Source organism: Heloderma suspectum, chromosome 5, assembly GCF_057233095.1.
Source record: "Heloderma suspectum isolate Gila_16-S chromosome 5, 16-S_ref, whole genome shotgun sequence".
NCBI lineage: Eukaryota > Metazoa > Chordata > Lepidosauria > Squamata > Helodermatidae > Heloderma > Heloderma suspectum.
In genome coordinates, this window is record NC_139462.1 from 84,079,773 (window position 1) to 84,151,861 (window position 72,089).

Below are 72,089 nucleotides of genomic sequence, written 5' to 3' on the forward strand. Positions count from 1 at the left end.
ATCAGAATTTTGTTTTTGCTTCCAGAAATGAGCACATACCCTATTTGAAGTCCTGAATGTGATCGCAAGCATGTGTCTGCTGAAAATATTCACAAATAGTCGGACATGTGCTGGCGTTCGATTTGCACAACTTTCCCAGTTCGCTTTTGTGAAAATTTCCTAATTTGCTCAAATTCTCTCCTACAGACTGAAAGGCCTGCTTTAGTCTATGGAGAAAAGTTGTGGACATTTCACATTCAATCACCGCTCAATTTGCGTAATTTTCCCATTCACACAAAGCGAGCAGCGATTGCAAATGCGCACAGGAATCGGGCAAAAGACGAGTGGCAAGACAGTGTTCAAAAATCGTAGTAATCTCAAACACTGCTCATTCACCCATCCCTAGTCCTCCTAGTCTAACACTCTAACCAGTATACTATGCTGGTTATATTATAGCTGTAACCCAATGTAGGATTAAGGATTTCCAATACCTTATATTTCAAAATGAAACTGACAGTAAAAAGAATCATACATTATTAACAACAAACTTACATTAGGAAGAGGTCCTTTCCCCATTATTTGAGTATTGTTCATAGTTGTGTAATGGTATAGTTCACTGGTCTATGTGAACAGTACTCCATAAGGTCCCTTTTTCCTCTTGAAAAACAGCTTTCCTTGAGCAGTTTTTCTTAGTAATAGCTCTAACTGTGGGTCTAGGTTAGTCTAGATTTAGAAGATAATTCATCTTTACTTTCATACAAAGAGAACTTATTTTGTGACAAGGAATATGCAGCACAGGCATTGCTAATGACAGGCCTAGGAGAATATGATAATCAGCTTTTTGGTACATTATGAAGACTTATACAGTCAGTCTGTGGTTTTTCCCCCCGCAAAGAATATGTAAAATATTCTTTAAATATTTTTCCCACTGCTCCTGAAAATAAATGACTCTGCCACAATTTGCAACAGTGCCATCCATACTTAAATGAGAGGTATTGAACTGCCTGACTTGCTGGCATAATTTACAAGAAGTTAAGCCTCAGTGCATAAAATATTCCATATTTGTCCTCAGTTTCAGGCAGAATGAGACAATTTGCACTGTGGTATGTTCTTCCGCAACTGATATACATTTTATACTGTGTTGAAGCAGGTAACCTACCATGATTTATTATAGATCTTTACAAAGACTTACTTTCAGTTTAATTTGGTGAAACTGTTTCATTTTGCCCACAAGGATTTATCTGTGTATATTTAACACAATGCATACCTGACCAAGTTTGTTTCTAAAGCCTAATTACATGTGAAGGAAGCTTGACTTCACTATTACGTTTTTAAATTTAACTGTAGTGAACTATAACTGAAAATGATATTGTAGACTGTTAGTCATGATCTAGCAAAATAAGCAGGTAATCTCTATCATTGTTATTATAACCTCTTTTACTACATGCATTTCAAACATGATTAAGAAATGAATGACGATCCCATTACATTTATTTAATAGGACATTTTCTATATGAAATGAGATGTGTAGGGTTTTTTTAAAAGGACATAAAGCTACGTTCTTTACCAACAATACGGCCTACAAGTTACTTGAGATGGAAAGATTAAAAGACTGTGACAGTCCAGCACAATATTAGAACAGGCAATTTAAAGCCATGTTAAATAAAACTTTATATGCTGCATTTATAATATTGAATTTAAGCTGCAATTTGCTTCTCTGTTTTTAGAAGAATGGTCCAAAAAGCAGTGTGAATATGCCCAATCATATTTTTAGGCAGTATCCATGACATTGGTTTACTCATGTACATGACACTGCAATTTACATTTTTATGCAACTACCTTGTGTGGATATTGTCAATGTCATGGGATTAAAATTACTTGAGTAAAAAGTTAAAGGGTGGAGGGAGAGTATGTCATGACTGAAGTATTCTGGGTAATTTCAATTGATAGATATAGTTTGTCATATGTGAGTCTTTGGAGTATCAAAGCTGAAACAGAAATACAAGGTCCTTTAGCTTCTGACAAGATACAGGAAAGGGAATTAGCAGGATCAAAGAAGGGTGTAGAAGCTATACCCTATTTAGGGAAAATGAGGGTCAGGAAACACCACCTGTTTTATCACAGTGGCTTGCAGAAAACACAACCAGATCCAAGATCAGAAGTCTCAGCGTTGCAACCAAGTTGATAATCAAAGGAAGCCAATAGCAGGAATTTGGAGAAAGAAATAGCATAAAAATAGACATAGCATAGGTTTGTCTACCAAAACTTTATGTAAACAAGACATAGGGCAGTATCTGTGTCATTCTGCTAGCTCAAATAACATTGCACTAGTGTGAAGGAGGTTCTGAACTATGCACAAGAGGAGAATCCAACTAAAGTTACATTTGCACAAGCAGGGTTGTGCAAGTGTTTGTGCAACCAGTTGTGCATTACATTTGCATAACTGCTGTGCAACCAGTTGCACATCATACTTGTGCAACACACAGCCATTTGCACAACAGAAAGATTCAGCAGATCTCCACTAGTGCTGTTTCGGTTTGCAGAATGACACCATTGGATATTGTCCATAGTTTTTGATTCACAGTGCCAGTGCCTTGATCTGAACTGGCATTTGGAGGTAGGTATGGCTGCCTATACCCTGTTTAAAAAAAAAATAAAATTAAACCCTCAGGCGATCCAATCACGCCATCTCATCCAACTGAATCTTCAGCCTGAGAACAATTTGGCCCCTATAACAAAGGGTCAAACTACATATTACATTAAATGCATAGTGTCCAGCTTGGTACATATATTTGTTTGTTTGATTGATTGTTTAATTAAGTACAGGGGATCCTGGGCTGCATGTGGAGAGGGGAGGTTTAATCCCTCACTGCTCTCCACCTCCAAAAATTCCCCAATCACCAAATAGCGATATTAAAAAAGTCCCCATTGGTGCCATGTTGTTTAATTATGTTGTTAAGTCAGAAATCTTCTATGAGATTGCTGGCCTCAATTCTTGTGAGAAGTGAATTTATCTGTCTGTCTCCAGCCCTGTTCGGGCATTCACCTGAATGTGTGAGAGACTGAAGGGGGTATAGAGTTGGGGCAGTGCACATTGGCCCTGCTCCCTATGTCTTTGGGCACACTGGCCACATCCCCTTCAGTTCAGACCTTGCTGCGTTGAATCAGCAAGGTCTGAAAGGGAGTACTACTTGCGTTCACTTGGATGCAACTAGAATTCTCGGCTCAATAAGGAAACCTGATACGACCTTATGCATTCAGGTGAATGCCTGAAGAGGGCTCCTATCTCTCTCTCTCTCTCTCTCTCTCTTTCTCTAAGTCCTGAAAGCTAAAGGGAATCAGTGTCACTGTTGCTGAAGCACTTTTCCTGAGAAACTGAAATCTGATAGCAACTATCATATGTTTATATGATAACTAATTTTTAATTATTCCGTTTCCCTCCTTTGTCTGAAAATATGGAGAGTGAGGTAGGAAGAAAGAGAGTTCTGAACTCAACCTCAAGTAACTTGGAGTGCTTTCCATAGATCCACATTTTATGCCAGGAGTTATTAAATGAAATAACTAATACAGAATGTACTCTTATATTTTCTAATTTGACTCTAATTTTTAGATTGGATGAGTATAACATCCCATAACTTATAACCACAAAATTATAGTCAAACTAGGCATCACAACAAACAAACAAACCACTAATAAACTTAGGGCCATCCTATGGCCGCTAGACAGCAGCTAGACAGCCATAGGATTTTTTGGTTTTCGGGAACCAACCTTGAAGCCAGCGCCCCGAGGTCAGTTCCCAGAAAACCACCTCCTTGCCCCCTCCCCCTCTGCCTCGTAGGCAGCGTGGTTCGTCCCAGGCTCCATGCACAGAAGAGCAGCATGGAATTGGGGGAAAGGGGGCATTCCTAGGGGTGGGGATGGTGGATGCACCAGTACAACACTTCCTATGCACCATCTGGCTTCCCTTCCTACTCCAAGTCACTCTGGCTAGACAGCCGAAATTGGCCGTCTAGCCAGAAATGTAGGGCGGCTGACTATGCACCTGCATTGGATAGTCAGTTGCCTCCGAGTTCAGAGGCGGCTGACTATCCCCATAGGATTGCACCTTCTGGTTCAGTATATAATAAACAAAGAAGCTTCTGCACAGTAAGACCATGGGTTTGTATTATTGCTGTGCCTCAAAATTTCCAAGTGTGATACAAGGCCCAGTCCTGTGGAGTTGCTAAATCACACTTATTTTGGTTATTATAGAGTAGATATAATAGTAGATATGTTCTACTTCCTTATGTCCCTTGCAGTAATTGTTGTTTTACTGTATAGGTAGTGTAGATAGAGTTACCAGAAACAAATATTTTATTATGTGGATCCAAAATCAAACAGTTTACTCTGAAGAGTCTATTTTTTCTAAATATTTTATAGTAAAGATGTTCCTTCCGAATTATTATTCTTTGAACGTATTGAGGAGAAGGGAAAAAGGAAATCAGCTCAAGGCCTTATCTTCATTCAATTTTCTTAAAAATCTCTTGGAATTATATCGTAGCAGATTCAAACTGATAAGTAAACCTTTGCATCTCTATAGTTTTTGGAGTATGTTCCCTGATAGATTTTGGATCCACTCAGTAGTGATGGCAAAATGTTAACATGGGGTAAAAATAATAGAATTATGTTACATTATATCAGTAGCTACATGGTAATTTATCAGAATCAGCAATTACCTGAGCTACCAACCCCTTGTTCCATTTCTGAGCATTTCTCAACTAAGTTCTACCAAGTTTAATACTATCAAACTGGGTTTAAAGAAACCGACATGCTTGAATTTCAACAGGTCATCATGCCTAGGTCAGGCCTAGGCCTACTTCTGAGATAGGCTGCAGCTGATGTCCAGCGTGGGTGGGCAAGAATTAGAAGGAAATCACAGATGGGATGGCGGTCAGCCACCAGATTAGGCAGACAGGAGGAAAGGACTAGAGGGAAATGCAGACTCAGAGCCAGGCCGAAGGCTGTGCTCTGAAACAGTAATAGAAGGTTGGAGGGGCCAGACGCTGATGCAGTCGCAAATGCAGGTAGGGGTCATGATCCAAGGCACCACTCAGGAAAAGGAAGAATGAGAGCAGGCAGAATCCTCATACTCATATCAAGACAAGTTCTCAAACAGATGAACTGGGTTGGCTGCAATGGCCTGATGTATCCTGATTGGTTTGGAGAGTCAGCTGACAGTATTAAGCTGCCAGAGGGGAAATAATGGAAACTGGCTGCCGGTGTTTAAGACACCTCCCCCCACCCCAGCACCTTACATCAGCTACAACACAGCACCCTGGAGTTGCCCCAACACCTGGGCAACTTTTCCAACCAATGGGCCTATGGCTCCTCAGGATTAGCTTGACATCTCTGTTCATAGTTCCCTTTACCACTTTGAAGTAAGGAGAACTTATACCACTGGCTACCCAAATTGGCAATCCATTCAAGCTGACTGCTACCATTACACGTTTAGAATCCAGTAACGTACAATGAGGCCTAATTTCAGGGTTTGGGTGTTTCAGGCCCTCTTTAACCTTCAAGGACATTGACACATTCCTTCTGAATCTTTGCATCAGTATTTTCCATTGTTTTTCCCCACAAGTCAAACATAGATTCCTGATATGTATGATAGCAAGTCTAGCTTGGTTACCAACCTCTCCCTGAAACCCAATAATTGCAGTTTTGGTGATGCAAAAGATCTGATGGCTTTTATTACCAGTCTCCTATTTAAAAACCAAATGCTATTCCTAACAAGCTATCATTTGTAGCAGATAATATGCAAATGCCATATCCATTCCCCCTTTGCTAATAAATGTATTAACTTTGCTATGGGCCCTATAAAATCGAGCTGGGTTAATTGTAACCTTTTCAAAGTTACAATTCTAAAAATTCTCCTTTCTAACATTCTAACAATTCTAAACATATCAATAAGACATCTGCAGGCACTCTCTTTATAATCTCAAAATGTGTGACAGTGCACAGCATTAATTACATGCCTGACATATGTGATAAGTAATTTTCACCTAAATGCACAATTAAGTTTGAAAGTAGTCCAAACGAGGATTTCTTTCTGCTGGCAAAGGTTACCAGTATTCCCAAAGTATATTCCTTACCCAGACCCACTGCAGAATTTCATTATGAGACCTCCAAGAACAGATCTGTAATGGAAGAGAAATCTTATGTGTGTCCATAAATCCAGATTACAAAGCTGTTGGTAAAGGCCTGAAAATAAAATAAGGGAGCAATCCTGTGGAATAGATCCCCAGAGGACAGGGCACTCCGATGTCAGAGTGCTCTGAGTATCCAGTGCCCTGCCAGCAAGACCCTGGCGGGGTGGGAGGAACAGCTGAAGGTTTTTAAACTTTTCCATGCTCTGAAAATCCTTTTTGTGTTAGATGGCCATCTGAGCCCATCAAACTCAATCATCTTGCCAGGGGTGGGGCTAGGGGCGGTGGCTGAGAGGCCTTTGGAAACAGCAGATCCATGGGCTCTCCCGTTCCCTCCCACCGGCATGCCCCTTTCCCTCTCTCTTCTTCTTCCCGAGGTCAGAGCCCTGACCATGGTAGAGTATGCTGCTCCAGAGCTTCCAAGACAGCTAGGAGGGCCGGGGGGGGGGGGATCCTCCCTCAGATGTCTCCCTCCAAGGCTGGAGCTCTGACCTTGGGAAGAGGAAGAGGAGGGAAAGGGGCATGCTGGTGGGAAGGTATTTGTTCCCAGGTGGTCTTGGCCCTAGTCTAACGCTCTAACCAATGTACTATACTGCATATATTATAGCTGTAATCCATTGTAGGATTTGCTCCGTCTGCGGCCTCAGAGGGGAGAATCCTCAGCATCCGATGGTCCCTCAGATGCTGTCTAGGGGCCATATAGGATTGCTCTCTAAAAACATTATAACAAAGGGATAAATTATTTTTGTTTGGATCCAAAGGTGCTCTTCACTTGAATAACCAGAAGGAAATTCTGTTCATGTGAGGGGTGTGTGTGTACTGATTTGCCCTTCCTGCTTAAGCCAGTATACCGTGCTGTATTTCCCACTGTTCTGGAGAGTCCCTCAGACCTAAGGAACAGCTTCTCAGGGAGTGCCAGAGGCTGCAGCAGAAAGGCCCTGTTCCACAAGCGAAACTTTGCTCACACAGTACCTAAAGCACAACCCATTTTATTGCTGCTAGGTCATTTAGTAATAATTTAAATTTAACCCCGATAGTCTTTTTCCTTGCTCAGACGTACATGAAAAGTGAGAAAATATGGAATAAATAGATGTTTAAAAGTTGCCTCACACCAAGTTATTGTGATATTAAACCTTAAAAGAGATTTATTTTGTTCTATCTATACTTGGAGGAGGCAGTATCACAGCTCGCTCTCGCTCTCATTCATTGTGTGTGTGTGTGTGTGTGCATCTGCCATATCTGAAGCCCTTGTAATCTTCAACTTCTATCATTTGTTTTCTTGTCTAATCCCGCTATAGGCCATTCTCTTTTGCCCATGAGACTTCCTGTACAAAAAGGCAAATGTGTTGTAATATTTTCTAACCCTTGTGAGAATGTGTTTACTATAAACATTCCCTTTTCTTGACTTGTCTTCACCTTTTCTTCACCTCTTGGATTGTGGCAGAATAAATCTTAAATGAATCTAACTTTTGCCCTTCTAGCCTCATAGTTGCTGGTCTGTGAGCAAGAACAACAAAACTTGGCACTAAATTTAGAGTTGTCTGGACCTGTGTATCTGTCTTTAAAAACAAAACCATTGGGAAGAGAAGCCTTGAATGAAGTGCTGCAAACTGGGCAGGGGTGGGGGAGCAGGGGACAGAGAGAAATAACAGCATTCCATTAGGAGACTGTTTTTGTTTTTCCTTCTGGTCTCTAAGTTCCCTTTTCCTCTTATTTTTCTTCATTATTTTCTTGTTTGCCTTTTTTCTTTTGTTGCACACCAGAAGACTATGCTTTTGATACTAGATGACATTCCCTCAAAGCAGAAAGTGTGGCAAACTGTAGCAAAACCACATATAATTATGATGGGTTGCGCTACATATTCAAAATGTTGTTGTTGTTGTTGTTGTTGTTAATTACGTTTCTATACTGCCCCATAGCCGAAGCTCTCTGGGTGGTTTACAGAAATTAAAACATTAAATACAGTATAAAAAGTTTAAATGTTCTCTTTCACATAGAACATTCCTCCTCTCTTTTTAGCCTATACACTCGTAAGGCCTTACCTCACACAGAATCACTATAGTTAATAAAATATTCTAACATGTAAACTTGGGTAGGTGGGACGGATTGCTTATATTCTTATGGTACAAGATGCTAGATGCAAGGTCTTCACTGAAACCACCAGCAGTGTCTATTAGCATTAGCAATCCATGGGCCTTACCATCCTGGATAGCAGGTATCCTAATGAGACATCCTACCCTTGCAAGTATCTTGCCATCTCTCACCTCCTAAGAAAACTGCCCTTCAGAATATCTTTCCTTCCATCAGAGGAAAGCTTTGTGAGACTTCATGTGTTTCATTCCTTTCTCCTGTACTGCTGGAAACCATCACATTGCCGATGATGGATAGAAGCCCCTTCTTTTAGTACTGTCAGCTGCATGCCTCATTCTTAATTAGGTCTAGACAGTGCCAGTGCCAAGGGTAGACACAGTCAGGCACCTGCCAAGGGCCCTCACCCCGAATTATAGTAATCATGTCTGCATTTTAATGTCCTTATTTAAATTAGCATATGCAATTTTTAAGCTAATCTTTTCCTTTCTTTTTTGTGTTGTGTTTCCTCCTCATTGGCAATGAATATGTGGCCATCCTCTTGGGTTTGCTCAGTTCCCATCGAACTCTCTATTCAATCTTGCAGCAACTTGAGCCAAAAATGAACTCATTAGTCCACAGTGTATGTGGTCAAGCCATTAACCCAGCTGTACCTTAGCCAGTAGATAGAGACAAGTGTGCTAGGTCATTTGCCACCCAGAATAGCTCTACCAGACAACAACTGGAAGAAGCAGTGGCTATTTAATCTTATTTATTTAATCAATTTATTAGCCACCTTTCGAAACCATAGTCTTCTCAAGGCGGCTTACAGCACAGACATAAAGTGGGAAAGAAAGATTTAATCACCATCATTGCACAATCCCTTAAAATTATGTATGAATGCTGCAATCAGTGTCCATGTACAGAAAAAAGAGGCTAAATTCATTAAATAAATGATTGCTGCAATCAGCATGCATGTACAGAAAGTGAGGCTAAATTCATTAAATAAATTATTCTTTGTGAACTTGTTGACCTTTTTTTAGGTATACGCCAACTTCACAGACATTTGCACATGAAGATCCTCAGTGAAGTATGAAGCAGCAAGGAATAATTCTGTGTAGGTAGCACACCCTCAATGCAGTGCAGGTGCTATGAAAAGACAGCTTACATTTTCCTCGAGTCTCAATGCCTTAAATGTTATGGTACAATGAGCCAGTTAGCTAGCTCTTTGCCCTTGTAGATTGCATTTAAACTGGCTGCACTGACAACCTTCCACAGGCATCCCTGTTAAAATTGATGCTGCCAAGTAAACAGCTGTTTGGGTAGTTTTTAATGGAGATTTCACCCAGTTACTAAAAAGATACTGTCTGGAGCCTGTGGAAAGCCGTTCTGGTGCTTGAATCTGAACTTAGCTAATCTGTTTCAAAGAGCATAAGGGGAAGGCACACACACACAAAAAACAACTTTCAGATCAGCTCTTTAGAGAAGCAACATCTTCTCATTCAGTCCATGGGCATGTTCAAACTAAAGCAGAACTTTATTCTGCAGTGACTAACTGCATTATTCTACCATGTATGGGCACCAGGATTTGAACCCACCACCAACTCAAATCAAAGTGAATTTCTCAATCATTTAAATTCTGCTAGTAAAATAAATATACTGATGTAGAAAAAGTTAACAGTTAATTTAATTTATTACATTTCTATACCCCCCAATACTCAAAGTTCTCTGGGCCATTTACAAAGATTAAGACCCTAAAAATACATAATATAAAACCAACATACAAAAATACAGTGATTTTAAAACAATCAACAGCAAATCCCAGGACACTTTAAAAAACCTTATTATATGCTGTCAAATGCCTGGGTGTACAGGAAAATCTTAAGCTGTGCTGAAAACATGAAAAAGTTGGTGCCAGGTGGGCCTCACTGGGAAGAACATTCCATAATTGTGAAACATTCCACCACCAAGAAGGCTTCCAAGAAGAGGGCCTTTTCTGCTGTGGCACCTTGGCTATGGAAGGAGCTCCCTAAAGAGGTTTGCCTGGTGCCTACATTGTACTCCTTTCAGTGCCAGGTGAAGACCTATTTATTTTCCCATGCATTTTTCCACCTAGTCTTTTAACTCTGTTGTTTTAAATCTCTGCATTGCTGCTACGTTTTATTTTGGTTGTACTTTTATATTGTAGTTTTAAGCTTTCATATTTTATATTGTTTTATGCTGTACTTTATGGTTTCAATTTTTGTGAACCGCCCAGAGAGCTTCAGTTATTGGGAGGTATAAAAAATACATGCATGCATGCATACAGACATACATTGTTGCATCCCTCGGAAGAGGCACTTGGAGGAGGAACTCCGATGATGAATGTAGTATACTCATAGGTTCATACTGGGGGAAGCACTCCATCATGTATTGTAGTCCTGAGCCATATAATGCTTTATGGGTCAAAACCAGCACCTTGAATTGGACTTGGAAATATACAGGCAGCCAGTGCAGGCAGGCCAGAATTTGTGTTATATGTTCAGACCTTCTGGTCCCAGTTATCAATCTGGCTGCTGCATTTGCACAAGCTGCAGCTTCTGAGCTGTCTTCAAAGGCAGCCCCATGTAGAGTGCATTGCAGTAATCTAACTTGAAGGTTACCAGAGCATGAACTACCAAAGCTAGGTTATCCCTGTCCACATTGGGGAGTAGCTGGGCCACCAACTGAATTTGGTAGAAGGCACTCTGTGTCAATGAGGCCACCTGAGCTTCAAATGACAACGATGACTCCAGGAGAACCCCCAAGCTATGAACCTGCTCTTTCAGGGGGAGTGCAACCCCATCCAGAACAGGTGAACATCCTCAATCCAATCAGAAGAACTACCCACTAACAGCAACTGAGCATCTCTGTCTTGTCTAGATTGAGCTTCAGTTTATTATCCCTCATCCAGTCAATATACATTTGTTTTGTATCTTGTTTCATGGCAGCTGTAAAAAACAGCACAATTCTCTGGCTGGATCTACACATAGCAGTTGTACTGTTATCATACTGTTATCATAACTATTGGAACACATGACACCAATGGGCACCAATAGTTATGATAACGGTATGATAACAGTATAACTGCTATGTGTAGATTCAGCCTCTTGTCATTCAAAAGCAATTATTTTTTAAATATTTTTTTGGTTTTTCAAATTTAACAATACATTAAATAACCAAATAATGTGAGATATCAATAAGAACATCCATACATCTTTATCTTGATCATTTCTTATCTATCATCTATCTATCTATCTATCTATCTATCTATCTTTCTTTCTATCTATTTTCTATACCACCCAATAGCCAAAGCTCTCTGGGCAGTTCACAAAAATTAAAACCAAGGAGAACACAATAAAACAATATAAAATATATAAAATATTAAAACTACAGTATAACAATACAACCAGACTAAAACCATAATAAAACCTAGCAGCAGTGCAGTAATTTAAAATACAGATTCAAAACAGTAAAGCTAAAAGTCTAGAGAACTAAAATGCTAAAATGCCTGAGAAAATAAAAAAGTCTTCACCTGGCGCCAGAAAGAATACAATGTAGGTGCCAGGCAAACCTCACTAAGGAGTTCATTCCACAGCCAGGGTGCCACAGCAGAAAAAGCCTTCCTCCTAGTAGCCACCCGCCTCACTTCCTTTGGCAGGGGCTGACGGAGAAGGGCCGCTGAGGATGATCTTAAGATCTGGGCAGACACGTATGGGAGGAGGCGATCCTTCAGGTAACCTGGCCCCAAGCCGTTAAGGGCTTTGAATATTAATACCAGCTTGGTATTTGAATTGGGCCCAGAAATGGACTTGCGGCCAGTACAGCTGGAAAAGTACTGACTTAATATGAGCTCGTTGGCCAGTCCCTGTTAACAGTCTTGCTGCCCTATTTTGGACCAGCTGAAGTTTCTGGACCATTTTCAAAGGCAGCCCCACGTATAACGCATTGCAGTAATCCAGACAAGAAGTTATCAGAGCATAGATAACTGTAGCTAGGCTATCTCTGTCCAGATAAGGGCATAGTTGATATACCAGCCTAAGCTGATAAAAAGTGCTGCGTGCCACTGAGTTCACCTGTGCCTCAAGTGACAGTTCTGGATCCAAGAGCGCCCCCAAACTACAAACGTGATCCTTTAGGGGGAGTGCAGCCCCCTCCAGAACAGGTTGAATATCATCTAACCGGGCAGATGAACCACCCACTAATAGGGATGTACGAAAGTGACTTACCTGTTCGCGGATTATGTTTATGGGGGGGAGGCGTTCTGTCCCTTCCCCCCGGAATCCTTGATGGGGGGGAGGCGCTCCGTTCCTCCCCCCGGAATCCGCGGAGCAGCCGGCCAGGCCCAGCCAGGCTAGAGCTGTCTGCAGCCGGATTTCCAGCCGCGGAGGGCTCTGGGTAAAAAAAAAAAAAAAAACCGCGTACGCAAATGGCGGCGGCTTCGGCCAACCGCCATTTGCGTTCCTTCTTTTTGGCCATCTTAATCTACGTAAATATTTATGTAGACTATGACGGCGAAAATAAAGGGGAACGCAGATAGCGTAGCGGGTGCTATTTGCATCCCTTTTTGATTCACTGTTTTAGCCTACGTAAATCTTGACGTAGGCTAAAACGGCGAATTAAAAGGGGATGCAAAAAGCGCCTGCTACGCAATTTGCGTTCCCCTTTATTTTTGCCATCATAGTCTACGTAAATATTTACGTAGACTAAGATGGCCAAAAAGAAGGAACGCAAATGGCGGTGGCCGTAGCCGCTGCCATTTGCGTACGTGGGTTGTTGTTTTTTTAAAAACCCACCCAGCCATGATAGTCTACGTAAAGATTTACGTAGCCTATCACGTCTTTTTTTTTTTTTTACCAAGACGGCGGTGGCGGCAGCCAGTCGGAAGACCAGCCGCTGCAGCCGCCGCTGCCCAGAAGATCCACCCCAGGTAAGTTTCATCCTAGGGGGGATCCGCGGGGGGGCGGGGGGCAGGCTGTTCCGCCACAGATTTCGGGGGGGTGAATGCACTGGCATTCGGCCTCACTGAGATCCGTGGCGGAATTCTCTGCCATCCCTACCCACTAACAGTACCTCTGTCTTGTCTGGATTGAGTTTCAGTTTATTGGCCCTCATCCAGTCCATTACCGTGCCCAGGAACTGATTCAGAACAGCCACTGCCTCACCTGTGTTTGATGAAAAAGGGAGGTAGAGCAGGGTATCATCTGCATATTGATGGCATCTCAGCCCACACCTCCAGATAATCTCCCCCAGCAGTTTCATGTAGATGTTAAACAGCATAGGGGATAAAATAGAGCCCTGTGGAACCCCATGGCATAATTGCCATGGCACAGAGTAATAATCCCCCAGCACCACCTTCTGGAGTCGGCCATCCAAGTAGGGGCAGAACCACTGCAGTCCAGTGCCTCCAACTCCCAACCCAGACAACCTATCCAGAAGAATACCATGGTCGATGGTATCGAAAGCTGCTGAGAGGTCCAGGAGAATCAACAGGGTTGCACTCCCCCTCTCCTTCTCCCGGAAGAGGTCATCCCACAGGGCGACCAAGGCAGTTTCCGTTCCAAAACCAGGCTTGAAGCCCGATTGAAATGGATCTAGATAATCCATTTCATTCTAGAGTGTCTGGAGCTGCCCTACAACCACCCGCTCAAGCACCTTGCCCAAGAAGGGGATGTTGGTCACTGGCCTATAATTGTTAACATCCTCCGGGTCCAGGTTAGCCTTTTCAGGAGTGGTCTTTTTACTGCCTCTTTTAAAGCAGCCGGCACCACTCCCTCTCTCAAGGAGGAATTTACAACCTCCTGGACCCAGCCGGACATCCCCTCCTTGTTTGATTTAATAAGCCATGAAAGGCAAGGGTCAAGCACACAAGTGGTCGATCGGACTTGGCCAAGCACCTTGTCTGCATCTTCATTGATCATTGTTACATACAGTTGTGTTACTTGTCTGTTAATCCTCTGTTAACCCAATAAATATTTCCATAAACGTCCATGTCACTGTAGTGGTTGATTTACCTCTTTGTGCTGTATCATGAAGTTTATAAAATCCCACCAAGTTGTGTTGAAGTTAGCCCCTTCTTGCACTTTTCTGTATGCCCTTTGTATGTTGGTTAACTTTTCCATTAAAGCTATAGACCATAATCTGAGTCTCCATTGTTGAGTGCTTTTCCAGTTCTTTGCTATTTCCATCCTTGCTGCTACCCAACAGAATATCAGAAGAGCCCTTTTTTGTAATTATTTGTTTTCATTGTCATATAATGAGAATAAACCCATGGAGCGATATGAATCACTTAATCTGTGATTCTGATGTAATTTTAGGACACACCAAAGGCTACAGAGCTACTCCTTAATCACCAAACATGTCTGCTCATAAACACTAATCTTTTCCCTCTTCCAACCTAGCTAGAGAAGATTGGATTATTTTCAAGATACATTTTGAATTTAAAAGGTAAGTTTTTTTTAAAGGACCATTAATTAAAAAGTGTTGCTGAAGGAGCTGCGGGAAGGCCATTACATGACATCAAAGATTGTAGATCAGGAGGAAACTGGGGAGACCCAACTGAGTGTCACATGAATTCTTGAAAAACCAGAAGATGGAGCTCAGTCTAGTAATGTGGTAGCACTTACTATCCCAGTCCCAGGTAACTGGGGACACTGGGAAATTGAGTGAGTAACTGTGTGTTCTCGACAGGATTGGTGATGAAGGGCAAAGCATGGCCTACAGCAGGGGTAAGCAACACACAGCCCAGGAGCCGCACGCTGCCCCGGAGCTGTGAGTGCGGTCCCTGCCATCCCTGTTGCTGCACCCGCACTGCTGAAATTTGGCAGTACAGCAACAAACCCCCTGCCCCACCCCCAACCACTACAGTGACTCAAAAGTGCCAAATTTAGCTTGTCTTGTAGAAAAGCCCTGTGTCTTGTAGAAAAGCCCTGTGCAGATGTCCTTTCCATGTATATCTCTGTGGTCAGGATCACACGTGATGGCTCTTGCCCTGCGTAACATTCATGCCTTGGAGGTGAGATCTGCACAGGGTCCCGCACACAGACACACCAAGGTGCATAAGCTTTGGACTGAATCCCGCGGTGTCATTCTGCTGATGGAACTGCTTCTGTCACTGGAATCAGGTAGGGGTGATTCTCTCTTCCCCCATAGCCCCCACATGCCCTAAGAATCTACTCTAGAGGCCTGGGTCACCCTGAAGAGCAGATTTTCGGGCAGGGTTGCAGGGAGGAGAAGAGAGGGACAAAGTCCCCTTGTGCCAGCACAGGAGTGTTGAACCCCAGGCCTGTAGGCCAGGACTACCTAGGGTCCCAGTCCGGCCCTCCAGATTCCCCAGTTGCCCATGCCCCCTTCCCTTGGCTCCAATCCTTTTCCCCTGACTACCAGTCGTTTGGTGGTTTCCCAGGTTTTTGCACCATCTTCCCTTTCTGTAAGAGCTTTAAGCTAAAATATGCTGATATTTTGGGTCTACCCCTTTTGCCATCAGCCTTGCCCACCACTGGAATGTGGCCCCCAAGAGCTTCTTCAAAACTGAATTTGGCCTCCAGAGGTTCAACACCCCTGCGCTAATATAACATTGGATTTAACCCTCCATTTGCATGTTTCGTACGCTTGAAAAGCAGCATGGATTGCACACTGAGCGCCTTGTGTTAGATGGCATGTACGCGAGTAGGTCCCTGTGCAGTTGTCACCACCAACATGTGTAGATTGGGCAAGGCAAGGGGTAGGGCCAGTAGCCACCACCATTTGTGAATATAACTGTACGACTATCTGCACAGGGCTACAAAGAAGGCAAAGAGGAAAAAAACCACCTCAAAGATTGGGGCAAGTGAAAAGTTTGGTTTTGGGAAAGATTAGAAGTTTGGTTTAGAAACCAATTAGAATTGGCCAAAGCGCCCCCCCCCCCCCGCCACTCAATTTACTTCATGTCTGCCTGGCTTTTATGGTGAAATTACTGATTAATCCCAGTGGTTTGACTGTTTCATTTATTCCCAGAGAAAAGGTGTTGCTGCATTGACATTCTGTATTGGTCTCAGTAACTTTTCTTCCCCCTTTACCATATTTCTTACCCAGAATGTATGGGGAATACAGCAAAACATTAGCATTGTTAAGAGGTTTTCAGTGCTTTGTATCTGATGTTCTCTGAGCACCTCAGGCAGAAGCAGCAGCCCTTTACTTCACTGCCATTCCATTCTTACTGCTATTTTATGAATTCAAGCCACCTGACGTGGAACTGTATACATTGAGCAGTGTAGGGGTTCTTTTACAACTAACAAGCTAGGTGGCCAAAGCAAATCTGACTCTAGTTTAACATTCATTCTTGGTCTGGGAATTTGATCTGAATTTACTGGCTTTTAAATGTATTAAGTACCACTCTCTCTGGCTTCTGTATTATGAGACAGAATGAAACAATGGCACTGACCAGTTGCCCTTCATAATTTAGAATACATTAACAACGTTCCCATGATACTCTTCACTTCTTCAGCCTATATTAAGATGTAATTCCTACTGCAGTTCTATCCCTTCGCATTGGCCTGTAGTGGATTTTTGAAATTAAAACATTGTGTTGCAAAACTAATTTTCTCTCCAGGGCAATATGCATTATTATAGACCTAATCCAATCTTCAAGCAGAATACTTTCTCCATTTATGATTGGTGCAATAAAGGTCTGTGGAGACTCTTTTCCTTGAGTTCTCTCATCAGCTGATTTCCCCCCGATTCATCTAAGTAATAATTACACTGATTAGAATAATTCCATTGGTTTTATTTTTAATGAAAGTGATGTGTAGAATGAAATGACATTTTACACCTTTATGAACATCTACAATTATGCTGTTCTTGTAGAGACTCCTCACATTCACAGACACTGACTATAACCCAATTCCCTCTGACTATAAACCAAATCCTTCCAATCCATGAGAACTTATACCATTGATATCACACCCTGGGGATTTTAGTCCCTTTGTGAGAAGAATATCAGACTGCTATCATTTTGTTATCTCCACTTGTTCTCCCTGCATTGGATTAAGACTTGAACATACTTAGAGTAGACCCACTGAAATAAATGGGACTAAAGTTATGAATCCTTAGAGATGGGATTAGTGTTGAACATGTGTGGTTTGCAACTTGGCACAGACAGTTTCTTCTATATATTAATTTATCATCTCCTTGCCTATATATCAACTGACATTGATTCTTTCTTCTCCTGCTATTACTGCATAGAGAAATGTTACTACAAACCAGGTGGAACACAGATATAGTTGCAGAGATCTTTGTGGTTGTGGAAGAAAAAAACCTTACCGTATTTTTGAGAGGGATTTGGAAAACACAGCTTTGTACTTCATATTTTGGTGTCCTAGCAGTTCATATTTTCTGAAGACATCTTGGGCACTGTATATCTGAAAAAGGGTCCCAGTTGCTCTTGAGAAGGAGAAATGTCCTGTCCTGTGCAGGTGAAACAGCTCAACAGTTCTATTTTGAGCTTTGTTTTGAATCTGTTATCGTCACGTTATTAAGCAGTTCATCATACCAATAAATTTCACTGGTCCAATTGTAACAGTAGCTGAAAGAACATAATTACATTTACATATGAATAGTGGGGTTTTTTTTTAAAGTCTGGCTTATTTTTAATACTAGATCAGAAGTACTGCATTTTATCCTCAAAAGAACCCAGCATGGGATTCTTGCTAAAAAAAAAAAAATTCTTTTAATGGCATTAATTAAAGAAATGGGAAGTACTTATACATAAAAGCAAGGCGCAGTATGAAAGTGAATTCTTCTTGACTTTTGCTGATGTGGGAGTTTCGGGATCAACATCTAGGTGTTCAGCTTGTTGCCATATATTATTTCTATTATTTAGAGCAAATTGGGTCCTTTTTTCTACTAGTAATTAACTCATTTATGAGTTACTAATTATTATCATTCTGCTCTCTTTTCTATGTCTGTATGGCAGGTTGTATAAATTGATTAATGCTGGCTGTTAAAAAGAGCATCTTCTTAATTCGCATTCATTGATTGATATCTCTGAAGGTTAGGGGCATGTTTCCCTGGGAAGTCAGCCTGCCACAGGCTACATTGAAAAGACTGGGGGCACTGTGCTAGAATATTATTAATAATATATTACATAACTGATACTTAATCTAAACAAGATGGAGGTACTGTTAGTAGGTTGTTCACTTGCCTAGCTGAGTAGCATTCAACCTGTTTTAGAGGAGGCTGCACCCCCCCTGAAGAATCAAGTTTGTAGCTTTGGGGTGCTCTTAGATCCATCATTGTCACTAGGGGCACAGGTGTCCTAGCTGGCTTGGAGTGCCTTTTATCACCTTAGGCTGATATATCAGCAATGACCCTACCTGCACAAAGATAGCCTTTCAATGGTTATTCACTTATATAACTTCCCATCTGGATCATTGCAATGTGTTATACATGGGCCTGCTTTTAAAAGCGGTCAAGAAATTTCATTTAGTCCAAAATAGGGCAACTAGATTAGTAAATGGGACTGGCTGGTGTGATCATATTATGTCAATATTTTGCCATCTGCACTGGCTGCCAGTCCATTTCAGGCCCAATTCAAAGTGCTGGTGTCTCCTCCCGTATCTACCTATCCAGACCCTAAAGATACTATTGGAGATCCTCCAAGTACTCCCACCTCTCTTGTAGCAACATGAGTTGCTACAAGAGAGAGGGCCTTTTCAGTAGTGGCACCCATCTGTGGATTCCCCTTTCAGAGATCCTCACCTGGCACCTCATATACGGCTTTTTCAGCACTAGGTGAAGACCTTTTTCTTCCCTCAGGGATTTTAAGAACTATTTGTAGTGCTGTTAGATCTTAGCACTCCTTTATTTTCCTGCTGGTTTTACTTTGATTTTATCTGCTGTAGTGGTTCTGTTCTTTGTTGCTGCTTTTATCCTGGTTTTATTATGTGCTGTTTTATTCATTGTTTGCATTTTATGTTTTTAATGTATTGTTCACTGCCCTGAGAACTTGGGTTTTAGGGCAGTTACATACACACATTATTGTGCTTTTCATTTCAGTGGGCTTGCATGGAAGAACATCCTGGTGGTGGACTGTGCCCTAGATAATTCAAGGTGTCAAATGCTGATATCAAGTGCAACTTTGTTTCATAAAATAAATGTTATGTTTCACATAAAACTGCTTAGTAAATGGAAAAAAATTGAAAGTATGTTGAAACTGTTTTAATTTTATACAAAAAACAAAGATAGCCATGTCAGCCATAAGAAAAAAAAAAAACCCAAATCCTTATTAGGATTTGCTGATTTGCTAATAATGCTGTTACTAGACCAACTCTTGAGTTGATCTGATAAAGTTATTAACCTATATAAATTTTGAATGTTTTAATTTTGAAATTCTTTTCATTGTGAATATGTGCAGTATGAACAAATAAAATAGAATATGTCCAACATGAGAACTGCTATGAGAAAACATGGGCACTGTTTGTGCTTGCATTTTTGTTATTATAGTATGATGACACGTTCTCTTCTGCATATTTATTCTTTTTTGGTACTTTATTTCAGAGTAAGAATACTAATATATCCCAAAAATCACATAAATCAGATTTATTTCTTCTTGGGAATGTTGCTTTGCACCATTCTAACAACATATTTACATTGAAACCATATCATAAGTATTCTTTTATGGGAATGCTTTCTTGAGTGAATGTACACCATGTTAGAGAAAGACATGGCAATGGTGTATTGCAGCTATTCCTTTCTATTAAAGCTCACATATTTTTCAGTGTTGTGCTGAAAATTTCTCCCACATCTTTTTCGACCATCCCCATTCAATTTGATAGAAGAGAAATTGCTTTCGAAAAGAAATTCAATGGTGAAGAAATTTCTGAGAAATTCTCATGGGTTGGGTTTGGGTTTCTTGGGGTTACCTTCCTTAGGAGGTGGCCAAGGAGTGAGCACAAATGTCCTGCTTTACATTGTACAATCATCTCTCTGACAGCCTGTAGCCTCCTCAGCTTCCTGCACCTCAATTAAAGCCCAGGAAGTTTAAGGCACCATGAGGTAATTCCTCCCACAGGACATTTTCAGATCAGGAGGACATGCAGGCGATTAGGTAAGCTCAAAAACACCACAAAAATAAATGATAAAATATCCTGAATGAGGTAGAACAATGGAAGCCTCTTTCATGGGGGGACAAACTTTCAGGAAATTGGAGGACAGACTTTGGCAGAGCACTAACTCCACCCTCCACCAGCACTGCGGTAGATGCAAACTGGGGGCCAGCCTGCCAAGACAGTTGATGCTGTTGCAGCACAAAAACCTAACCCCTGACTAAAAAAGAAAGAAGCTGTGCCACAAGCCGTGCCAATGGGGAGCCCTACCTGAGAGAAACTGTTGAGAATTTCTCCTCCCCCTGGAGAAATCCGGTGAAATTGTCTCCCAAATTTCCGTGCCCGCAAGTAAGGTGGAGAATTTCAGGAGGCCATTTGCACGCAGCGCCAATATTTTTAGAAAGCACAACACTGCTCATGAGCTGAAATATATATAAGAAGTCTTTTATGTCAAACAGAACAAAATTAAAAAGCAGTGAAATATATTTTGTGGATAATACTGGAATCTGGTTTATAGATGGGGCTGATCTTGTTGCTCAGATCAGAGCTCATCTTGTTCTTCAGTAAAACAAAAGAAAACAAAAACCAGAGGAGAGAATTACAGCAGAGATGACAAATGCTGTCAGATCAGTTTGAGGCTTTAGTAAGGCTCTGCTGCAGGGAGCCTGCACAGGCATTGCAATCTGGCTGTAATCAGAGGGTATCTCTTATGCTGAGAACATTAATACGGAGCATAGGAGCAGGAAAGGAGGCAAAATGCCTTTCTTTTAATTTATCTGTATGAAACCTACATAGAATTATTCCAAACATATTTTGAAATATTTACAGGAACTATTTATTCCAATACTTGGATTTTGTACACTGATTTTAAAATATATGTTTATATGTTACAACTCCTTTTTGTTTTCTGTGTCATAGCAGTGACCATTGTTTCTTCGTAGTCTTCTGAAAACACACAAGGATGTGTTACAGAGGATACTGGAAACCAACTGGATCCATCAGTTGTGGCTTGGCCATTCAGATCAATCCCACATGTTACTTGGCACTTGGTGAAAAATGTCAGGCAACAGAATCCAGCTATCCCTTCATTGGGTATGATAGGGTTTTGTTAGGTCATGAGATATGCTTCCAAGGACTAGCAGTAGAGATTTTACCATGGGCCCATAAATCACTTGCAGAAAGATAAAATTCCAAGAATTAGGCTTTATTTACTATATTTATACCTTGAAATTTGAAGGCTAGGATTCTAATAAAATTCCCCTCTTTTCAACCTATATATATCTTCCTGCTGCTGCAACAGTGATCTTCCCTTTCAAACTCCTTTGTTGTGTCTTTCTTTCTTTCCTTCCTTATTATCCTTCTTTGCCTGCTCTCATTCAAGGACATGTACAATACAGTCATAGTGTGTATATGAATACTATATGTTTAGTAAATGTTCACATTACTAAAAATTAATCCTACTATGTAAAATCCTACTGGATTTTAGCCATCTGAGGGCCACTTCCCACAATATGTTTCTCCTGTGGAAAAACAAAGCAAAACAAAACAAAACAGGGTTGGATCCATACCACCCATAAGTGGAATTCTGCCTATGCATTCTTCTACTGGAGGAAGGTGGAAGCATTTTTTTGCTAATTCTCATACCCTTTGCAGCCCGCACACACACACACACACACACACACACAAGGGCAGGGCTTGGAGCACCCTCCAGAACAGCATGGGGGTGTTCTGGGAGGGGGGGGTGCAGGGGAAAGGGGAACTAGGCAAAAATCACCTCCTTTCCTCCAGTGGGAGCCTCTACTGGTTCTTGGAGCAAGTCTGGAGCCAACCCAGTACGTACAAAGGATTTGTATATGTCCACTTGGGACTGGAGTAGCTTAGTTTGGGATTGTTATTGTCTCCCCTGTAACAAAGTCATCTAGAGACCTTTGCTCCTCTGGGAGAATTTTATGTTGTCTTGGCTGTCTAACTGTGGTGCAGGGTGATTTTGTAGGTTGGACCTTTTTTTTAGGGCCTGGACTTAATGGGTTTTGGAGGCTATGCATCTCTAAATCAAGAACATAGAACCGTATAAGGAACTAATATGAATAGCTGCAGAATTATTATAAGTACCTAATAGCTTTCTGTTCAGTCAGAACAGGATACATTTTAAAAATAAGCAAGCAGTTTTGATTGACCCATAGCATAAGTGCCTTAGGCTTGTATATTACCTAACCTGGGATAAATCCCATTGAACTCAGTGGAGCTTACTTCTGTGCAGACTTGTATTGGATTAGACTGCTATACAACTGTGATGATAAAATAGTTTATCCTATCTGCAAGAAATTCTAGAGTAAGACTGATTCCATTTTACTCACGTTTGGGTTGTATCCAATGTTAGTGTAACTTAAGTACCCTTAATTTTAATGGGGTAGGCAACCGTTTTGGTCCATGGGTACACTGGGCAATTTGAGAAACAGTCCTGGGCACCACCACAAAATAGCTGCCATGGAAGGCATGCCAAAGGACAAGTAACCTGCCCAAAAGACTGAGTACAAGCCAGAGGTGGAGTCTGAGCTGCAACAAACTCCTGGTTGCCTACTTCTGGTCTAGTCTAAGTAGGGCTAACCTGTGTTTTAAACGGAATGCATTTTTGCAAAGTATTGTTGTATGCCAAAGTATTTTGCTGTCCTTGAAGCATAAGTGTACATTTTCAATTCTGTTTTTGATATTATTAAGCCCCTCAGTGCTCTTTCACTAAATCTTCAGAAATTACCAGTAGACTTGGGGCTATCAAAACTATTTCTTCTGTCCCTCTAATCTAACCCCTAGAGCCACTGCTGTGTCAACATTTTTCTCAGTTAAATTAAGTAACCCATACCTTTTTCACATGTACCTTATTTAGGCCATCAGAGATAAAATGGAAATTCTATTTTATACCCCATAGTGTGGTCCACAACAAGGGAAATGAAGAGCTGATAAACATACATTCAGTTCACTTACTGAAGTGATAATTAAAATGGAAGAAATAAAGCACAGAAGGAGCCATGGAATGAAATTGTCAGCCTGAAAATCCAGACAGAATTGCGTACAGATAGAAGTTCACAAGAACCTTGATAGCAGTCCTACCTTTATTCTCTTGAGTTCAATTTGAAACTGGAAGGAGAAAGAGGAAATCTTGTATATTAACACCAATGCATCCTAGCACCAATTAGATGTATGGTATTTGCACTTCCGTTACAATCACTGTATTTTAGGGGGGAAATCCCACAAGGTATTACTGCCAGTCTTTGGACCCTGTTTTGTTGTTGATGTTGTTTTGTTGTTACTTTAAAATTATTTAGTTGTTAAAAAAGAAATGGTTTACTTGTATAAAATTGAAACTTCCTCAGACTAATACAAGAATAACCAAGGAGCAGGTGTGAGGATACCTCCAAAGGATGTCTCAGGGCTCTCACCAAAATCAGGGTAATCACCAACTTCTCCATAAAACTGCACTGTACCTGCTGAATCCATCATCACTCAGAATGGCCTCACTCCCCAGCCAGTGTGGCGCAGGTGAACAGCCTCCAACCAATGGAGGCTGAAAGAGTTTTTTTAAAAAAAATCTATGTGGCCCCTACATCTGGCAACCAAGTTCCCCTCACTGAATTAAGGGAGCGAGGTAGGGTTTCAAGCTGCAATGCAAGGAGGCAGAAGCAGGAGCATGTCAGGACTTCATCCATTTCATTCATTTATTATATTTCTATACTGCCCCATAGCCGAAGCTCTCAGGGTGGTTCACAAAAATTAAAAACCATTAAAATACATTATATAAAATATAAAGCCATTCACAAAATAACATCGACCAAATAACACACACAACAACATACATCTAACACAAAAACAACCAGCCAGAGACAATCAAGAGACTCATTATAAGCTGCCAAATGCCTGAGAGAAAAGGGTAGTTTTCACCTGGTGCCGAAAAGATGACAGTGTTGGCGCCAGGCTGCCTAATCAGCAAGATTATTCCATAAATTAAATATCCTGACTCCACACCCTTTTCCCAGCCAACCCTCTGTTTTTATAGATGGGCTGCTCTCACCTCTGTCCCGGGCTGGGTGCAAAAGTACTGTCCTGCTCACCATTAAACTGGGACCATGGAGAGGTAGTGCATGCTCTGAATCCTACAGAGTGAAGATTCCAACAATCAGTAATAGGCATAACTCTCAGCTGCAGTTTTTTATTCTTCTTGTTCAGTGATCCAGGAAGAAAAGACATATACCCAAGTTCACATTGTCAGGAACAGCTGAGAAGCAGTCCTTGGTTAGCCTTGGTTGCTGCTTTCTCCTACATCCAAGAATTTATAAAAGTTTGTGAAAGCAGGGTGGGTGAGGGGGGAGGACACTCCTAAGCAAGAAGGCTGGTGCCAGGGCAAAATTTGGAGAGGTGGATAGTCTCGGCTCTTAATCATTCAGAGATTTCTGACTGGGAGATGTAATTTCCAAGGTTCTTCCCATTTGAATTCCTCTCTGTCCATTTTTATTTGTTTGTTTTGATTTGACCTGTTCAAGATTCATTTATTCATCCATTCTTTCATTTTCTAAGTGCCCTTACAAATATACAGTTGCAGCCTTATGCACCTATGTTCAGCTGTGTCTATTCTCAGTCCCTCTCTGGTTATTACAGTAAAATTACTTCTGCCTTTATTGATTTTCAGGTGCCATGAGAAACCAATGATACTGAATGATCTGAGTTTTGGTCAGTGTGAGGGGCTGCGTGAAAGGCTGGTTTAGGAATCTCCATGTAACTAGGTCTTCGGGACAATAGCTCTGTTTCTCAAAATATGACACTTCGTCAGAGGAGAAGAAGGGAAAATGCAAGGAGGATTTCAATGGTGAATTTAGGAGTCAGGCATTAAAAAAGGAAAGTAGTTCCCAGTGGGGAAAACACTGACAGTAATACTGTGCTGCTCCATATCAGATTCCATTTTCTGTTGCCTTACTTTATTTTCATTTACTGTGTTAATGTCCTATCTGGCACATATCCAGACAAAAATACTTTTTGCAGTGTTTTCTGTGTGCCATCATTTGGTGCAAAATCAGTGGTGCTTGGTTGTCTGTGACAAATAAGGAGTTGGGCTGGAAAAATCACTTAAATGCCTAGAAACTTGATGCTAAGACCCTGCTTTTTTCCTGTCAGTCCCTTGCCAAAGTTCAGCTAAGTAGTTGGTGATTTCAAAATCTTTTTGTACTATCACCTGGGAACTTAAAATATGTTTTTCTGGCCATAAGTGTGACTAAACATTTCTTTACCTAACTCTGCATATCAAGGTTATAGAGCAACCCCTATTCTAACATTGTATTAATCACATAATTATCCTATATTCACAGCATTTGCTATGAACAGGTCAACAGGCCAGGTGGCAAACTTATCTAGGTTCAATACTCAGGAGATATAACATTTGTATGTTCTGGAAGCTGTTGGCCATGTTCACACATAACAATAACCCAGAATTGCTGGCTTATCCTGGATTCCTGGTTTACTGTGAATAAGCAGTATGCTGTTCACTCCCCCTTCATGTGAGTAGGTAAAACCAACTAGAAGTGGGAAGTTCCTGGTTTATTACTCCAAATAAGCCCAGATTTATAAAGTAACAACAATCCTTGGCTTGTTTCTGGTTACATGCCTGGTTTGTTTGGGATCAAAAACACAAGAAGCCCCAGTTCTTCAATTTGTGTGAGAAGATCCTCACACAAAGCTTTCAATTTCTGATTGGTTTTACCTGCTCACATGAAGCAATGGGAGAAACAGAAGAGAATGAGCTGTATGCACAAACACACTAGTTCACAGCAGCCTTCCCCGATATGGTGCCCCCCAGATGTTTTGGACTACAACTCCCATTAGCCCAGTCAGCATGATCACTGGCCAGGGATTATGGGAGTTGTAGTCCAACACATCTGGAGGGCGCCATGCTGGGGAAGTTAGGAAATTATAAATCAGCATTTCTGGTTTATCATTATGTGTGAACAGGGCCGTTGGGTTTGAGGAGTAGCTGGAATTAGGGACTGCAATTCATTTGTCAGAGATAAAGGCTTTGTATAAATATGATGTATTATCAGTGTATTGAAGCCAAGATTATGTATCTTGCAATCTACATTGCTGTAATTCACAGAGCAATCCTGTGTATATGTACCCAGAAGTAATCCCCACTGTATTTAATGGGACTGACTCTCTCGAAAGTGTGTATAGGATTGCAGCCACAATAACACTGATTAAAAACTAAGTTAACCACCCACCCCACCCTTTTCTCACTGTTTCCCTGTACATCAGACATTCCAGTCACCTTCATTGCCTTCATATTGGCTGGATCAGGTGAATTCATCCATTTTTATTACATCTCAGTGTACAGCAGCATAGTTTGGTAATCCATTCAGGGACAACCTATATTTTGTATTACAGGTGGATGCAGGAAATACATTCTGTTCAGAATATCTACTGGTAAGATGTGATATAGAATTGACATGATCTAGTCAAAGTTAAGTACTTTTACGTCCCATCAATTTCGATGGGGAACCACTTCCTTATAACTTTTTCACTAAAATCTATGGGACTTTTAAAAGTTCTTAACTGTGGTTGAATCATGCCAAATACTGAAAAAAGGAAACAACTAAATGTAAGTCAACCCGGCAGCTCACTTACAACATTGATAGCGTCTCCACAAATATGAGCCAGGTATAAGGGGCATTTGCAATTTTACATTGTTAATGTAATTAATAGGAAACAAAAATGTATATGAGAAAGATCCTTACAAGTCAGTGTCACACAAAAAGAAGATATGCTGTATTGACAGCATTGTCTAGACATGCCTACACAGCAGCAATGGTAGTAGCATCCTAATATAAAGGAATTGCCCAACCTCCAAGCACAACTTCCTGCAGAGATAGCCAGAAAGCCACATGCTGCTACTGTAAAACTACCTTCTAGTTTGCTGAAAAATAGTATGATGAAGTAGCAATTATGAATAGCAGAGACGGCGTTATGCACCTGCATGCTTGGGCATGTTCTGTTTTGTCCCTTTGTAAATACAGATAAAACATAATGAGGCAAGGATAGCTCTTTCTGCATTGATGCCATACTTGCCTCCAGGGGCATGATGCACCATCAAGTGTATTGTTTAGTGAACAATACACATGATGTATTGTTTTCTCTTGTGTTGTTTTAGCACTATTTTTTATTATTATGGACATCTAGAAAGAAAATTACAAATTGGAAATGTTCTGTCCTGTTTCCACATGTTTGTAAAAAAATTTTTTTTCAAAAAAACTGCACAAAATTATGTATACATTTTCATGCACATTTTTGTATGCATATGTGTACATATGTTTCCCTAGTATAGACACTTTTACTAGCACTGTTCCATAATATATGGCTTTTTGTATGCTATTTTCCTGTACACATTCTTTATAAGCATTTTTTTAAAAAATTGGACAACTGCACTGCAAGATTCAAAGAGGTGCAGACACCGAAGAACAATTGTGTTAGGGGTCACATATTAGTTTGGTGGTTAGAGTGTTGGGCTGGAAGTCAAAAGGTGTGGGTTCTAGTCCCCACTCGGCCATGGAAGCTCATTGGGTGACTTTGGGCCAGTCACAGACTCTCAGCCCAACTGATCTCACAGGGTTGTTGTTGTGAGGATAAAATGGAGAGGAGGAGGATTATGTAAGGGAGGAGGAGAGGAAGAGGATTATATACTTAACCCCTCCTTGGGTTCCTTATGGAGGAAAAAAGGCATGATATAAATGTAATAAAATAAATACATAAAATAAAATTTGTATTAAATTGTGAACTAATTTCTCCCCCATTCCTATATAGGGTTGTAGCCAAAGTCTTATTACAATGTATTTTTGAGACACTGCTAGGCTAGGGCTTTGGGGATTGTTTGATCTGAAATGCTTATTCATGTCGTGTTGCATTTTGTTGTCTTTCTTTGCTAAATACAGCTTCTCTAGTGCACTTAGTTAACCAGAAGACCTATTGCAAAATATACTATGATGATATATTTTTCCACAGAATACCTGTAGTTTAAGGAGAACATTTCCTACATACATATATCACCATTTCATGATTTCCTGTATTTGAACCTTTTGACCTTTGCCATACAAACTCTTGTTCTGTTATCTATTTTTTGTTATATTTACTCACAGGTTCATTACTTCCAGATCCTGTGAGAGTCGATAATTCCAGAATTCCATTCTCTTCCTTGTAAAATCTCTTCTTTCATTAGCTAAATTAAAATATAAAAGCTACATATAACATTATTTTTAATTCTTCTTTTAGCTGCAGTCATAATTTCTTTTCAAAAAATACAGCACAACGAGAGAAAAGGGCCGCTTTATATATCTGCCAATCACTCAACAGTTATAATGAGGTTAAGTTATGCTTTTATATACATATAAGTACCATTAATCACTATGGTGTTTTAATATCTGCATCTAGTAGAGAATAATGCTAATATACCTTGGAGTCAAAGTGTAAGTATAATAACTTCCCATGCATGAACATAGATCTTCATATGTAGGACATTAACATGTAATATAGGCAAAGTTATGTGATGAAATCAATGGTAGGGTGTTTTTTTTAAATTAACATAATGTTTATGTTAAGATAGCTACATATACAAAGCTGCAGATGCTGGTTACATACAAACAATGTCCATTACCTTAATACCATGTCATAAGCTCCTGGGGGCATCTTCCTTAGTATTGTTGCAAACAGAATCCTGGACTGTATAGAACCTGGTCTGACAAGCCAGCAAATTTTTATGTTCTCTGTCAAAATGAAAAACATTCAGAATCCTCAGCAACCACTTTGTACTAATCCTGTCATACTGATGGAATAATTCTGGCAGCTTATTGTTTCAAAACTTGTTAAGAATATAATGCATTCTATCCTAATGCATATTGCAGCTTGGACCTGTACATGCTTGCTCAGAAATTATTCTCCTGAGTTCAATGAGAATTTCTCACAAGTAAGTGTGGATCGGAATTGCTGGCTGGGAAATGCTGGGTGTTTTAGGACTTCTTTCTGTCTAAACATGCATAGGATTTTTAGTTTTTTGCTTTTGGTATTGTGCTATCTGGAATGCTTATCCAAGTAAACAGACAAACCTATGAAGCTGCCATGCCCATTGGTCCAACTAGCGCAGTACTGTCCATTTTCTGACAGACAGCAGCTCTCTAAGATCCTTTTCACTTCTGCTACCTGAGATGCTTCCAACATATACATAATAAATCTCCACAGCTTGCATACTTTTGCAACCCCCAACTCAACATTTAAATTGTATATCCCAAATCCCTTTTTTAAAAAAAATTCCCCATCACACTTCCAAATTGGAAACTGCTTAAAATTTTCTTGGCTTTCAAATTTCATTAAGGGTGTAAGGCTATTGATTGCGCCCTGCATGATCGGAAGCCCCCAAACTCGGAGGCTTCTGATTATCAAATTTAGGGTGGGAGGAGAGGCAGAGGTGATAACATAAGAAGAGCCTAGCTGGATCAGACCATGGGTACATCTAGCCCAGTATTCTGTTCACCCAGTGGTCAACCAGCTGCCAGCAGGAAACCCACAAGCAAGACATGAATACAACAGCACCCTCCCACACATGTTTCCCAGCAACTGGTGTGCATAGGCATACTGCCTGTGTATCAATTTACACACAGACACACAAGCACACACCATTCACACACAGACACACAGCCCACCTACTCAGCTGATACATGAATTTATTTATTTATGTATTTATGTATTTATTACTTTTTAATACTGTCCAATAGCTGAGGCTCTCTGGGCAGTTCACAATTAAAACCTTAAAATACAACTTAAAAAACATAATATAAAACTGTTAAAAGTTTAAAACTACCAGGTAAAACTAAGCTAAATGCCCTACCTCCACATCCGGTTTGCCCAGCCATGGGGGGCATGCGTTGTGGGCGGGTAGGGTGAGCAGATGTCACAGGCCACCATTGGTGGAACCCTGTGGCACCACTGGAAAAGGGAGGGGCTGGAGAGGCCTTTTATGCTCCGCGCCCCTCCCAACAGCCTCTTGCTTGCGCGGCTCCCTCCCACCCTCCCTTAAGCAGTGTGGGTGCCAACTGGTTGCCCTTTTGGGGGCCAAGTAGGAATTTTTGGCTCACAGTCCTATTGGCCTGGGCTGTGCATCTTTTTGCCTACTTCACACTGTCAGTGGGGTTGGGCGTGTCCTTTAGGTACATTTGGTCGAATTCTTGCTCAGTCTAGGTCACATTACAGATGGCGGCTGGGATGGGCAAAGGAGAATGAGCTTAGGGATGGTGAGCATTCAGAGGCACCTTACGGTGACAGGTGACTCCTGAGGCCTCCCAAATGGGTTTTGCAGCTTGGCGGGGAGATAAGGGTTGCCTGGAAGCCGACTCACCTCACACACCCAGGAGCTGTGCGGCCCAGGAAGGGGTGACAGGGGAAGGTCTACCTTCCCTATAAGGGGCAGTCTGAAGGGGCAGCGATGCTGACACGCCACCCTTCAGGCTGGGTACGTTTTCGCCCATAAAAGTGCCAGCTAGCCACTGGTACAGTCAGGGTCCATCCTAGGTTTCCCCTTTGCAGATATTTCAATAAATGTGGCCCCATTTTTAATCCAAGCACTTGTGTCTGTCTCTTTATTACCCTGTCTTCGCTCGCAAAACCCAGGAGCAGTTACAGCCCAGGGAAAGCCGATGTGAAAAGGTGTGTTTTCAGGAAGCTTTTAAAAGATGTTACATTTTATTCCTTCCGAACTGCACAGAGGAGGGTTTTCCACAAGGTGGGCGCCATCGAGGTTCTTCATGGTGATCAGCAGGACCTCCTTATGATGCATAGTATGATACCATTCTCCCACAGTTCCCAAGATGCACTTGGCTGACACACATGTGCAGCAATTTATATATATACTTCAAGATCTTGGAAGGGTGGAGAACTGTCATGTGAGATTAGTCTGAAGATTTAATAACCTGACAAGCAAATTATTATTTCTGTTGGCATATATTTGCCCATCACTAGAATTTACCTTTAAAGCCCTAAACAGCTTGGAACCAAGTTACCTGAAGTATTGTCTCCTCCCATATATACATGACTATATACTAGGGATGTCAGAGAATTCTGCCACAGATCTCGGTGAGGCCGAATGCCAGTGCGTTCGGCCCCCCCGAAATCTGTGGCGGAATGGCCTGCCACCCCCCCCCCGCGGATCCCCCCCAGGACGAGACTTACCTGGGGTGGATCTTCCAGGCGGCGGCGGCTTCGGCAGCGGCGGCAGCGGGCAGTCTTCCGACCGGCTGCCGCCACCACCATTTCCAGGCTTGTGGGGGAAAAAAAAAGACGTGAAAGGCTACGTAAATCTTTACGTAGCCTATCTAGGGATGGGGGAGAATTTCTCCCCGAAACTTTGGGGGGCTGAGTGCCAACGTGTTCGGCCCCCTGAAGTAGTTTCGGGGAGAAATTCTCCGCACCTCCCGCACCCCGCACCCCCCCCCCGGGACGGGACTTACCTTTCCCAAATGTCCCTCCCAGCGGCGGGTCCTGGCGGCGGTTCGTCAGGTCTTCGACAGGGGCAAAGGCAGCAGCCGGTCTTTCGACCGGCTGCCGCCGCCGCCATTCCAATAAAAGTTTTTTTAAAAAAACGCCCCCGTGATAGGCTACGTGACGATTAACGTAGCCTATCACGGCTAGATTTGCAAAGTCAGCCATGATAGGCTACATAAATCGTCATGTAGCCTATCACGGGTGACTTTAAAAAAAAAAAAAAGTGCGAACGGCTAATGGCGGCCCGCATAGGGAGCCGCCATTCACGTTCCTTATTTGGTCGCTGTAGTCTACGTAAAGATTACGTAGACTACAGCGACCAAATAAGGAACGCGAATGGCGGCTCCCTATGGGGGCCGCCATTTGCGTACGCGCTTTTTTTTTTTTTTTTTAAAGTCACCCGTGATAGGCTACGTGACGATTAACGTAGCCTATCACGGCTGACTTTGCAGATCTAGCCGTGATAGGCTACATTAATCGTCACGTAGCCTATCACGGGGGCGGGGTTTTTTTTTAACTTTTTATTTTGCGGCCGGGCAAGGCGAGGCGCCTCCTCCCCGGCCTGAATTTCGGCCGGGCGAGGCGGGAAGCCTCCCCCCCAGCCTGAATTTTGGCCAGGCGAGGGTGGAAGCCTCCCCCCCTGGCCTGAACTTCGGGGGGAGCAGCAAAGCGCCTCCCCTCCGCCGCGAAGCAAGCTGCGAGACCAGGTAAGTGGCTTTCGTGCACTCCTAAGCCTATCATGGTTGGGGGTGGGTTTTTTAAAAAAAACAGATATGCAAATCGGGGCGGCTACGGCCGCCGCCATTTGCGTTCCTTCTTTTTACCATCTTAATCTACGTAAATATTTACGTAAACTATGATGGAGAAAATAAAGGGGAATGCAAATAGCTTAGCGGCCGCTATTTGCATCCCCTTTTGATCCGCCATTTTAGCCTACGTAAAGATTTACATAGGCTAAAACGGTGAATGAAAAAGGGACGCAAATAGCACACGCTACGCTATTTGCATTCCCCTTGATTTTCGCCCTCATAGTATATGTAAATATTTATGTAGATTAAGACGGCCAAAAAGAAGGGACGCAAATGGCGGTGGCCGTAGCTGCCACCATTTGCGTATGCGGTTGTTTTTTGTTTTTGTTTTTTTTTACCCAGAGCCCTCCGCGGCCGGAAATCTGGCTGCGGACGGCTCTGGCCTGGCCGGGCCGGGCCTGGCCAGCTGCTCTGCGGAGCTGCCGTGGAGCACAGCCGGCCGTTCGAGGATTCCGGGGGGAGGAACAGAGCGCCTCCCCCCCCGGCCAGGATTCCAGGGGGAGGGATGGAATGCCACCCCCCCACCATCAACATAATCCGCGAAAGGTAAGTCACTTTCGTACATCCCTACTACATACACTAAGATAACCTTCAGAAGCCCTTCTGTGAATGCCTCTGCCAAATAAGGTGAGGCAGGTCACTACTAGAGAAAGGGCCTTTTCAATGTTGCCCCACCCCCCACCCCCCATTGTGGAACGCTCTTCCTAGACAGGCCCACCTGGTGCCTCTATTGTGTTATTTATGGCACCAGATGAAGACATTTTTATTTTCTCAGACCTTTCAGTCTGTTTAGAAAATGTTTAGTGCTGTTAAGATCTGCTGTATTACTATGATTCCCTGTCGCTGGTTATACTTTGCTTTTATTTTGCTTTTATTTTGCTGCTATTTTAATTTTATTTTTAGATGCTGTGTTTATGCTTCATTATTTGTATACTTTACGGTTTTAACTTTTATTGCAAACTGACCAGACAACCTTTTGTAGCCAAGTAAATAAGTAAATAACTGGCTTAAAATGTGATACCTATGAAGACATGTTTGTGATCATAAGTAAACATACCTGGAAGTAAGTGTCACTGAAATCGGTGAGTTTCTTTCTGAGTATTCATTTCAGCATGGTTTTCCATAGTCATACAAGGGGTGGATGATAATGTGCTGTATTTCCTTGTGCCCTTAAGCATTCCATGTATTGTCTTTCTCATTCGCAGTCTCACAATCACATTTCATAAGCTGGAGGTTCCTAAACACATACATATTACATATAGTATTTGTGCATGTGGGAAATTGGTAAATAGCAAATCCCCTTTTTGCCAGTATGCACTGCTGCATCATTGACTATCTATTCTACAATAACAAGGAATGATTTATCTTATCTGTCTTTTATAGTATAGCAAAATCACTTTCTGTAAGAAAAGTCTAGTTTGCAGTGAGTCAGCATTGCTTCTGTATAAATTGTTATTAGTAACAAAACAAAACAAAAAGACAGACTATTGCACTGCCTGGCAGTATGGAATCCTGATAGTTTACTGTAATCCCCATATGAATTCTGAAATATTGATGTACTGTAGCAGCTACAGAAGAGCCTAGGGTTATTACAGCATGATCCACCTATGTGCTAGACATACGATAACTTTCCAAAATAACAAAGGGCATAACAGAACCTGATGTAGTTGAAGCTTGCTCAGGACATCAAACATAAGAATTCTAGAGAATGTAGAAGGGAAAGCATTATTAGGTCATCTTGCCCACCCTCCTGCTAGTGTGGGATTATATATTAGAGCTTTACAACTTTACAACTGTTATAGATTTCCCTGGAGAAGTTTTTTTTTTTATCTGCCCAAAGTAACACAGAGGGAGTCTTCTTCTTTTTTCTTTTCTTTTTTTGGAGAATTTTACAACTACAATACTAATCTTTTATTGACAAGTGATATCAGCACTAGCCCTGAGAATCTCTGTAATGTTATATGTTCCCAACCAGTGTGGGATTTTGGCCATATTATTGTGTGAATTACCTAAACTTTGAATTAGAGATATTGACTGCACCTTTTTTCACCCATTGTGCATATGATGACAGTATAGCCTCAAATATCCAAGCAGTAGAGCATTACAAACCAAACAAGAAAGCCAAATATTACAGCATCATGGAAATCATACACTGTACACGTTGTTATCTATGGCATGCTGCAAACTTCCTTGCCATGCTAATTGGTCATGTCACTGGTAGTATGTAATAAATAATAGCATTTTGGTTTTTCAGTTCTGTTGTTTTAAATCTGTTATTATATTTTAAATCTCTGCAATGCATTGCTACTAGGTTTTATTTTGGTTTGTACTTTTATACTGTAGTTTAAAACTTTTAGATTTTATATTGTATTATTTATTTTGTGGTTTTAGTTGTTGTGAACTGCCCAGAGAGCCTCAGCTATTGGGTGGTACAGAAATGTAATCAATCAATCAATCAAAGTATGTAATAAATAATGTTATGTAATAAAAGGGATGGTACTACAAATAAGTTAATTTACAAGAATCATCAGTTATGGTCCAGTCAATGGAATGATGGACATAAGCCTGTGAGATATGAATTTAAGACTCACTGCAGCCTTGAGACTGATAGTTATGGGTCAGTACCTATCAGTTTTCCATACAGGAAAAATAAATAATAGGAAACTACCTTTCAAGATAGTTGTGAGGAAAAACAAGATTATGGGTTGTATCCAATTGTTGTGCAAACATAAGGCAGCTCATACAACCAATCTCTCCCTTCCCCTCCTTCCCCCTGCAGCCCCCTGCCCCCCCCCCCGAGGGCTGAGGGGCCCTCCTGAATGGTGATAGCTCTGTTGCATACCACTTCAGTGGGAGGGGAGAATCACCTGAAATCAGGTGGAGGAATCCTGCACCGGTGGATGTCCGCTGTATAGTACAAAGCACTGTGCAAGGTACAAATATATTATTATTTATTATTACTGATAGTAAATATTGATGGTAAAAATAAAGAGGAAAAAGCACACATTTCTTCAGAGGTTTATGCTTTAAACTTGTTAACAGTCTGCCCCTGAGTTTTTACCTGCAACCAGACCGGTAGAGAGACTTGATGCTTTTAAAAAGGGGTGGGCAACTTTGGGAAGTCTGGGGGCCACTTTTGTCCAGTGCCTTCCCCACAGGCTGCATTCCCCCCATGTGTGCCGAAAAATAAATTAAAAACAAAAAAATAAAAATGGCATCTGTAGTGGTAACAGAGTGCTAAAAGGATAAAATTATCTTGCAGACAAGATAATTTTGATCTTGTGGGTGTTCTGTAGCCACTATGGATACTATTTCCCCCCCCCAAAAAAATGTTTTAATTAATTTGGGGGATGGCAGGGGCTGCATGCAGCCCCCAAGCCATGTGTTGCCTACCCCTGCTTTTAAATAGCTCTATTAGGAAAAAATGTTTTCATATACTAACAGTTGGGGCATGCTTCCAGATAAGGTTTTTTATGACACCAATCCCCTGCCTCATTCATAGATATTTAAAGGGAGTCCAGATGTCATCATCCTCTACTCATAACACACATGCCCATGTTTTCCCAACACCTCTTCTGTCTTTTTCCTTAATGCCAAAACACGTGTTAAGGAAGAAAAGACAGAACAGTTGCGCAATGCCTTCCATTTTCTACTAGCACCAGAACCGTCCATCTGGAAGCACTTTGGTTTTGCTAATCTTTATAAACAAAGATGGTTAAGCTAGAATGGACTGTCTTTCCATCATTGAAATCATGTGAAGCCTTACAAAAGTTACACCGTTTCCCCACAAATCTGAGGACTCAGTCCCATCAGTGCTAAGCACTTTTAAGCCTTATTGACTTCAATTGTAGATAACTTCAACATTTGTATGATTTTTTTTAATTGGAATCAAGGATTTGAATGTGCATAATTATTACCGGATCATACCTTGTAAGTTTTAGGGGATAAGCCAAACCGGTTTAGAGGTACCCGCAAATAAATGTCCACAGAAACTTTGACATAGGGGTTTTCAGTATCTACAGAAACAAAATTCTAAAACACATCAGAGATAAGTAGTTCACATAATTTCATTTATTAGATTTCTATACTGCCCAATAGCCAAAGCTCTCTGGGTGGTTTACAAAGATTTTAAACCTTAAAAATACAGTATTATGCATAATATAAAAACAGTTTAGCTACAAACATATAAACAGAGCAGACACACCTACCCAAACAACATCCCATGACTGATAAAAAACAAACAAACTATCATATGCTGTCAAATGCCTGGGAGTAGAGGAAGGTCTTAACATGGTGCCAAAAAGATAATAATGTTGGTGCCAGGTGGGCCTCACTACGGAGTTCATTCCATAATCAGAGGGCCGCCACCAAGAACAGTCTCTCCCTAGTTGCCACCTTCCAAACCTCCCTCAGAGGAGGCACCTAGAAAAGGGCCTTAGACGATAAGTGTAGTGTACCAATAGGTTCATGCCAGGAGAGGCACTCCATCAGGTATTGCAGTCCTGAACTGTGTAAGACTTTATAGGTCAAAACTAGCACCTTGAATTGGGTGCTTGTTTTGACCTATAAAGCCTTACACAGTTTCACCAACAACTAGCTTGGTGAAATAAATACAGAGAGGCTCTGTGAAATACAGGAAGGACTGCCTTATATGATTCATCAAGAAACTTTTTGTTTCAGAAGGCACATTCGTGGAGGAAGGGGTCACTCATCCTGGGCTCATTAATTTCTCCTCTTAGAATCTTCCTGCCTTTTCCAGAGTGAATTTTGGCATCAATATAGTTATAGACATGGTGGTGCATCATTCTGCTTCTTCTCTGTTTTTCTGATCTTCCCACAGGAAGGCAAGTATAATGGCACAATATTATTCAGACTGCAAGTGAGTGATTGCAGGGCTTTCAAATTATGATCCAAGAAAGGCAGCTCTACCCTCAGTTGAAAAACATTCAATACAATATAAGAGCGTTCAAGCAAAATGGCTTAAGATCCTTGTGTTGCAATGTGGACTTGGACTTGGAGACCCTCACACTCAGTTCAGTAGTGTTATCCAGTGGTTAGTTACCACCATATCTGCCTACAATCATCACTGGAAAAGTATACTGTAATGACTTCTGTGGCTTCAGACAACACACAGTTACAATGCCAGAAGTTGGTCTCGAGCGTTTCTTGTTTCTAACCCTGAGATCATTTCTTATGACCACACAACCTTCTGCACATTTATTCTTTTAACCTTTTGGTTACTCACAACTCAGCAGGCAACAAAATTAATCTTAATTCTGTTTAGATGATGGCCTTCAGTGATGTCCTGGAGTGCTATGACTAATGCAAAATGAGTAGACTGTCTCGATCCACTTCCCTGAATTCCTGTCACAGAGAACACCAACAGAGTTAGCATTAATTATCACTGTAGTTGGCAATATCAGAAGAGGCTAAGGACTAAATAAGTGTGGCAATTAAATTACTCACTTTTGATGCTGCACCTACACACACACACACACACACACAGAGAGAGAGAGAGAGAGAACAATAAGAGAGACCTTATTGCTGCTTTTCTTCACAGTACCCTCTCTAAGGAGTGTTTTTCAGTTGCAGTTGATTCAAGCTTTTGCTAAAGTGCAAAAACCTTTAGTTATTTAGCTATAGAAAAATAGGCACACAACATCTCAGTGCCTTAATCCTTGTACCTAATGACATCCAAGTAACATTAAATTTCGGCATCATCATCTTATAAAGCGTCTAAAATGTATTAAGTGCTGTACAGATATTAAGAGATGACACGCTTAAACAGTATGGGATGGGCTGGAGGGGGAGTCACCAAAAGAGGGTTTCCTTTAGAAAATGGAAGTCTTGCCCAAGTGAGGAAAACAAAAGGGAGCACATGCTTGCACAAAGGTGATGCAGGCAGACAATAAGAGATGCAAAAAAGTATTTTGAAGAGCATATCACTAACAATATCAAAGCCAACAATAAAGTATTCTTTAAATATATCAGAAGCAGGAATTCTTTAATTATCTGAAGCAGGAAACCAGCTAGGGAGGCAGTTGGATGACAATGGAGCTAAGGGAGTACTGAAGGAAGACAAGGAGATTTCAGAGAAGCTGAATGAACTCTTTTCATTGGTCTTCACTACAGAAGATATACAACAGATACCTGTGCCTTAACTGATGTTTTCAGAAAGGGAGTCTGAGGAACTGAGGCAAACAGTGGTGACAAAAGATGAAGTTCTCAACTTTATTGATAAATTGAAAGTAAATAAAGCACTGGGCCCAGATGGTATCTATCCTAGAGTTCTCAAAGAACTCAAATATGAAATTGCTGACCTTCTAAGCAAAATATGCAACACATCCCTAAAATCAGCCTCTGTACCAGAGGACTGGAAGATGGTCAATGTAACACCAATTTTTTAAAAGGGATCCAGAGGAGATATGGGAAATTACAGGCCAGTTAGCTTCACATCTATTCTGGGTAAATTGGTTGGAAGCATTATTAAGGTTAAAACTAGTAAGCAAATAGAAAGACAAGCCCTGCTGAAAAAGAATCAACATGGCTTCTGCAAGGTTAAGTCCTGTCTCACTAACGTTTTAGAGTTCTTTGAGAGTGTCAATATACATGTAGACAGGGGTGATCCTGTAGACTTGGACTTCCAAAAGGCTTTTGACAAAGTCCCTCACCAAAGACTCATGAGCAAACTCAACAGTCATGGAATAAGAGGAGAGGTCATCTTATGGATCAGTAACTGGTTAAAGAACAGAAAGTAGAGAGTAGGAATAAATGGGAAATTCTCTAAATGGAGGGATGTCAATAGTGGGGTCCCACAGGGATCTGTATTGTGACCAATGCTTTTCAACTTGTTCATAAATGGTCTGGAATTAGGAGTGAGCAGTGAAGTGGCCATGTTTGCTGATGACACCAAATTATTTAGGGTGGTTAAAACAAAACAGGATTGTGAAGAGCTCCAAAAGGATCTCTCCAAGCCAGTAGAATGGGAATCCAAATGGCAAATGAGGTTCAGTGTAAGCAAGTGTAAAGTGATGCATGCGGGGGCAAAAAAATCCCAACTTCAAGTATAATCTGATTGGATCTGAAGTAGTGGTGACTAACCAAGAAAGAGATCTTGGGGTTGTGGTGGACAGCTTGATGTCAGCTGAGTGTGCAGCCACTGTAAAAAAGGTAGGGGTGGACGAAAGTCACTTACCTGTCGTCGAAGCTTGTTCGCGGTGGGGGGGAGGCGCTTCGCTGCTCCCCCCGCGAAGTTCAGGCCAGGGGGGGAGGCTTCCCGCCTCGCCCCGGCCAAAATTCAGGCTGGGGGGGAGGCTTCCCACCTCACCCGGCCGAAATTCAGGCCGGGAAGGAGGCTTCCCGCCTCACCCGGCCGCGAACTCCAAAGTTTTTTTAAAAAAACAAAACGCCCCCGTGATAGGCTACGTGACGATTAACGTAGCCTATCACGGCTAGATCTGCAAAGTCAGCCGTGATAGGCTACGTTAATCGTCATGTAGCCTATCATGGGTGACTTTAAAAAAAAAAAAAAGCGCGTACGCTAATGGCGTTGCCCTTATTTTCGCCGTAGTCTACGTAAATCTTTACGTAGACTACAGCGACCAAATAAGGAATGGGAATGGCGGCTCCCTATGGGGGCCGCCATTATCCATACGTTTTTGTTTTTGTTTTTAAGTCACCCGTGATAGGCTACGTGATGATTTACGTAGCCTATCATGGCTGACTTTGCAAATCTAGCCATGATAGGCTACGTTAATCGTCACATAGCCTATCACGGGTGTGTGTTGTTGTTTTTTTCTTTTATTGGAATGGCGGCGGCGGCAGCCGCTCAAAAGACCGGCTGCCGCTCCTGCCCTGCACGAACACCCGCCGAACCGCCGGCCGGACCCGCTGCCAGGAGGGACATTCAGCAAAGGTAAGTCCCGTCCCGGGGTGTGTGTGGGGGGTGGGGAGGTGCGGAGGATTTCTCCCCAAAACTTGTTCAGGGGGCCGAACACGTTGGCGCTCGGCCCCCCGAAGTTTCGGGGAGAAATTCTCCGCCATCCCTAAAAAAAGGCAAACTCCGTGTTAGGCATACTTAGAAAAGGAACTGAGAATAAAACAGCCAAAATCATACTGCCTTTATACAAATCTATGGTGCAACAACACTCAGAATACTGAGTGCAGTTCTGGTCACCACACCTAAAAAGAATATTGTAGAGTTGGAAAAAGTGCAGAAAGGAGCAACTAAGGGCGCAATCCTATGGGGATAGGAGGCCACCTCCAAATTCTGAGGCAACCACCTATCCAATGCAGGGCAGGAGAAACATGGAGGGGATCATTCCCTCTGCGCTTCTCCTGCCCTGAATTTGTGGCAAGACAGCCGATTTTGGCTATCTAGCTGCAGGAAGGCGGAGCGGGGGAGGAGGCTGCCGGTACGACACATAAGATGTGTCATACTGGCATTTCCTCCTTCCCTGCCCTGGAACCCCCCCCCCCCAAAAAACACCCATTTTGGCCACTCCGCGTTCCTCTTCCAAGCGCGGAGTGCAGTGCGGAATGGGGGGAAGGTCGGTTCTCCAGGAACCGACCTCGGAGAACCGGTTCCGAGGTCAGTTCCCAGAAACCCACATATCCTGTGGCTGTCTAGCCACTGATTAGCGGCCATAGGATTGCTCTCTCCAATGATCAAGGGGCTGCAGCAACTCCCCTATGAGGAAAAGTTACAGCAACTGTGATTGTTTAGCTTAGAGAAAAGGCCAGTAAGAGGGGACATGATAGAGGTGAAAAAAATCACCTCTGTTTTCTGGAGAAAGTGGATAGGGAGACATTTGTCTCCCAATCTCATAACACTAGAACCCAGGGTCATCCCATGAAGCTGATTGGTGGGACAGATTAAAGGAAGTACTCCTTCACACGGTGCATAGTTAAACTATGGAATTTGCTACCACAACATGTAGTGATGGCCACCAACTGGGATAGCTTTAAAAGGGGGGTTAGATAAATTCCTGGAGGAGAAGGCTATCAATGGCTACTAGTCCTGATGGCTATGTGCTACCTCCGGAACAGAAGCAGTATGCCTATGTACACCAGTTCCTGGGAAACATGGGCAGGAGGGTGCTGTTACACTTGTCTCTTGCTTTTGGGTTCCTGGTCAACAGCTGTTTGGCCATAGTGTGAACAAAATGCTGGACTAGATGGACTCTTGGTCTGATCCAGCATGGCTCTTCTTATGTTCTTATGTTCTTAAAATTGGGATTAGTATTTCACATGAGGTGAGAGGTGTGCAGGAGAGAGGAAGGGACAGGCAAGTCCCCTTCCCTGAATTTACTTCCATTCCAGCTCTAAGTCATTGCCTCCCTTGTTAAAACAAACAGTATGCATAGATACTACTTTTCACCCATTTTCCTTACTTCTACCTCTGATATAGCTGTCACTTCTCAAGAATCTCTTTCTATCTAGAAATGTAGTTACGTAACAAAAGCAGGCTAATTCATGTAATTTCTTTTATCAAACACAGACACTGAGGTGCACATTCAGTGTTTACCTTGTTGACATTCAGCAACTAAGTTTTCCTAAGCAAGGGAGAAAACTGCAGATCAGTTGAAAGGCTACAATGCTCATGTTGGCCTACAAGAGCAACCCAAAGTTGCCAAGTATGCCTCACAAGAGGCTGCAGCTCAGAGAGCCAAGGTGATTGGATCTATCCAAAGGTGACCATAGCAGCCTGCCAGTACACTCTCTGATAACTGTAGGTAACTAGATCAAAGCTGTCTAATGCTTACCTTTTGCAGAAATTTGCTGCTAATTTGCATGTGGAGCAGACAAGAATATGTTAGGCTTTTTCCCTGTTTCAAAGTATTCTTTTTTTTCCCTCTTCACTTTTTCACATTATCCTCATTAACTGACATATCATATCTATTTTTAATATCTTAGTAATTTTCAAAAGGATTGTGCCCCAGAATGTCATCTGAACATATACTTTCTTTAGAAGTCTTCGAGAATGTTAATAGACTCTTTTATTCTTTAGCTTAGCCTTTCAGTAATATATGTATCATAATGACATAAGAAGACATTTTCTGTAATTTATAAGACAAAAGTTGTTTTTGTTAAACTGCCAAAATTGTTACTATAGGAACTAAATAATATCATCAGCATGTAATTTTAAGAAAGCTAGAACAACCCATTATATGGTATTCTTGTGTGGGTGTCTTTGTCCATTTTGAAACATGGTTGTTTTGGAAGCGTGAAAATGGTTATATATGAAGTTTAAGATATATACTATATATCCATGACGAGCTCGCCACTTTATTTGCTCATTCTTTTATTTCAGAAAATATAAAGTATTATAAGCACCCCATGTAATATCAATCCCCGTCTTGTTCATATCTCATCCTGCATATCTGCATTGGATCTTAGCTAAAATGTTCCTGAATTCTTTCCATTCTCTTTCATCATATACTGTCAATGAGAAGAAACTTCACACAGTTATAATGAAGCAGACTGCATAAAGTTCAAACAGTTCAGCAAGCAAAGTTTTATAAAACATTATTCAGATTAATAGTCCTTTATAAAAGTACTCACTTCTTTTAACCTTTTATGAATAGGACATTTCTGGTTTGCCATTGTTACTGTGTTAGGATCGTGGTTCATTGAGGTTTTACTATTGACTTTAGTGGGCCTTTTTAAATATCAAGATATTATGTTTTTCAGAATGTGCACTTTATTCAGTTTTCAGTCTTTTCTTTTCAATGGGGCATTTTGCTTTTTGTAGAAATAAAAAGGATTTAAGGAAGGTATTGTTAATAATGAAAAGAGTGAAAGAGCCACTTCACACTTGAGCAAACTTCTTAACCACCACCTCATAGCAACTTATTATATACTTCTAAAATGCAATTACAGTACCTGAATGATTTTAAAAAATATTTCTCCTAAGGAGACAGCCATGACTGGGAGCAAAATTGTATTTAACCCCACCAATAGCATTGTGCATAAACCTGAGACATACAGAATTCACTGTGTAACTTGTTAGGCAGCATATTAAAGGGGAAGTATTCAGCATAGCACACATACAATTTCTGCATTTAGCTCCACTGGCAAGAGTTGCCTCATTAAACCCCTACTTGTGGCTATCATATTTTGGCCACCAAATGCGAAGAGAAAAGTCACTGGAAAAGACCCTGATGCTGGGAAAGACTGAAGGCAAAAGGAGAAGGGGATGGCAGAGGATGAGATGGCTAGATAGCATCACCGATGCAATGAATATGGACTTGAGCACGCTCCGGGAGAGAGCGGAGGACAGGAAGGCCTGGCGTGCTATGGTCCATGGGGTCACGAAGAGTCGGACACGACTGAACAAAACACTTAATGCTTTAAAGAAATTTGTAAAAAATGGTTTTAAGTGTACAATCCTATGCATATTTAAACAGAGAAAAGTCCTACAACTCCCAGCATGCCCCAGCCAGCATGGAATTGTAGGACGTTTTTTCTGTCTAAACTAGGGATGGTGGAGAATTCCGCCACGGATCTCGGTGAGGCTGAATGCCAGTGCATTCGGCCCCCCAAAATCCATGGCGGAACGAAGCCCCCATCCCCCCAACCCATGAAAGGCACGTGGAACGAAGCCCCCAACCCATGAAAGGTGCGCGAAATAAGGCACTTACCTGCTGCCGTCCGCGCTGACTCGCAAATGGCGGCCGCCCTGTGACCACCATTCACTTCCTGATCATAGCCGTGATAGGCTACGTAAATACGTAGCCTATCACAGCTAACACAGGGATGCCTTTTGCATCTAGGGGTGCACGAAAGTCACTTACCTGGTCTCGCAGCTTGCTTCGCGGTGGGGGGGAGGCGCTTCGCTGCTCCCCCCCGAAGTTCAGGCCGGGGGGGGAGGCTTCCCTCCTCGCCCAGCCAAAATTCAGGCCGGGGGGGAGGCTTCCCGCCTCGCCCGGCCGAAATTCAGGCCAGGGAGGAGGCGCCTCGCCCGGCCGCGAAATAAAAACTAAAAAAAACACGTCCCCGTGATAGGCTACGTGACGATTAACGTAGCCTATCATGGCTAGATCTGCAAAGTCAGCCGTGATAGGCTATGTTAATCGTCACGTAGCCTATCACGGGTGACTTTGAAAAAAAAAAGCGCGTACGCAAATGGCGGCCCCCATAGGGAGCCGCCATTCGCGTTCCTTATTTGGTCCCTGTAGTCTACGTAAAGATTTACGTAGACTACGGTGAAAATAAGGGCAACGCTATTTGCGTTGTCCTTATTTTCGCCGTAGTCTACGTAAATCTTTACGTAGACTACGGGGACCAAATAAGGAACGCGAGTGGTGGCTCCCTATGGGGGCCGCCATTAGCCGTACGTGCTTTTTTTTTTTTTTAAGTCACCCGTGATAGGCTACGTGACGATTAACGTAGCCTATCTCGGCTAGATCTGCAAAGTCAGCCGTGATAGGCTACGTTAATCGTTACGTAGCCTATCACAGGGGCGTTTTGTTTTTTTTTACTTTGCTTGTAATGGCGGCGACGGCAGCCGGTCGAAAGACCGGCTGCCGCCCCCGCCCCTGACGAAGTCCTGCCGAACCGCCACCGGGACCTGCCGCCGGGAGGGACCTTCGTGAAAAGTAAGTCCCATCCCGGGGGGGGCGGGGGCAGGGGGCGGGGGGGCGGAGAAGTTCTCCCCGAACAACCTTCAGAGGACCGAATGCGTTGGCGTAAGGCCCCCCAAAGTTTCGGGGAGAAATTCTCCCCCATCCCTATTTGCGTCCCTGTGGAGGCCGTGATAGGCTACATTAGGGATGGCAGAGAATTCCGCCACGGATCTTGGTGAGGCTGAATGCCCCGAAATCTGTGGCGGAACGGCCTGCCGCCCCCAGCAGATCCCCCTGCCCCCCCACGGATCCCCCCCCGGGACCAGACTTACCTGGGGTGGATCTTCTGGGCGGCGGCAGCAGCGTCTGGTCTTCCGACCGGCTGCCGCCACCACCATTTGCAGTCTTGTCGGGGTTTTGTGTGTTTTTTTACAAGACTTACGTAGCCTATCACGTCTGGCTTAAAAAAAAAAACGCTTATGCAAATGGCGGCGGCAACGGCCGCCGCCATTTGCATTCCCTATTTTTATATTTTTTATATCATTTTTTGTGTGTTTTTTGTGCTATTTTTGTGTTCCCTGTTTCCCTATTACGGTGGGGGGGGGGGGAAAGGGGAACGCAAATAGCACCCACTACGCTATTTGCGTTCCCCTTTTTTTTTTCACCGCAATAGCCTACATAAATATTTACGTAAGGAAATAACATTTTAGCTTTCTAAATTTTTATCTTTGCTGTTTTAAATCTGTATTTTAAACTCCTGTACTGCTGCTAGGTTTTATTGTGGTTGTATTGTTATATTGTGGTTTTAATGTTCTATATATTTTAAATTGTTTTATTGTGTGTTGTTTGGTTTTAGTTTTTGTGAACCGCCCAGAGAGCTTCGGCTATTGGGCGGTATAGAAATGAAATAAATAAATAAATAGATAAAATGGCGAAAAATAGGGAACGCAAATGGCAGCCACCATAGCCACCGTCATTTGCGTATGCTGTTTTTTTGGGGGGGTTGCCTGCCGTGATAGGCTACGTAAATACTTACGTAGCCTATCATGGCAGCCTGGCTGGATCTAAATGGCTGCCTCTACGGCGGCCGCCATTTGCATCCACAGCAGCCCGTCCGCAGCCAGAACTCCAGCTGTGGACAGACCTGGCCAGCTGCTCCATGGAGCCGCCACGGAGCAGAGCCAGCCAGGCAGGATTCTGGGTGGGAGGACCAGATCGCCTCCCCCCCATCGAGGATTCCGGGGGGAGGGATGGAGCGCCTCCCCCCCACCGCGAATCACATCCGCGAAAAGGTAAGTGACTTTCGTACATCCCTAATCTAAACATGCATAGGGTTGCAACTCAAGTCTCCCCAGCATTTGGAACCATAACTAACACAAAAAGGCAATATGTGAAACTCTTTTCCCCCTCTAACCTGTGCCATTTCATACTCTGTGTGTTTTCCTAGAGCAGGGCTGTGATCCTCCAGATGCTGCTGGACAACAGCTCCTACCATCCCTGAATCTTGGCTATGGTTGAATCTACACATAGCCGTTATACCGTTATCATAATCATACTGTTATCATAACTATTGGTACACATGACACCAGTGGGCACCAATAGTTATGATAACGGTATGATAATGGTATAATGGCTATGTGTAGATTCAGCCTATGAAAGTCCAAAGCAAAACGTTTTCTTTCAGCTCCACCCTATTGCCACTTTTTAATTTGCAGATTTCACTAAAGCAATCAAACATGGGGGAATCCCACACTTCATACAGCAGGTCATATGTTAACTTTTTAATGTTGATTTTGTTGTAGTTATTCACATGTCTCCAGGAGGAGATTTTGAGCTTGTATGGGAGGTAAAGTATTTGAATTGATGCATTGTAACACTGGGGTCATTTCGAACCCCAGATACCATCTCTGTGTAGCTGTGCTTCTATGGTACAAATTTTATACTTTGTATTATAAGCAATCATATTTAATATATATTTATGAAATATGCACACAGAGATTTTAACAGTACATTGTATTGCTTCCTTTGCCTGCCCATAACTTAGGGCGCAATCCTATTCAGATAGGCAGCCGCCTCATAACTCAGAGACGACGACCGCCTATCCAAAGCAGAGCAGGAGAAACACAGAGGGGATCATTCGCTCCGCACTTCTCCTGCCCTGCATTTTTGGCTAGACAGCCGATTGTGGCTGTCTAGCCTCAGGAGGGCTGAGTGGGGAAAGAGGCTGCTGTACGACACATTGGATGTGTTGTACTGGCATTTCTGCCCTCCCCACCCCAGAATGCCCCCGGAACTCCCCTTTTCGGCCACTCCACACTCCTCTTGTGAGCATGGAGGATGGGGCTGTTCCACGCTGCCTCCAAGGCAATGCGGAAGTGGGGAGAGGTCAGTTCCCAGAACACCTGATATATCCTATGGCTATCTAGCCGCTGTAGCAGCCACAGGATTGCTCCCTCCGTTATTCTAATATTGGTTTGGTAAAGTGCTTTTGCCAGGTGTAAGAGGGTTAAAGAACTGATATGAAGCATATGTTTTTCTACATCCATAAAACAATTTGTAATTGTACTAAAACAAATGCCATTTTTAGTCAACGGAAGAGTTATGGCAGGGAGAGATGTGAGTTGCTACACTAATTTGAGTGAAAGTGCATCTATATTCATCATTATGTCTGATATAGTGAAAGAAGGCCAGGCTATGAGTTGCCTCAAGCTGAAGAATTATGTACATATTATGGGTTAATATGGCATTCTGGTATGAGTCCATCATTTCCAGGGAAGGCATGCAGTATCCCTAATATGTGTCATCATTCCAGGTATTTTTCAGTCAGGGGAGGGGGGAGAGAATTTCTGTGAGCAAATGTAGAAATGCTCCTCATATTTTTTGATGGCTGGGAAAACCATTACATTTGTCACTGGGGCTCTGTTTCCAATTCCAAATCTATACTGGCTACAGCAGAAGGAGATAGAAAGCAGGGGTATTCCATCAGCCTTGCTGAATGACCAGCTCCAGCAGGCCCCTCCCCAAACAATTTCAGCTGGTCATTATAAGTACAACTATATAACTTTAAGAATTGGTGCCTGAGTTTCTATGTTTTCCTCTTCCCTCCCCATTCCCCCCCACCCCCACCCAACTTTTGTCTCATGTCTTTTAGATAGTAAGGCTGCAGGCAGGGACTGTCTTTTTTTACTGATTGTGTATAATGCACTCATGTAATGAAAAAAAAGCTTTTTTGGCTGAAGAGCAGGGTAAAAAATGCTTTAAATCAATAATAAAGGTTGGATCTTTATTTGTTCGGGATTACCTATGTTTGTCATATTTGCTCCTCAAATGTGCACAAAGAAAAGTATCCACATCACAGCATCCCCATGGGACCGATAAATAATATGGTTCATCTTGGGTTGAAACTCAATATTCCCACCACTTTTTCTCTACTGTGATGGGCCTTTATGTCACTAAGGCAGACCTGATTTTTAGTTGCTTTATGTACTCTACTGCTTTCCTGACCAAGCAACTTACAGGATTGGGCAGGCAGGTACACAATATCTAGATCAAGACAGGAAGAGGAAACATAGCTTCAACTGTGTTCCTCTCTCTAATAGGGATCCCCACCACTGTACAGTATTAAGACTAGTTACTAGGAATTCGTAATTTTCTCACAGAGTTATGAATCCAGTCTTCTAATGTTCTCTGTTATTACAAGATTTTAAACAGTCTTTAAACTTTTGTGCATGCAAAAGCACATCTTGCAAATATAGTGTGCATAATATAGTATTCTTTTCTGCCCCATGGATTACAGCTTCATGCATCAGAATGCATTTTTTCTCTGATTGACTGCTCTCACATGTGCTTTGTTTATGATGGTAAATTGACATGAGCCACAGATGGAAGCAGTGGCTGAGGAAGCAGAAGCAGCAACAAAAATGCTTGTTTGCTGCAGGACTCAGCATGTTGCTGACATTGTCAAAGAGAAAATGGTGGAGTTTAGCTGCTCAGACATGCCAGCCATGCAGACTGTCCAACTGCAGAAAATATAAATTAACTAATTTGGATTGAATTACAAAAATATTAACGTTTGTTGGATTGAAGTCAGGGCTTGATATACATTTGAGAATTATGTATTCATCTTACAAAAGAAACCAATTTTAAGTTTAGCATATTATAGTTAAGATCTCATTGGAGGGAGTACTCGATGCCACATTTTAATAAGAAATTATGAATAATGCTGCAAGGGTAATGCAGTGTCTAGAAGGCAAAATCCTATGAGGACAGCATTAAGGAGGTGGGTATGTTTAGTCTATAAAGATTAAGATTATGGCTGATTATTTTTAAGTACTGAAATATTTCTCAGAAACACAAGAGAGAACTATTCAGCCAATCCACTGACGACAGGACAAGATCCGTTATTAAAACTATAGCAAGATACATTTTATTTAAAATCTGAGAAAAAACTAAGTACTTGAAAAACAGCTTGTGCAGGCAGTGTGGAGTTGTGTCACAGTGGCTGGGGAGGTGGGGGAGAGAAAGCGGGCAACAAAAGGACACTGGACCTGGAAGAGTAAAACAGGCCACAACTTTATTGGTTACAGCTTGAATAGATCTGGCTGTAGGGGTAGGGCACGGATCCAGTAATCAGGTAGTTTCCCTGCTGACCGATACCAAAATACCATCCTAAGTGCAAGGTGCAGAGGTGGGTGGGAAAGAGTTGGACTCACCATGGCGTAAAATGCTCACATGAGCCCTTCCTGCATCCTGGGTGTGTGACAGGCTTGCCAGCCCCTGTGCTGGGCTGGCCTTGAAGCCACACTTCCAAGATCCTTTTAGGGGACCCCCAATGTAGGGGGCAGGGAACCCAATTCCTCTTCCCCAACAAATGGATCCAGCCCAATTGCCTTCAGTGCCTGCCCTGGAAAGTTGCAACTTGGAAAAACAACAAAGGAATCTTGCTAAGCAATATGCTGTAATTGTGATAAACAATGCCCTTAAAACTAACTTCCTAATAATAATTTTGCGAAAACCCAGCCCTGCTGTGCCAGTTGCACATGCAGGTAAAAACTCCTCCCAGCCCCGTCAACCAGTGACTAACTTCTGTCCATGGCAAGATGAAGTTGTCTTCTTAGAAGTGGATGGATGAGGAATTCAGCATCAACAACAATGCTGAAACCACAGCTCTGGCCTGAATATGTAGGCCAGAGGCAGAACAAGCAAAGCACTCCCTCTGAGTGCAAGACCGAGTCACCTGCCCGAAATCCCACAACACTGCAGCCAATGGCTGCTAATCCCAGCCATTCTGTTTCTGGTCCCCTGCCCACAAAAGGAGACTTTCTTTTAAGTAAGAAGGGAATTATTGCTTATCGACAGAACAATTGGTATAGGTTTTCTACAAGCTATTAGGCACATATGGACATTGCTTTTATTATGAAGTGTACAGCTCAGGTGTGAGCAATAGGTAAGTCTTATTTTCACCATTTCACAAACAGTGAAACAAAAATGAAGTCCCATACATTTAACAGGAGGAGAAGAAATAGCAGAAAACATAGCTGATTTTTTCTTTCTTTCACCAAATTATCTGGCTTTAGTTAAAGAATCATCTAAAGCTGGACTGCAGGGTAAAGCGGCTGTTTTTACTTTGAAGCCCCATTGGTAGCTCTCCTCCAGGCAATGCTTCAAAGCCAAACTATTTCTTTTCCTTGCAGCTCAACTGTAGGATTCAATAGCACCCTAGAAGGGGCCAGGTTGTTTTTAATTGCATGCCTACTTTAAAGAACCCCCAGCTGGTATGAAGAGACAGAAAGACCTGATGAATGGGAGGGTGGGGTAACATAGATGAAGGGGTTATGGGGGAAAGGAAGAGATATAAAATGCTCACTTGCTATAACCATATTGTGAATGTTCAGTTCTGAGTTTTGTGGGTTTTTTAAAAAAAATCTACTGTCAACACTGGAGGCAATTAGTGTTACTCCAACCTGGCAGTATAAAAGTTGTGTGTGTGTGTGTGTGTGTGTGGGTGGGTGGGGGAGCAAATAATAAAATGACAAAAGAATTTGGTTCTATTTGACCTCCACCTTCCTGTTGCAAAACACGGTCACTGATAATGCAGTGTATGAAACAGATGTTTCTACAAGTGGCTTGAGATTTTACATGACAATCGTATTTGCCTTGTAATATATGTAGGGATGCTTGAGGACTTCATTTGGTCTGCATTTTTAAGTGAACTGACCTGATTCACACTTTTTCAGACTAATAGGCAGATCAGAATGCAGTTCTACTTTGGTTTTCACACTTGTCTGAATTTGTAATGCAGTTTCTTCTTTCCAATAGGTTCTTAAATGCACGCAGAAATGTGTATTTTAGGTTAAAATGCATACAGCAATATGTATCTGGAGGTAAATTAGTACAGAAATGTGCATTTTGTAAAACACACACACCAAACCATTAGAAATGTGATTTTTTGTGCAGTTTCATTGTATTTAAAAATGCAGACTGATGTGGAGAGATAGAATGCTTCAAAATTAACATGAACTGAAAACAGACTGTTCTGTCCATTCTTAGCACATTGTGTGAACATCAGTTTTCCCGCAGCAAACATTTAAAGTAGGGATGGCAGAGAATTCCGCCATGGATCTCGGTGAGGCCGAATGCCAGTGCATTCGGCCTATCACGGCTGACTGCAGGGATGCAAACGGCAGACAAAGCCACCCATTGGGATAAAGCCACCCTGACTGACATACTGAGTGGATCATCCACCTCGCACATTGGTTGGAGTGTCTTTTCCTGCTCTGCACATTCTTCCATTGGGTGAAGACATGAGGCAGGCAAAGCCTTCCCACATGTGAAATGAGAAGCTGGAGCTAAGCACACCTAGCTGGTCAAGTGCACAGGCACTGCTTCCCCAGGAATCCCCTTGTTATCTCTGCTCCCAGATAGGAGATAACAAGGGGATTTCTCTTCCTGCCTCCTCCCAAAGCCCCTGGTAGCCTCCAAGCCAGGATGTGGGGCTTGGGGAGGGTTCCACAGAAGGAGCCCAAGTCGCCACAGGCCAGATTGGGAATCTCTGCAGGCCAGATTTGGTACGTGGGCCAGAGGTTCCCCACCCGAATACATAATTCATTTATTAGGCACTACTCCAAAAATTCAAAGCTTGTTTTCCCATTCATTTATTATTATTACTTTTATCATTTTCCAGTACTTAGCAACCATGTGTCCTTAAGCACCCTTGTACAATTGATGGGGAGCCACAATTTAATCAAGGTTCCTAGATGTGTACACAGCTGGATAAGGATGTGTACCTGTAATTCACACAGGTAACAACAGTGTGCTCACAGCAAACAAAATTAGTATGGTAAGTATGGAGCTTCTCTAAGCTTTAAGGAATGTCACAGTAGTTTCAGCTGAAGAAGCATACCAAGCTGGGCTACTGTTTTCCCTTTGAACCACCTACAATTAGGGATGTACGAAAATTCCGCCATGGATCTCGGGGAGGCCGAATGCCAGAGCATTTGGCCCCCCGAAATCGGTGGCGGAACGGCCCATCACCACCCCACCCCCCCGGGACGAGACTTGCCTTGGGCAGATCTTCCTGGTGGCGGCAGCTCCGGCGGCGGTTCGGTGGCGGCAGCGGCAGCAGCGGCGGCCGGTCTTCCCACCAGCCGCCGCCATTTCCAGTTTAAAACAAAAAACAAAACAAAAAAAGTGATAGGCTACGTAAAGATTTACGTAGCCTATCACGGCTAGGTTTTTTAAAAAAACGTGATAGGCTAGATAAATGTCTATGTAGCCTATCACGGCTGACTTAAAAAAAAACAAAAAAAACCCGCGCGTACGCAAATGGCGGCGGCCATGGTCGCCGCCATTTGCGTTCCTTATTTTGGCACATCTTAGTCTACGTAAACATTTACGTAGACTAAGGCGGCGAAAATAAGGGGAACGCAAATAGCGTAGACGCTACACTACTTGCGTTCCCCTTATTTTTGCCATCTTAGTCTACGTAAATATTTACGTAGACTAAGATGTGCCAAAATAAGGAACGCAAATGGCGGCGACCGTGGCCGCCGCCATTTGCATACGCGCGAGGGGTTTTTTTTTTTTTTTTAAGTCAGCCGTGATAGGCTACGTAAACATTTACGTAGCCTATCACGGCTGACTGCAGGGATGCAAGCGGCGGTGGCTACAGCCGCCATTTGCGTCCCTGCTAGCCAGTGGCCGGATGTCCGGCTGCTGGTGGAGCCGGCCAGCGGCTCCGCAGAATCGCTGCAGAGCACAGCCGGCTGGCCAGGATTCCAGGGGGGAGGAACGGAGCGCCTCCCCCCCCCGGCGAGGATTCCGGGGGGAGGGACGGAATGCCTCCCCCCCAACCATAATCAGAATCCGCGAAAGGGAAGTGCCTTTCATACATCCCTACCTACAATAGCTGAATGATGTGTTCCAGTTTTGTATGTTGTCAGGTCACTGCATGGTTGAAAAAGCTCTCATACGCTTTCAACAAATTTCAGCAGTTCTGACACCTAGGACACCATGTTGTTCTGCTGTATTTCTGGATCTTACAATCCCACAACTGTGGTGTACTCTTCAATACGGATGTTACGGGCGCCCAACTGGGTTCTGGAATTTGTCGGGCAACCCCCGCCCGCAACCGCTGAACTGCGCCCGCCGAGACGCTGTCCTTGTTTGTCCCCCTCTCATGCCCTCTCGCGCTCCCCAGTACTCACCGCGATCCCGTTCATGGCTTTGATTTCTGCGCAAAACCGGAAGTTAAAAAATGCGCATATTCAAATATGTGCAGTTTGGAGCTGGCAAAGTGAAATAAGTGCAATATTAGAGGGATTATACCTGTAATACTGCACTTATTTAGCTTTCCCAGCTCCAAACTGCACATATTTGAATATGCGCATTTTTTAACTTCCGGTTTTGCACAGAAATCAAAGGCGTGAAAATGACGGTGCTCATCGAACGGGTTCGTGGTGAGCCAGGGAAACTTACTGAACCCGTGGGTGGCCTGAGCACAGGTTCGGGAGGGTTGAAGCAGGGGTTCGGTGAGTGCCCAGAGAAACCAAACTAGGGTGAGTTCTTCCATCACTACTCCTAAAACTCATTCCCTTGTCCACATAGCTTACAGCATACTCAGTATTTTGGCATCTTCACAGGAACATCTGGGGTGAGTTTTTCTTCATATCCCATTGTTATCACAAGTGCTCTTATTCAATGGACCTTACTGCAAGGTAAGTGCGTATAGGATTGCAGCCATAATCACTTAGACAATTGGATCATAGCTCTGAAAAATGGTTTTGGCGTTATACTAATATTTGGCATAGTGGAAGGATATTGTCAAAATTTGATCTTACGCCTTTGTTTTTAAAATTTTAATGGCTTTTTAAAAGTGGAAATGTGCATTTATGCTTAAGCTATCTATAGCCTTCGGTGGTATGTGATATTTTTTTATCTTCGGTGGTATGTGATATTTTTGGCACAGACTTCACTTTTCATATCTAAGAATGCCTTGCAAAAATGTTGGAATGTGATTTATCTGTCACAGAGAATAACGTTAGTCATGATAGCATGGTTCAAAAATAAAAAGGCGGAGCAAGATCATGCCTGTGGAAAAAAAATCATGTGGTTTGATGATTTCTTTTTCAAGGGTGCTCTGCAATTTCCCACTTTTTTACAGATAATTTAAGTTGTCTGCTCTGACTGCCTTGAGCTTGTCTATCCCCCACTGTGCTGAATCAGCATTTAAGGAAGCAGAGTTTCCTTTTTCCATATGTGAAGTCAGCAGTCCTTTGCTTAAGAGAAGGTCCTGTTTTCTGGAGTGTCTGTTCAGCACAGTGGGGAAGAAGTGGCCTGGCGGCATTGGAAACATACAATTAAAACTTGCCAAAGTAAGAACAGTACCTCAGTATGGACTAAAAGAGGAAAAGTAAGTGGGATGGATAGAAAGAAGAGAATGTTTTTCAAAGGATGCTAGTGGGGATTAGCAACTGCAAGTTATATGCAATTAAGGAAGGACAAATCTGTCAATTTCAGTTTCTCTCAGTTTCTCATTTTTCATTTTTCTTAAATTTGGTTTGTCTGAAACTTTGAAAATTTTTCCAGTCTCAAGTTGGGCTCGTCCTGAACTTTAAGCATTTTTTCACAGTTATCTTTAAAATTCATATGCATTTTGAGCGCATTTCTCGTAATACATTTCATTTCATTTATTACATTTCTATACCACCCAATAGCCAAAGCTCTCTGGGTGATTTACAAAAATTAAAACCACAAAAATACAATGTAGTAACATAATGTAAAATCATTCACATACAGCATATAAAACAATTTTACATAATAAACAATAAAAATCCCAGGACCCATTAGAAAACCATATCATATGCTGCCAAATGTCTAGGAGTAGTGGAAAGTCTTAACCTGGCAGCAGAAAGTTGACAATGTTGGTGCCAGGTAGACTTCTCTGGAGAGAGCATTCCACAAATGGGGGGCTACCACTGAAAATCGGGCTACCTCTCGTTGCCATCCTCTCAACTTCCTTTGGAGGAGACACTCAGAGGAGGACCTCAGATGATGATTGTAGTTTACGCGTAGGTTCACACTCTGAGAGGCACGTGTCAGGTAATCCATGCTTTTTTGTATGCAGTTTTGCCTAGTATACACATTGTTTGCAAGAAAATTTTGTAATATGCATTTTGAGCATTATTTTCACTAATATACACATATTTGTATGCTTTTTTAAAAATTGGAGAACTCTGTTGCAAAACCCAGAAAAATGAGAATTTCAATGGAATTTCAGTTCATGTATTGCTTCGAAAGTGAGAAATTAGGTAATTTCACATTAAAATGTGAACTAAACTAGTTTCCCATTCCTATATGCAATGTCTGATCTAACCTTTCCCTTCAGTCTTAGATGTGTGAGAGATGGTTGCTTCATTGGTAGAGTACTGAATCATGCTGTTAGAACAGGAGAGTAGGATTAGATTAAACTGATTGCTCACAAAAGACAACCATGGTAGACAAGCTAATGCTTTGGTTTAGGAAGAGATGGGTGGGTTGGACATTCAATAAAAAAGGATATGGAAGAATTCTGTTTTCAAACATGACAATTACAAAGATCAACTATCATCTTTATCCTGAAGAAACCCAGTAAACTCCAGAAAGGCTCATATATTAAATATTATATTTGGAAAAAATATTACAGGGTTGGGGAACCTCAGGCCCACAGGCCAAATCCAGCCCTCCTGGGGTCACAGTCCAGCCCTCCCAGGTTCACCAGATGGCCACACCTCAGTTCCCCTGAACACCAATCATTTTGTGGTTTTCCAGCTTGGGTACATTTTTTTCCCATTCTAAAAGGTTAAAATGCCCCTCCTAAGGCTTAGTTACTGGCCATAAGAGCTTTAAGCAAAAATATGCCAGTATTTTTGGCATTTGGTCCTGCCCCTTTTGGTGTTGGCCCTGCCCCTTTTGCCCCACCCACCACTGGAACACAACCCACCAGAATTTCTCCAAAATGGAATACAACCCTTGGGCTGAAAAAGGCTCAACACCCCTGCTGTATTACTATTAAGGGAGCAATCCTATGTCCCTTAGACAGCATCTGGGAGACACAAGATTTTCTGGTTTCCTGGCTCCCTGCTCGAAGACAGGGCTCTGAGCTTGGAGCCCGGAAACCGTGCTCCCCCCTCCCCCCTGTAGCCGGCATAGAGAGAACCATGCTGGCTGCCTCTCCACGCTCAGTAAACAGTGTGGAGATGGGGGAAAGGACAAGTTCCTGGGGCCAGAGAGGGGAGGAGGCTGGGGAAGCTGACTTATGCCTTTTCCTATTGCTGCCCCAGCCTCCCTCCCTCCCCAAAGCCTCTGCTAGACAGACAAAATCACCCATTTAGCTAAAATGCAGCGCAGGAGGCACAAGGCACCTCCCACTCTGCATAGGATACTTGTAAGCCTCCGAGTTCAGGATTGTGCCCTAAGTTGCTTGGCAGTGAAACATCTTGCCATGCAAGCTATTTGGAATTGTCACCAGTTGGATAAATATGTGCTTGGATTTTTCTAGGCTTAACATACCCGGCCTCATTGCAATGCAATACGCAAGACCTACAATTCTGTATTATTGTTTCTACCCTGCAAAAACATATCATCAAAGTAATTGTAAGATAATTCAAAACCTCAATGAATAAAAAGCTGACCTGACTATACCAGTGCCTGATTCAAAAACAGATGTCAAGAAGAAAAGCATAAAGAAATGGGGCTTTTCCCCACATTTACCAGGAAGCATTTATGTTTGTATTGGGAGAAAAATAAATAACACTGTTCTCTAGGATTAGTTCATCCTATCCCAGGACTAAATCCTGTTATCTCTAACTGTCAGTGTAATAAAAATGTATATCTATTGTTTCAAAATGAAATACCCATTGTTCCAACATCACATGCTGTCATTATCCTATGGTTAGAAATTAAACCTGACTTTAAACCATTTGGGTTCTATTTTGGGCAACTTTATGCTTTAAAAAGCATGCTAATAGGCTCACAAAATGACACATTTGAATAAATCAAATTCAGAAATGCTCTACTTCTCAAAGTATAGTTTATTTTTTTAAAAAAATGGTTTCAACAAGTCAACAGAAGTGCAGTAAATATGTAAAAATATGTGTACCTTCTTTTCTTTTTTTAGAAAGCAGATGGAAGATTAATTTTAAGATATTGGGCAGTTCAAATAAATGCAATACAATCTAGGCAAGCAGGGTCTATGGTAGCAGTGAGCAGCTCCAGCTGGTGCAAGGAAAGAGGATGAGCAAAGTTTACATTTGGTTCTAGTGTTTTTGCACTATGGTCATGTGGCAAGGGGGTTAAAAAGACCCACCTTAATATGCAAATAGCACAGCCCAGAACATAATGATTTGTTATATTTAGAATTATTGAGCACATTTATATGGGGATGTTCTTTAAGACAAAGCCAGTTGAAGGCCTCTGCACAGAAATAAAACATCATTCATTTCATCAGTTATTATGTCAGGTGTAGTTTCAGTTCTTTATAGATTAATTTATATTCATGAGTTGTTTTAGCAGTGATGCATTCAATTTTGCATGCTGTGCTTATAGAAGATTTGGGGCTCTTTTTGCATAAGATATCCATGTTCAGAGAACATTTGAAAGGAAGATGTGTCATCATACCAGATGACCCTGCATCTTGATTTTTTGAATTCACATGAAGTACCCAGTGGTATCCAGTTGGTATCACTCTTCTAATGGAAGATACATATCAGCAGAACAGGGAGGGCAGTGGTTGTCAGCAATTCCCCCACGCAGGCCTTTGGGGGCCCTTGGGCAAGATACCCTCAATGGGCCCCCTCCTTCATTGAGTCTACCTTCTCACCAGCATTGCCACTAGCTGCCATGCTCCTCATCCTTTTTCTCATCATTGCTACCACTTGCTTTTTTGCCAGTGAGCAAGTAGGCAGTGGCATCTACAGTGTCTCTTTCTCGTTATCACCGTTGTATGGGCCAGAGTTAGAGGCAGGTGAACAAGCAGGTAGCAGTGGTGAGGAGGAGAAACAACTCCAGGGTGCTGTTGTCAGGGGGCCCCTGCCGAGGTTTGTGTCTTTGGCAGGTGTCCAAGTCCAACCATGCCTACCCTCGATGCCTGCCCTGCCGCCACCTCCCACACACACCGGTGTCCCATAAGGTCCTCCAACCATTCAGAGTGTGTAGGGGCAGGGGCTGCAAGGCAGGAGGAAATCTCCAAAAGTACCCCCTTCCCTTTCCACTGATGGATGTCATTCGTTAGGGAAGGGAACCAGTTGGATGCCATGCTCTAAATAGAGGCTACGGTAGGGATGTACGAAAATCACTTACCTTTCGGGGATTATGCTGATGGTGCGGGGGGAGGCGTTCCGTCCCTCCCCCCGGAATCCTCACCGGGGGGGGAGGTGCTCCGTTCCTCCCCCCCCCCAGAATCCTGGCCGGCCGACTGTGCTCCGCAGCAATTCTGTGGAGCCGCCGGCCAGCTCTGCCAGCAGCCGGACATCCGGCCGCTGTCTAGCAGGGAAGCAAATGCAGGCAGCCATAGCTGCCGCCGTTTGCGTCCCTACAGTCAGCCGTGATAGGCTATGTAAATGTTTATGTAGCCTATCACGGCTGACTTAAAAAAAAACAAAAAACGCACGTACGCAAATGGCGGCGCCCATGGGCTCCTCCATTTGCGTTCCTTATTTTGGCACATCTTAGTCTACGTAAACATTTACATAGACTAAGACGGCGAAAATAAGGGGAACTACGCTATTTGCGTTCCCCTTATTTTCGCCGCCTTAGTCTACATAAATGTTTACGTAGACTAAGACGTGCCAAAATAAGGAATGCAAATGGCGGCGCCCATGGGCGCCGCCATTTGCATACGTGCATTTTTTTTCTTTTTTTTAAATCAGCCATGATAGGCTATGTAAACATTTACGTAGCCTATCACCGTGTTTTTTTAAAATTTAGCTGTGATAGGCTATGTAAATCTTTACGTAGCCTATCACGTTTTGTTTTGTTTTTAACTTGGAAATGGCGGCGGCGGCAGCCGGTCGGAAGACCGGCCGCCCCAGCTGCTGCTGCCGAACTGCCGCCAGAGCTGCCGCCACTGCCGCCAGGAAGATCCGCCCCAGGTAAGTCCCATCCCGGGGGGGGCGGGGGCGGGCCGTTCCGCCACCGATTTTGGGGGGCCGAATGCGCTGGCATTCGGCCTCCCCGAAATCCGTGGCGGAACTTTCGTATATCCCTAGGTTACGGTTGTACACATGATTGAAGATCCTGTCTTTTACAGGATGCCTGATTGTATGGACAGAGCCTAGGCAGAGAAGTTACACTAATTTTATACATGCAAGCACTTGGGTTCTATTCAGCCATTTTGCTGAATCCATGAAAGTGGAAGAAGGAACAGCAGGCACAATACCAGTTCCCTCTCCATTCATTCATTGAATGCAGGCATGTCACACTGAAAAGGGTTGTTTCCAGAGACTTGGAGGTAATAATGTAATGTAAAGTGGAAAGGAAAGGTTCCTCCTGTGCAAGCACTGAGTCATTGCTGACTCCTAGAGGGACGCCGCTTTTGCTGGAGTTTTCATGGCAGACTATAGCGGGGTGGTTTGCCATTGCCTTCCCCAGTCGTGACTACCTTTCCCCCAACAACCTGGGTACTCATTTTACCAACCTCGGAAGGATGGAAGGCTGAGTCAACCTGAGCCGGCTACCTGAGACCCAGGTTCTGCTGGGATGGAACTCAGGTCATGGGGAGAGTTTTGGTTGCATACTGCTGCCTACCACTCTGCACCATGTAAAGTGACCCGTAGTCAAACTCATTCTGCATGTTTTTGTAGCACTTCACACTGGATAATAAGTCTTAGTAATCCTAAATATTGTTAAACTAATGTTACATTCCTTAGAAGGACAGTAGTTGAGAAACTGCTGTAGTGAGAAATGAGAGAGAAACTGTTGTTTATTATTTATCATTGCAGTGGTATGAAGAGCCCATTTGGGACTGGTATAGTGTTATCAGGCATTCTACAGATGCTTATGCAGCATATAGTAGTCATTGTCTTGAACAGTTTAGAGCTTAAAAGAGCTAACAGTGAAAGTAAGCACAAGGTCTGTCTTATAGAAAAGTATCCTTTTTACACTTCCACAATTGTAATTTTTCATTTTTGTAAGCTTTTCATTTTTGACATGGGCCCTACATTTTGTTTCTCACATTTACTACTGCCCTTTCTCCAACTTACATAGGAAGCTTATATAGAGTTCCCCCATTATTTAAGTTCACAGATAATGAATGGGACTAGTTTTCATGTGAATAATAGCATTTACTGATTAGTGTTTTCTCTCGAAGAAGAAACCACTTCAGGGCAATTGAAGTAGTAAAATATTTGGATGAGTGTTACACAACAGCATTTGCAGAAGATCTTCGCTTCAAAAACCTATAGGAGGAAAATGGGCTTTACATTTGTTTATCTTTTGCAAAGGGCAGAAGCTGTAAATTTTCATTAGTATGTTTTATCATTCAGCAAACTTTTTTTAAAAAAAAACACCCACCTGTTTATATTACTCATAAGCAATCCAGGGAAGCATTGTCATCTGTACATATCAAGACAAATATTTGTTTAAATATATTGCTTTCCATGAAATTTATTTTGGTTTTACCCTCGTTGCAAACAACCTAGGGAACATTTGACTACCACCAAGTGGGAAACCAAGCGTGCATTGGTAAATCTGTTGAGGTAGTGTGTCACTTCAGCATTCTTTCTTTTTAACCTGTATTTTCATTGAAGTTTAGGCTTTCTGCATTCCTTAGTCCCTGTGGAATTAATTAACTCTATTTCTAGAGGAAAAAAAGAGAGGACAATTTAAATGTAACAGTGTTTGTAATTCTCATTTTGAACAGAAATGTCTAATCAACACCTGCAGTCGGGATGTGCATTAGTTTACTCGGCATGCTACCTAGAAAATATACTCTAATGATGCTTTTGATAGAGTAAACATTTGCAAATGAGGGTTCGATTGCATATATTCTGTGTGCTGTATAAACAAAGCAAACGAGTTCAATTTGTGGTTTTCAATTTGTGATGGAGAAACTCTTTTAAATATATTTTTATATCCCAGCTACCTATAAATTTAAACTGCCCCCAAGATTGCCACAAAAGCATACTGAATTAGATACACAACTGTGTGTGTCTCTGGGAGATCTGTCCCATTGTTGGTCCAAACCCAAATACTTCCTACCAATCTGATCAGGCAGCTGTGTGATACATGTCCTGTTCAGTGGCAATCTACTTAAGTTTATAGACATTCTTTTCATACCACATTTTACTTTAGTCCTTAACAACCACATACCTGGAAGGACCAGCTTCTCAAAGATCCCTAATGCACAAATGCTAAGGCATGCCAGCCAGACCAGACCTGGCTAAGAGTCCCAAAGTCAAATTCTTTTTCAGGAAGGGTAACAAATCACCCATACTGGGAGAAATGTTGTTTGTCCTACTTCATATCAAGATGTGAATGTGCTGATTCACATCTGTGCCAGCTCAGCAGAAACCATCATAAATGCAGAGCCAGAGCAGAGAGTTTTTAAGTATCTTCACCTTGATAAATTCCCTATGTCTGTGGATGCTTGTTTCTCTCTTGTAATAGTACCAGTAAAAGAAGAAAAAACACCCATTGTCAGGGTTACTGTTCTAAACTGGGATATTTCTATAGCAAATACTATTCTCGCATGTGTAGGCAGTTGTGTAACACTACTGGTTTGAGGACAAGGGTGAGTTTGGAATGACCCTGCAACTGAGAATGGCAGTAATAGGCCCTACAGCCAAAACATGCCCAAAGGATGTCTATACCTTGAGGATGAAAGAGTATACTGGTAGACCAGTGACTGTAGGGAAGCTGTGGTGAAACCCAGTGTTAATCCAAACCTGTGTGACTCTGTATAAAGGAGGATATTCAGACTCCCTCAAGTAAGCAGATTTCTATGAGAACATGAGTTTCTTTCAGGCTTTGAGCTTAGAACATATGTCTGCTGATGATGTACTTCAATCACAGTCATGACATGAGAGAACTGTAATGCTGTTACAGGTGATTCTGAGTTCAGAGCATTTTCATTTTACACTAACCTTTTCTTGAGAGTACTATGGTGATTTCGTCCATGGTAACCACTGATATCTTGAAGAATTATGTTTCCAGAAATACTCAATGGGAAGGAGGGTTTTTTTTAGAAAAGCATCTTTAAAGTAATATGGCTATGAAGATAAGTACCACTGCCCAGTTAGTAACTTCTTTCATGATATGAGGATATTTCATTGTTGTTACAGATTTTTTGGAAGCTAATTTTTATAGACATGTAAGGAATCCAATTGTATAAAAGAAGCATTTAAAATGGATGTTTTAAAACTTCAAGAGGCATGGCAAAGCCTGAAGAGAATTTTGATTCAAAGCACCTGAAGGGTGATACACATTTGTATTATTCATTCACTCCAATACTTTAAATACTTACAGAGAGGATTTTTTTTAAAAAAAATGTTTTATTTCACACATAAAGGTATCATTCAGAGAAACACTGTAACATAGCATATTTCCTTTATATTGCTCTTCTTGGGAGTCAGGGGAAAGTATGGCTTAATGAGGAACTACATGTGTATGTGTTACCAACATGTCTTTATGATAGGCTTCCACACCTTTACCTGAGAAGCAAACTTGAAAGATTTAAAGGGAAAGGCTCAAAGTGTGGAATTAGAACCCCATGATACAATTTTTCACTATGTGCCAGAAATGTTCAACAATAGTACTAAATAGGTAATTACTGATTAGCAAAAGCAAATTTGAGTCCTGAACTGTGTATGTTCTGCATTGCAATTACTGAACATACTCTCTCTAAATAATTGTATGAATTAATTCACAGAAATAGTTCTCTACATATTTTACCATCCACTTCTTCACTGTAATTAATACTGTATATTTTTGGCAAATCACTGAATAATTTATTAGCAGTAAGATCAGCAACAGTTTGTTGTGATGAGAGGAAAATCGCTAACATTTATGGAATGTAGTAAACATGGAGCTATTCAAAATAATTTTACTGTGTTGAAATACAAGCATTGAATAAACAGCTAATAGAATAATACAATACTATTTCAATATTTCTGATTTGTACAATTACCATCTTTGCTTCTCTCAACAATCTATCAAGCTGGAACTTTGTTATGCAGGGTACTTCTTTGTGGCGTCTGTTCATTACCACAGATGGATTCAGCACCTTCCACAAAAACAGCTCCAGGAACATTCTAGAAATCTAGCCTTCCTGCACTCTTGCCTCCCCAAGAGAAAATGCTTAAGTATCTGCACAGGCCTCAAAGGTTGGGAAAGCACCTTTCCATACACTTCTCTTCTGACCACCGCAGTTCAGAAATTATCTTGCTTAGGGATGTACATAAAAGTAAAGTTGGTCAGTTCTCCAAATTCCACCTCAAAGTTTGTTCCGTCTCATGTCCATATCAGATTGCAATCACGTTTTTTTTGTTTTTTCGCATAAAAAATATGTGTGTGTTTTCACACACATAAAAAATATGTGTGTGAAATGTATGCATTTGTCTCCCATTGATTAAAATGTGTTTGTGCATTTTTTAAAAGAGTATGCATTTTTCAAATGAATGCATTTTTCTGGTCTGCAAATCACATTGCAAGCTCAGAAATGTACAGACTTTGACCATAGATTGCATTTGAGTCCATGTTTGGTCCAGAAGGTGCAAACTGGGTAAATCCTGTTCATATTTCTCATATATTCCAGCACTACACCTTGTATCATATCGATGCCATTCTATCATGGTAATGCTGTATCCCTCTTGCACATTTATACGTCTTAGTGCACACAATGACATCTGTTTCTGTGTTTTGGATAATTCAGAATAAAAAGTGGGAAAGAACACTAGAAAAACTGTATATGGAATGTGTAAGGTGCCTCAACAGTTATCAGTTAACTTCAATACTGATGAAAAACAGTAGTGTAGATCTAGCCGTAGTTTTGCTGGGATTTCCCTTCACAGTGAACTTTAGCATCTCCTTTGATCTCTCTATTTCTTTTTTTAGGCAGGGAACATATTTCTTTCAGTATTCTAGTCTAGTTGGACATTGCCCAAATTTTGGTCCTTTTGCTTTTTTTGTTTCTCTTTCCCATAAACCTGTGCCGCAGCTGACATTGGGTTTTTTTTAGTGTTGTGGTTATAAGTTTAAAGTTTCTGCTGTGGACATGTATGATCACTGTTGTATTTTCCTCAGAAAGGAACACGTGTGGTGTAGCAGTTAGTGTGCTGGACAAGGAGAGAGACCTAGGTTCATATCCATGAAGCTCACTGGGTGACCTTGAGGCAGTCACCTTCTGTCAGTCTAACATACATCACAGGCTTCCTTCCTTCTTTTCTCGTCCTTGTTAAATGAATTCTTGTCAGCAACTACTTTGGCTTCCATTAGCATTTTTATCCAGTTTTCATGGTTGTGTTTTTGGTAAGTAGATACACTTTTATACACACACACACAAAACACAAGCTCACATGTGGGATCTGATCTGCGGACCAGAGTTTCCCCATCCCTGCGCTAGGGGCTAGATTTATATGCTGACAGCATCTGAATGTAGTTTGCGGTGAAGTGTGTTGCTGGACAGTATGCATGAGAGATCACAATCCCCTGGATCTCCTGTATTTAACACACATGGAACTGGGAGGAAGGAGCCAGCCAAAGCAAGCCCACTACCATCACCACTGGAACCACCTGAGACATCTGTTATCCAGAGAAAGACGGTCTGGCCAGCCGTTTCTCCTGCTTCCCAGCTTCTAAGCTCTAAACCTTTGAATAATGTGCCTCAGTGGCTTTGGTGAGCCCCTCTGCCCTGGGGATGTGGGTATTCACCCACAGCATTGGACCCAGCACGTTTGGTTTGGAATGTGCCTCTGTGTAGCATTCTTCCAATCTACAGCTGAAATGGAAAATGGTTAATAGTGGCAGAATATAAATATTTACTTAACACTTTTGCCTTTTTGGCCCAACTTAAAAGTTTCCAGTTTTGTACGTGTACTTTTTTTGTTTCTTATATTTAGCAGCTGACTACTTTTATTGACCATATTTCTATTGTTCTTTGATTAACTATACATATAGTCTGATGTTTCTATTATAAATTACAGAATAAATAAGTACATACATTTCCTTGCTTATCGTTATGTTATTTCAGTTACGTGTCTGTTCAGACAAGAGAGAATATAATAATCTTAGTCCCCTTTTCAGTGGTCACTAGAGGGCACCTTATCTTGTCCTTTAGACAAGTCACAAGTACAGTTTCCATCATTATAGTAATCTCTTTTTCATTTCAAACTTCTGAGATATCCTCTACAGTTTTACTATCTAGTGTCTAACAGCCATTGTTTTATGCACAGGAACTTTCTTTTTGGTTGTTACTTATTATTTCTCGTTGATGTTTGTGTGCTCCCAATAGTTTTCTTTTTTCTACACCCTTGAGTTTCTCTTTGCCAGTTATTCCCTTCATGACTGTGGTAATGAATCATGATGTCATTTGGCTAGAAATTCTCCATCCACCCTGCTGCTTCATAGCCTTGATAATATTTCCAACCAGAAAGTGTGTCTTGTCGGCTGGTATGACCCTGTCAACAGAAGCTTGCACTGAGTATACTTCATATCCAAAGGCTTTTTGCTATATAAAATCTATAACTGGCTGCAATGCCTGAACTATTGCTGATCATAGTGGATCTTGGATATAGTCATTGCCATCACCCCCAAATTCCACAAAAACTCTCCCTAGGAAACTTTCCTATAGCTATTCAAGAAAAACAGTTGATATATAAAAAAAGAAAGAAAGAAATAGAAAGAAAACCTATGTCAGATCTTATGTATGAGTCCCATGGGGGCAGCCATCTTTCTTTCCATACAGTGACTTGTAATTTCCAAAGTGCGTGGGTGCCACACTGCCAGTGGGCACTTTAAAATGCTAGAAAAACTTGGGGCAGGCAAGTGAAAAAGTCTGTGGATCACCTTACAATGCAATTTGTAAGTACTACTCCAAACACACAAACCTGAAAGTGGAGAATTTCTGCTCCCACCAAAGTAATGTCCCCAACTTTCTCATCACAACAAAGTTATTAAATTTAACACAGATTAATTCTCTTTCCACTTAACCCCTGCCCCCTTTTAAATCACTTGGCTACCTTTCAGTCATCGGTCAGAACATATCTTCAGAATGATATGAATAGTTGTTTATAAGTTTCTTTCTGGAAAGCAACAGATGAAAAGCTAGAAAAATGAGTATGCCATTAAATACATGGCATACTTTTTGGAAAAACCCTTTTAGCCTAAATCAAATGCTGTTGTGTTATTTACAAACTAAAGTGGCAGCAAAACTGCAAAAGTAAGCAACAGCAATGGCAACTACACATTACTTATGTGCATGTGAAAATATATCTGTTTTCCCACAGTGGTACAGTTAACAGCACAGGAATTCTGTGTACTATTCCTGCCTAAGACAGTTAACAGACAACTGGTCCTGCGTGTGACGTGGGCTTGAGGGGAAGGAAGAGCAGTGCCCTGAAAATGTCTTCAGGCCCTTTGCTCATATGATAATGTAATTATTTCTCATATCCATTAATCTAGGTCTAAGTATTTTATGAAACTAATACTAGCTGGAAGTAGAAAGAAGGTTCTTATTTGTGACAGTTGAATCCATCCTCTGTTCAAATCATAATTGCCTCCCAGGTGCAAGCATCAAAATGCTCAGAAAAATTGGGTTTGGTTTTTCTTATTGAGAGTTCTAAACTGGTTTGCTTTGTTGTACGTGCACATTTGGCCACCGATGCTTGGAAATGGAAGTACAGGGAGGAGGAGGAGGAGGAGGCAGTAGCAGGGTTCTGGGAGCAACAGCAGTAGTTTTGTCTGCAAAATGGGTGGTGGTTGCTCAGCACCACAAATACGGCTGAAACACACAGGGATTCAAACCCATATGTTTAGGAGCTAAGCATTCAAAGCCCTCTGCCTGGATAAACAGATCTGCCATTTTTGCTTTCTCCCATATTTCTTTGTTTGTTTTAATCTGAAGTTCTTTCCATCCCATGTATGACGAGATTTGCATGTTTTGGCAAGTTCACATCAGATAATGAACCAAATTAATAAAGAACAAATGGAACAAAATTCTCGTCCATCCCTAGCTAGGGATGTACGAAAGTCACTTATCTTTTCGAAGGGTGACATTCGCGGTGGGGGGAGGCGCTCCGTCCCTCCCCCTGAAATTCTCTCCGGCCGGCTCCGCTCTGCAGAGATTCTGCGGAGCCGCCGGCCAGAGCTGCCCACAGCAGGACATCTGGCCGCTGGGCAGCCTGCAGGGACGCAAATGGCAGGTGCCGTGGCCACTGCCATTTGTGTCCCTGTATTTTCTGTGATAGGCTACGTAAATATTTACGTAGCCTATCACAGCAAAAAAAGCAACAACACAGCGGACGCAAATGGTGGTGGCTACGGCGGCCGCCATTTGCGTTCCCTTTTTTTTGCCGTTTTAGCCTACGTAAATATTTACGTAGGCTATTACGGCAAGGAAAAAAAGGGAACGCAAATGGCAGCCACTATTCCATTTACGTTCCCTTTTTTCTTTTTGCAGTAATAACCTACGTAAATATTTACGTAGGCTAAAATGGCAAAAAAAAAGGGGATGCAAATGGCAGCCGCTGTAGCCGCTGCCATTTGCATTCGCTGTCCCCCCCCCCCCATGATAGGCTACGTAAATACTTACGTAGCCTATCATGGCCTCTGCAGGGACGCAAATGGCATCCCTGGGTTAGCCGTGATAGGCTACGTAATTATTTACGTAGCCTATCACGGCTATAATGATGAAGCGAATGGCGGTCGCAGACGCCATTCGCAAGTCAGTGCAGATGGCAGCAGGTAAGTGCTCTGTTTCACGTGCCTTTCGTGGGGCGGGGGGCTTTGTTCCACCACGGATTTCAGGGGGCCGAATGCATTGGCATTCGTCCTCACCGAGATCTGTGGCGGAATTCTCTGACATCCCTATGAATTACTATTATTTTTTCTGACAGGGTCCTCATCTTTAACAGCTACATGGTAGTCAGGTACATCATTGCCTTCTCCATCCTAGGAATAGTTTTACCAACTGAATTTGGCCCATGCAGAAGAGGGAGAATATTGTTTGGTTTGGGGAGGGGGTTATAAGAATTTACCCAAACCCACAACTTTCTTATAAACAGGATGGAAAGAATTTGAGATTTAAAAAATTCAAATGTGGGAGAAAGTGAAACTGACAGACTTGTCCATCCCTAGTTGTCATCTAAAAAGAGGCACCTACATGCCATGGTGCAGTTCCTGCAATTTCCATTTTCATGTAAATGGTAGGGATGAGCCAATCTGTTAAGCTCGATTTCACTGAGGGTCTCATTTTTTCACTGCTAAATTCGTTATCTCGTTTCCACATAAGTGTGTGTGTGTGTGTGTGTGTGTGTGCATCTTCATGAAAGTTTGTACATATTTTCATGCACATTTTTCAATATATATATATATTTTCAAATGTACACATTTTTGTGTGCCCCTTTTCAAATGTTTTGAAGCATTTGAAACATTTTGAAATGCTTTGTTTGTGAACTGCATCACAAATGTTGGTAAAGTATCGTTTCCAGTGTCCAGCCACATTCCAGGTTTGGGACATGTGAATTTGGTGAGTTTGCATTAAAATGTGAACAACCAAATGAATTTGTTGCCCATTCCCTAGCAAGTGGTGCCTGATCTTAATAAATGATAGCATGGATTCCCAGAAGGCAGAAAGGTCTTGTGTAGTGATACATTTGAAGGTTGAAATGAGGAAAGCCATAAATTGATGAAGCAAAGGTTTGTTGTTGCTGTTTCCAGACTTTCACTGATGTTCCTTCTCCACCCTCTACCCCCACAGCAGCCAGCCTCGCATGATTTTATTTTGGAATGGTCACATTTGCCTGATGCATGCTCTGTATCTGGGGCATTCATAAAGAGACTGTGCAGGCATAAAATAGACACATACATGCATTAAGACTCAAATTCTAAATGTGAAGAAAAGGCACGCAAAATACATTGGAACGTAGGTACATTCACATTGCAAGCCAAATATTATTGAACTTCAACACCATCATTAATAATTATTGAGTTACAATAAAGTTTCAGGATAAAATTCTAGTTCAAAATAACTTCTTTCTTCCCATATTCTTCAAGTAAAAACTTGTAAAAGATCATGGTTCCTTTTTCATGTCCATTTTCCCCCAGGAAAGTGGAAGAAAACTTTTACAGTGGAAGAAAACTTTTTTTTTTCTTAAAAGTATTTAAATGTTGGAAACACCTGACTTAAAAGAAATATATGTGAAAATGCTGGGAAACAATGGGGTAGATTTAAGCATTGGTTAGATTTTAATTCCAAAACAAAATAATGTGTACTGTAAAAGCACCTGTTGTATCCCCTGGTTCGGAGGCTCTGCATTACCCTGAGGAGGACACAGATTCAGACTGGTTACAGGACTCCCTACTTCAGGTGGAGCCTTTAGCTCCCTTTTCCATGCCTTCTGAGCCCTAGGATGTAGCTCATCCTCAGATGACTCTGAGGATGACTTGCTTGCAGCTTCTCCTGTCACTTAGCCATGCAGGAACACGAGACTGCAGAAACAGACACTGGCCCTTTAAGAGCTACAGTCAGCATCCAGCAGAGGTGGAACCACTGAAAGACCAGGCTCTGAGGTCCTTTGCTGGGACAACAGCTCCTCACAGGTGAATACTCCAGAGAGCACTTCCTGTAGTGTGCTGTCCAAGGTCCTGCCACGACTCCTGCCTTTCCTGATGTGACCCAGAACAGACAATGAACACTATGTTGCAGACTGCTTCCCTTGGGACTAACACCTAGTCAGGATAGTGTTCCATGCATGTAATGTGGCTTTAAAAAGTACAGCCTACTGTGATTTTAGGCTGCATTTAGAACCATAATTTCCAACTCACAACAAATAATAGTTCCACTTTATTCTTAGCTAGTTAGTCTGCATCTGGAGTTCTGTGTCCCCTTCTGGGTGCCACATTTTAAGAAACATGTATACAAATTAGAATAGGTTCAGAGGAGGGCAACCAAGTCAGAGGTATGGAAAACAATTCCTATGAGGAAAGGCTGAAGGATATGTGTAGGCCGGAGAACAGAAGACCGAGGGGAGACATGATAACAGACTTCAAATATCTGAAGTGCTGTCACATAGAAGAGGTCACATTCATGTCTGCTGCCACAGAAGGCAGGACAAGATCTAGTGAGCTTAGGTTATAGAAGGGTGGATGTCTGTTGAAAACTGAGAGGAACTTATTGATGGTAAGAGAACTTCAACATCCCTAAAGGGCTGTTGGTCTTCCTCAAACAGCCATTTGTTGGGGATGCTCTAGCTCTGGACTTCTTTCATTGAGTAGGGGGTTGGACTAAATGGTTTACAAGACCACCTCCAACTCAATGCTTCTTCTATGTGTGTGCCTGAGACTTTAAATCAGTGTGTGTGTGTGTGTGCATGCGCATGCATGTGCGTGTGGTTTTAAAGGATCCATATCACCTGCATATTAGTTAAGAAGGTACTTTTAAATTACATTGCCTCAAATCTTCCTGAAAGGCGGGGAGGGGGGTGTTGTCATGGTAGAGGGGATGGTTAAAGAAAAGGCCAGAAGTTCAATGTCTGTTTTATAAATTCAGAATGAAGCAAATAGCAATTTCCACTTTGTCTTAGCCCCATACTCCATAACTTGGACAGAAAAAGCAAGCCCAATCCAAGTTTAATCATTTATTTTTAATTCTCTAAGTATTAATTCCAGACATATGATGAAACCTTTCACTGCTTGAAATGAAAATAGATACCAACTGAACATTGATATTGCTAATTGCTGGCAAGAATCAACTTAAATATTTTATTTGAGATATTAAAGCAAACACTCAGGAGCTTAGACCTCAAATTTAGCATCAGACTGGAATGTGCAAACTCTTATCACATTCCCCCACTCACTAAAGGCAGGGAGATAAAGGCAGACACCAAGAAATGGGATTAAACAGGCAACAACTTTATTGAAGAAACTGGGCAAACACATAGGGCTTTATATCACTTAAGATCAGTCTAGAACGGGTGGTTCTAACCCATCCCTATGAGATACTCAGGAGACTGGCACTGAAAATGAACTGCAGCATCCTCTGGAGCCACTAAGGTTGAGCCCCTGCTATACCTGAGGGGAAAAGTGGCTTCCCCATACTAACAGCCTGTAGGTCTGCTGGATATAGCCTGCCTT